This window comes from Rhamphochromis longiceps, linkage group LG7 (genome assembly GCF_057381845.1).
Source record: "Rhamphochromis longiceps isolate RC_006_pf linkage group LG7, R_longiceps_female_GT1.1, whole genome shotgun sequence".
Lineage (NCBI taxonomy): Eukaryota > Metazoa > Chordata > Actinopteri > Cichliformes > Cichlidae > Rhamphochromis > Rhamphochromis longiceps.
Window position 1 is genome coordinate 39,593,452 of NC_140563.1, and position 60,948 is coordinate 39,654,399.

The following is a 60,948-nucleotide window of genomic DNA, read 5'->3' on the forward strand; positions in this document are numbered from 1 at the left end:
TCAACACTGCACGGTTATTTGGTTTCAGGACTTCAGAAACTGCTGTTCCACTGCAATTTTCACACACAACTGTCTCTAGGGTTTACAGAGTACAGTCTGGAAAAGGGAAGATAGCCAGTGTCCAGAAGTTGTTGAGGCCAGGGGTCAAAAGAGAATGGCCAGACAGCTTCAAGCTGAAAGGAAGGCAACAGTAATTCAAATCATTAATTACAACGAAGGTACGCAGTATTTCTGAATGTACATGTCAAACCTTGAACTTTGGACTATAGCAACATTAGACCACATCAGGTATCTCTCCTGTCAGCTAGGAACAGGAAACTGAGACTGCAATTGGCACAGTTTGACCAAAACTAGACAACAGAAGATTGCTTGGTCTGATAAACAAAAATTTTTGAGGTGTCAGAATTTAGCTCTAACAAATTAGGGTCAACCTGATACTAGGTGTGTGCTATACCAAACAAAGTGGATGGTGATTTTGTGCTCCTCACTGTACATTAATAAAGTTCTGAATCACAAAATCTTTATATTTATAGGCTCAAACAGAGCATTTGATTAAGGAACCAAACACTACCAGCTTCTCAGAAATATTCATAATAGCCATAAAAAATCTTATTCTGTTAGCCTTTAGTAAAAAACTAAATAATGGAAAATCATGCTGTTTGTTGATGTAACCATGGACACTAGCTGTGTGCTATCTATCTTAACTATATGTGGCCACCTCTATAGTTACACAAACATCACTCACCAAACAAACGTTTGATTCCTGCAAGATTTTGAACTCTAGATAAGAACATAAAATGTGGAAGTGCTTTATTTAGTGTTTTTGCAAAGTTGAGGTAGAATAGATATTGTAACACAATACAACAGTCTATTCATGGAGGTATTGCACACATTCTCATTTAAAAATACTGCTTTTGTATCAAAGTACCACATAAGAGAGAGATTATATTGGGCTGCTGGTACTTGGAAAGAGGGATTTAGGAATGCGTGTGTGTGTGTCTTATTTGTGTGTGTGTGTGTGTGTGTGTGTGTGTGTGTGTGTGTGTGTGTGTGTGCGCGCGCATGTACTCAAGTGTGTATTCCCAGGGCTTGGACAAGCTATCAAGCATCTATCCATCCTTTGTAAGAATCAATATTTATAAACCCCCGAGGACCTGTGGTATAAAGCATATAAACAAGCAATGGAGTAGAGCAAGACAGACCACCAAAAAAGACACGCACATACACACATAAAAGTAAGAATGTATTAAAGTGCATCTGAAATCAAACACATTAACAGAAGACTGAAGGCAAGACAGAAGGATATCTAGAAAAAAACAGTGGTTCAGCAGATAGTCAATATTTTTCAGAAGTGTTCATAATCACATAAGGAATATTGTAAATGGGGTCTCAGAATACTTCCCAGTGCGATTTGCTTTATGTGAAATCACCTGAAACAGGAGTATTGATTGTCAATGCCATTCAGCATCTTATTACTGTCACAATGATATTGTCAAATAAAAAAAACATACAAAATCTGGAGTTGTGTGCACATGATTACCTACACAATATTGCCTAAAGTATTCACTTGTCTGCCTTCACACTCATATGAATTTGAGTGACATCACATTCTTAATCCATAGGATTTAATATGATGTTTGTGGCCATAATAGCTTCAACTCTTCTGGGAAGGCTTTCCACAAGGTTTAGGAGTCAAGGAGGTTTACAGTAGGAGTGTGCATTTGTGAGGTCAGACACTGATGTTGGATGAGCAGCCCTGGCTCGCAGCTGCTATAATTCATCCGAAAGGTGGTCTGCTGGGTTGATGTCAGGACTCTATACAGGCCAGTCAAGTTCTTCCACACCAAACTTGCTCATTCATGTCTTTATGGAGCTTGCTTTGTGCACTGGTGCACAGGCATGTTGGAAAGGGGGCTGTTCCCAAACAAGCATCAAACTGTCCAAAATGCTAAATTGCATATTTATTTGAAGATGTATTTTTAATTATTTTATTATTTATTTATTATTTGTGTGTGTGTGTGTGTGTGTGTGTGTGTGTGTGTGTGTGTGTATAAGTATGCGCCGCGCACGCGTGTGTGTGTGTGTGTGTAACATACAGATAAAATAAAGTCAGTTTTCCATGCATGTCACAATTATTGTGTTAATCATCACTTGGCTGCAGGTAAACACAGCTACAATAGTTAGGTTACTTCTAGCTGTTTTTAAACAAGCACAGGCAACCTATTCTTATCCTGGCATGTCCAAAGTTTCGCTTGAATTCACAAGGGCCCCATACCAACACAACGTCCAAGACACTGTGTGTGCAGGACATCTTTTAATGTGCGTGTTGTGTCATCAAAGCAGGTGGAAACAGTGTGTAATTAACATGTCATAATCAATGTGGGGGAGTTTGACACCTTGTAATCACTGCACTGAGGAACCCTAGCCCCAGGACATACACGTGCACACACACACATACACACCAATGGAGAAAGACACTTTCAGCCCGTCCACACAAGAACAAACAGCCAAACAAAGACACACACATGCACGCACACAAACACGGCAGCCTTCACAAACATTCATGCACACGCACCTGCATGCTCAGCTGCTCAGGCTTGAATACACACTGGAAACACACACAAATTCACACACAGAGGGCCTGTTTAATATCATTTACATAATGAGAGAGCAGCCACAGTAATAGCTTTTCCTTTCTCTTATTATCATAATTTCACCCTGGGCACTAAATGACAGAAAAGGAGAAAGAAAGAGAGAAAACACAGTAGAAGTGTCTTGTCCTTGTTATCATGAAACAATTCTCCCTCAAAGTCAAGGCCAGTTATCCCTTCTAGCCTCTGTTTCTGCCCCTGTTCCTTTCGTGCTGTTCTTCATGTGCCTAATTTCTTTTATATTCTTATGTCTACATATTTAAGATTGTATTTTTTAAAATACATAATGCTCTGAATGACAGTAAAGTAGCTATGCTATTCTATTCAGTCCTATTTTTTTCTTCTATTTTAACATTTTGCTTTTTTGTGCATTTGCTTTAATTGCTAATAATCAAGCTATTCAGATTCGGATACTCGTAAATACTATATATTTAACTGTGTGTTTCTGATTAGCTAAAAAATATGCTGATAATAACCTTTTATTTTGGACATATAAAAACAAAGCAATACATACACATACACACACACGCTCAAGCACATCTCAGTGACCACTCAATCATTGAATGGAGTAGGAAGACATCTATCTATAAGACAGTGTAACAAATCAAACCGTTTTAGTATTATTATGCACTTCCAGTTGCAGTGTAATTAAGGTACATCATTTATGTAATAACAGTTAATAAAATAGTTAATAGTTAAAAAGTTTGAATCTCTTACAAACTGATATTAAAGCAGCTGTTGTAAACGGTTGTAAATTGTAGGGTTTTTTTAAATACAGGATTCATGTGAGTCAAAAAAAAAGGGGGTTTTTGCTTTTGTTTTTTCCAACTGTGGAAATTCTGTTCATTTGGCTTTAGGGCTGTTTTTATGTTTCTTAAGCAATTGCACACCATAAAACCACAATTTCAAAATGCAAGTACATCTTTAAAATCAATGTGGAAATGTCTGTGAACATCTATAAAGAGGAAAGTGGGTTCATGTTCTACTGAAATCTAAAGAGTAAAAGACATATCGGACTCCTGTGTCTCAGTGTGCCTGCAGAATGTCATTGATTTTGAACAAAAATAAGATAAAAAAGACCGTGTTTCATCCATAAAAGAGGGATCAAGTGTTGGAGGCAGAAAGAAAGAAAAGCAGAGGGAAGAAGTGGATGCACTGGTATGTTTTAATTGCTTCTCTCTTTTTGTTTTTTAACAGCATTTTCTTCTCTTCCTTATCAATCTCCTTGTCTTTTCCTACCTTCCACTATGACTTTCTCTCTTTACCTGCCTTCCTTTTCTTCCTTTGTCCAGTTTTTCCTGCCTCTTCCTCATCCACTATCTTTTCCTCCAAGTTTTCTTTTTACACTGATGCCACTAATACCTTCCCTTTACTCTCCACTTGTCTCTCTCTAGCTTCTCTTCTTTCCTTACATGGTCCCATCCTTTCACTTCTCCTCTTCTTTCCCTCTTCTCCTCCTCAGTATCGACAGAGGAGGTATGCATTTTGCTAAAACACTGGCTGATGAATCATTGATGTTGGTGTTGAGGTTTCAGTGGCTCGGGGGCAGCCGGATGTAAATAAGTGAGGACTAGGCATGGAGTATAGCTAGCTGATATTCAGCCCTCGATCTGAAACATTGATGAGATATGCATGGGAGTGTGTCTATGTGTGTGTCTGTGTGTGTGTGTGCACACTCTGGACCTTCTTTGAATGCTATTTAAGAAGGCCAGATATGACAGTTGTTTACAATTTGGTCCAGACACTGAAGAAGTAAGGAAGGAGCATGGGGATAGAGAGGATGACAGATGGATGTGGGTAAGGAGGAAGAGGGATGCAAGGATGTAAGGGAGGTAGAAAGAAAAAAAAATGAAAAGAAAGGAGATGAAGAGGGGGAGTTAATGATGATGTTACTTGTATAAGTAATGAATATTAGATTACATAGAGTACAAAAACATGAATCAGGCAGACATGTCATGATGACTGGCATCCTCTCAGACATGGATCAAAAAAGGGGCCGTGCCCCCATATTTCCCACTTTAGACACTCCCCCTCAAGATTGAAGAGTGCAAGTATAACTATTAGAAAGAAAGTGAATACCTTCTGTCAGTCTGCATAGAACTTCACAGGAATTTGAAGACAGGCATCAACCTAAACTAGCAGTAAGTCTTCATTCAAATCTGCTTAGCAAGAATGCTGTGATTGCATAAAACATAATGGCACTAGATAAGACTTAACTGTGGAAATAGTTACGCTTGTTGAGTAAGCAATGTGACTCTCATTTGATCTTTCCCAGCAAAAGTCAAAAGTTTTGATTTTGATTACAGTAACTGTCACTTTTATGGCATGTTTTCTTATTTTCTATATAGATCCTGATTGGACTGAATTTTCCTATGTTTTAAAGTTCACATATATCCATAAACATTGTTGTTTGTTTTTAAACTGCCGCCAGCTTTTGGGGAAATTGGCTATAAGGCCCCCCCAAATATGCAAAATTTATTTGTGATGGGATAACATAAGTTAGGATACTTGCCAACTTGCTGATGTTAGCACACAGTACACATCACTCAAAATTGTTTGGACCACAGATATGTTTTCATATTTTGTGTCAACTACACCAATGAAAAGTTAACAAAAGACACACACACACACACACACACACACACACATCTATGTAAAATACAAAGTATTATTCATATAATCGCTTACCTAACAGAGTTACCACTTTTATAATCAAATCCATGATAGTTTGGTGGAAGCCATAAGTAGAGGCTATCAGTACACTGGAAAGATTTAACCTTTTCTCATATTTGTGGGAGACTATGCTGAGTAATGGATGGTGTTTTTGAGAAATACCAGTGGCTGTATTGATGTACTGCATCACATTTATAGCAGCACAGTGGTGCAATGGTTATCATTGTTGCCTAACAGAATGAAGCTTCTAGATTTGACTCTACAGCCGGGTGGGTACCGTCAGTTTGGGGTTTTTGCATGTTCTCCCTCCTTACGTGGGTTCTCTCTGGACACTCCCACAGTCTGAAAACATTTATGTTAGGTTGATTAATGAAATGTTTAGACAGGCTTTCAGCATCCTACAGGAAAACACCTTCTGTTTTGTTTGAAACTGCAATTTCTCCGTAAAAGGAAGAGAAAAAAAGATTTAAGAATCCTTGAAAATTGTCCTTAAATGTGATGGATTTCCTAATCTATCTATTAGCTCCCAAAAAGTCATGCACACACACTCGCGCTCGCGCGCGCGCACACACACACACACACACACACACACACACACACACACACACCTATCGCAGCCAATCACCATTCCACACCTTCACTTAAAGCACTTTTCGGGCCTCTTAGTGCCTCCCTCCCTGTACTGAGCACCATTAATACAGTCACTTAGTCCACTAATACATCAGCGTGGTCAGTGCTGTTACATTATGCATCGTTTGGGGTCAGCGCACAGTGAACTGTACTGGTCTTGACTCTAACCACACATTGTAAAGGCATTATCCATTTCCCACAGAAAACAACACTGACAATGTGATGAGTGATTTAAGAAGACATGCACTGATGTGCCAGCAAATACTCTACACATATATACATTCATACTCAAAGTTTTATGTCCGTATGCTACATGTACGCTACAGAAAGGTATTATTATAAAGAGAAAGAGCTTTGATTAATAAAATTAAATAAGAAGGTACTGTACAGCCATTTGCAACAATGATACAGGCAATCACACCTTAAAGAGCCAAATTAGCTATCTCAATCAAGTCAGCATAGTTATGAGTCAGATAATAGTTCCAACATTCACAGGACATGCCACAGGCCTGCAGACTTTATATCACCTCACAAATGCACTGAAACAAAAACAAAAAAATCTGTTATCTGAGGAAATAGACAGACTATTTACTGCTTATCAAACTATTCTGCATTTTGGCTGAGCAAACATGAATTAAAAAATAAGTTAAAAAAAAACCAAACAAACATCAAAAATGGCAATGAAAGGAGGACTGGCAGGAAAGGTTTATTGTACAATGTAACAGTTATAAAATAATGGCACCATAACTGTTGAGATTGTTATAAGTCTTGCAGTTACAGTGCTGGTTGCAAAATATCCCCAGGAAAAACGTAAGCCCCAACTGTAACCAAATCAAGAAGACAGATGCTGCTTTTGTCTGCTTATTTATTCGCAAAGAGTCACCAGAGCAGGTACATGCTTGATTTCACTGAACGTTTTTATATACCACAGACTCTTTGTGACACATCTGTCAATGGGATTTGTGCCTCATTCCAGGATCAAGCTGAGGATCTTTTGCTTGTTAGACAAATGTGTAAACCACTACGCTACCATCAGGACCGTTACATTTGTGTTCCTCAATAACTATGCACACTTCTTCTGGTAGCTAAAATGGCAGATGGTGGAACAACTAGAATGACTGTCGAAACGCTAACTTGCATGCTTAAGCAGGGAGAAGAGATAGTTTTCCACAACAGCTAGTCTGTATTGGATTTGAACATATAGAGCAGTTATTTTCCATTCCACATGCACCCATAAACATGAAATCCATTCTGCTTATTTCTCGTAACTTGAGGCTGGACCATTTCCCAAAATGCTTCTCGAGAAATCACACACGCAGTAACAACTCTGATTCCTTTCCTGTTTGTCTCCTATTTTAATTCCATAATAAAAAAAAAACAACCCACAGGATTACGCTTGAAATAACACCTCACAAATGCACAGCACTTCCAACTTAGCATGAGTAAACTCTAAATTTTTAATTTTTACGGTACAAATGAAATCACTGGTGGGGACTATTCTCCTAGCACAGAAACAAATGCACATGAATACATGCATAAACACACACACATCCAAACACAAGTGCAGCTCTTAACCACACAGTAAAACCCCCATTATCTTTTAACCACAGAAAACAACAGCGCCTTAAGGTTAAAAAACCAAACTCTCTGAAGCCCATTAGCTATTCACCGCAGGGCAGAGCACTTTAGACTGGTGGTGTATACAGTTAACCACAGTATCTGAAGCACATTACCTACTTACCACAGCTCGTGTGTACTTGTATATGTGAATGCTTGTGTGTCTCTTGTGCAGTATGTACACCAGGCTCAGGTTAGCTTATGTGTATGCGCATTTTAACATTTGTGAGTTACTGAGCATGTGAGCATATCTTATCATTTCCTGGCTGTTTGTCTGTGTGTACACATGTAACACGACACTTTAATGAAAGGAAGAGAAAGACAAGGGTGGAAGAAAGATGACAGAGAAGAATATTGAACGACATAAGTCGCAAAAAATTCAAGCTATAGGGGGACACAAAAAGCAAGACATGTGGACATCGATAATGCCAAGCCACAAAGACACTTTGCATACAGCAATGTAGAAAGAAAAACAGAAAAAAAAGAAAAAGTTGCTTCTGAAACCTGCTTAAGAAAGCAAATTTAAGGACATTTTTAAGAAAAAAGCAGGGAAAAAGAAGGAAGAAGACAAAGAGAGAAAGAGAGAAGCGCAAGAGTGACTTAACTGTGAAATTCAGAGAGAGAAACTGCGATGAGGAGGCAGCAGTACATCTTGATCAACAGATGACTGATCATATCAGTGCTGGCCATCTTTCACCAGCCGCCGTTTGACGACATAACATGACCCCCTGTACACACACATGCACACAGCTGCGCGCACACACAAGCGAACACGAGCACACTCCCACATACACGCACATCCATTTCCCCCGACATACCCTGAGGCAGGAGCATCAATAACGAATGGCCTGGCCAGGGGCTTCCACTCACTCTCACTCACACACACACACACACACGCACTCATTCATTCACACATGCACACAAGCATGTGCACAAATATACCCCCATATGTGTCTCTCTTTCACATATTCATGCATTCATTCAAACACACATGATGGTCAGGCTAGAGGAGAACAACAGAGGAATAAATTGGACACACAGACACACACATTAACCCCACAATATGGTTCTGTGCCCTCAGGCCTAAGGTCTTACCCCCTACTCAGGACCCTGTGTCCTCCTGATGCCCTCCTGCAGCTCCTCTCTGTGTGGTTATAGGCAAAAAGAAGAAGAAATGAGAGATTATTAATAAACTGTGAATACTGCTAGACCTAGAAACATACATTTGAAGTGAACAAATGATGTGTGGAAAACAGTAAAAGCCAGCAAGGGTAACACAAGAAGGGATAAAGAGGAATTAGAAAGTAAGAAATTCACAAAAAAAAAAGTGACTCAAACAATTCATGAACTAAAAATGAACAATTCCAGTCTATCAGTACTGTTTCAACTGTAAGTGTAAATATTTCATTCCTTTAAGATGCCTCACATCACCCAGAGAATGGCTAAGAATGTATTTATTTAGGTTATTTATGCTATAAAGCACAACAAAAATCAAAGTCATGGAGATTTCTATAAGGTGGAGTTCATTTCCCCCTCCACAGTGTAGTTTTGACAATAATAATAAAGTTCAGCTTTAACTAACAGAATTTAGTTCAGACAATTTCTAGTTAATACTGAATTTCAATCAGTGTTGAAAACTGAACTGAAGATGGACTGTGAGGTAAGAGCAGAAAGGGGTTTTAAAAAGACAAAGAAGGTTAATAAAAGGTGGTTGGGTGGTGGAAAGATGGTGGTGTTGTGTCTCCAGTCTCATGGCTGACATCTCCTAAGTGTAATGGGAGTGTACTTTAACACCTGAGTCCACCAAAAGCAAGCGCACACATTTTCATATGAGATCCTTCACTTTCCATTCAGTCTTTCATCTTATATTCATCTTATATTATAGTATTTCTGTTTCTTTTGTTTGGCTCTCCTTTTTTCTTTTCTTCTGACTTTATTAAACAAACACACCTGGTGTCTAGCTACTTGAGGCCACACGTGGCTTCTGTTCACTCATCAAACACAAGAGCAGTACTAGATTAATTCTTCAAAGTACATATCCAATCTCTGTCTTCTTACCATGGTGGATGTCTCAGTCTTAAGACTTAGTCCAAGCCCACTTCAGTGGCATTGTAGTTACAAATACTAAAGTCCAGAATGATGGCTGAAGGGCTGTCCACAAATGGTCCAATCAATCGTAAATTTAGCTTATAAAAAAAACCCAAAAAATCATTTCAGGAGAGGAAATATTTTTTATCTAAGGAGGACTCAAACTATGGTTTACTGCATATAATTAAAACACTCTAAAGTACTCTGGACTCTAAGTACTGTCCAGAAGTCTTAAGTAACCCCTCATTTATTTATATTTCTTTATACTGGACAAGTGGACTTCAACAGCAGACGAACAGTATCCAAAAGTCACGTCCTTAAGAAACAGGAAAAAAATCCAGCAAAGACCTGAACAAGCTCTAAGAGATTCATCTGCCCCTTTAGTTGATCCAATTACCAAAGCCTCATCAGAAATGGTCTCAGTGGAAGAGTGGCTGTCAAGATGCTATTCTTAAAGAAGAAAAACAGAGAGAAAAGTCTGAGTTATGCCAGATTACACAATAAGTGGTCTGAAAATCAGCGGGAACAGGCTTTTGATGAGGGCATGATGAATTCAAATGTGAAATTTCTTGTCCCCTGGTCCCACATTTTGAAACAACACCCTGTATTTTGACTGGTTCTGTTGGACATGCACTTTTCAAAACTTCAAAACTACTCCAATGAATACAATCGGTGTCTTTCTTTTATACTCAGATTGTTATCCTGTGTAAGGCCATAGTTATCCTGGAAAGTTACAAATCAAACATGCATCTAAACTTACAATTAAAGATTAAAAACTGCCTAAATTAGCTTGGAGAATTGTTATTTTTACAAGAAAGCTTGCCCCAGACTTCAGACTGTGTTGAAGAATTAAGGCGGTCAGACGAAATATTGACTTTCAAGTTTGTTAGAATTGTTCAGACTCTATTCTATTCTATTTACATTTATCTTTTTAGATGTTTCAAAAAAACACCTATTTCTAATTTTGCTAGCAAAATATAAAGGAAAAGGCTGAAGAGTTTTGCATTGTACTGCATTTCTAATTCAAGTTCAAATGCACCTATTTAACTTACTAGAGGCAATGTAAGCTGTGAGTTAGACACGAGGATCTGCAACCTATAGTCTAAGCTGATGTTTCATTATCACAAATACTGTTTTGTCAAGCATTGTAAATAAAAGAGCAGAACGTGACATATTGTACAGACAAAACCTCCCCTGTGACACAGGTAGTCAATTATCTCAGAACATAAATGTACCTGAAAGTTGACACTTTAGCGATTTGCTAAATATCAAAACCACTGTGCAGTCAAGTGTAGAGGCAATCGTTATTTGTGTAGGTTGACCCTGCACCTCAAAAGCCGACCATGTGGCATTTAGTGCTGATACACAAACACAGCTGATCTGCAGCAATAGCAGTCCAGCCTCCTATGGGAAGTGTGGCCTATCCCTGACTATTTAATGACAGAGGGGGAAAATCGCTGCACATAAAGCTGTCTTTGCTTCTTAATTGCACTCTTTAGTTATTCCAGTTAATGTTAAATACTGACAGAAAGGGTTTAGAGACACATTAACACACACACGCAGATTAACACTTACACACCTTAAGGTTGTGGGTGAACTATACATGACACATACACACACAAAAAGAGAAAAAAAAAATGCTTTAGGTGAGCCACCGAAAACACACTGAGGATAATTATTACATTCATATGCAAACGTCTGCAGTGCCTGCCTGGCAGCCTGTGTTTCTTAAAGTGTGTGCTTTTCTTATTTAATTAATTAAAACAATTGTCAATGAACTTTAAATTAGTCCAGCATAAAATAATCATTTCCAGTGTGTGTGTGTGTGTGTGTGTGTTAATAATTAGCAGGCAGTAAAGCGGCTGTGTTAATTGCATTTAGGATCCTGCCTGGGGAGAGAGAGGGGAAGGAGTGAGCAAGAGAGAGAGACACACAAAATGAGGGAAAGAGAGGAAGAGAAACAGCAAGCGAGAGCGCGCATGCAAGAGAGAGAGAAAAGGACCGTCTCTCATCTCTTGTTCCTGAAATAGAGAATTCCCATGTATTTTGAGATATAAAATGGAGCATGGAGCCCCCAGGAGCAGGAAAACACACATATACCGTCCATCTCACACACACTTTTTTTTTTTTATTCACTCACACCCTCATACATACACAGCCCCTGGGAGCATAGCGCTAACCTTAATTAGCCTAACACTGTGGTGAAATTGATTGAAATGCAGAACATCAATTATTAAGCCTAACTGTTTTCATAACCCCACACACACCCCGCCATGTAGCACATGTAGGGGGAGGCGGAGAATATTAGGAAGGTGGAGAGTTTGTGTGTTTGTGCGAGCACAGACACGTGCGTGTTTGTTTGTGCGCACGGCCTTCAGTAGCTCGTTGCTTTAAAAAGTAATGTGAGATGATGTGAAAATACACAGTGTACACAGCTGCACACTTAATACACAGAATTAACAGACAAACATGCATAATATGATCTGCTTCGCAACAAACAGGGAATAATATTAGCTGATATTATTGCACACAATGTATTGATATTGGGAGGAAAGACAAATAAGAGAAAAAGGTTGAAGATCAGCGAAGGAGACAAAAGCAGCTTACAGGCCACATTCAGAACTGCAAAAGTGACAGTAAAAAAATCGTTAAACTAAACAAAGAACAACTAGTGCTTTAATTTTATTTATTCAACCAACGTGAAAAGGTTAGAAGGGACAGAATGTCTTCTCCCCCTCCGCTCAAACAGCCTCCATCATTGTAAAAACAACCCCACAAACAGCTCATTTACAGGTGCTGCTGTATGCTGACAGGTTTGCCTGTGGTGGGAGAGCAAGACCTCGCGCTCACAGGGCACTAAATTTATCATTATGCAATTTTTTAAGGAAAAGTGGCTGTGAAGATATGAAAACTTGCTAATTCTTTAAGATGGCAAGAATGAGGTGAAATGAAGCGTCATGATCACTGCTGTGCAGGAAAGGAATGGTTGAGATGGTGTGTGTTTCAGCGCCTTAAAAAATCACCTAAAAATTAATTATAATTTCAAAATCTGAAGCCAAATACCCATCCCCAAAAACATTTATATGCATAGTTGAATATCTGTGCACAGCACTAAATTTCATTTTTCCAATTTGTACCATTAAGCAGTTGTATGAGAAGAAGCAATCGGCCTGTGCTGTCATTCTCACTGGACATTTCAACCTGAAGAACCATCTAACACCAGCTACACTTGTATTTTAAAGAAAGCGTAGAAGAACAACCTTGAAAGTATATTTAGATTTTACAAGAGATATTCAGTGTTCCCAGCTAAGTGTAATATTTCCCATCCACATAATGAGCGGATCTTAATTACAAATAACCCACCATACAATCTCATGTAAAAATTCCCCCTTAATGACCATTTCTGTTACAGAGTAACCTTTTGAACTCGGTTGAGGTGATGATATAACGACGTCACAAACACTCTTAGAGCTCATAACAGCTCATAATTGGAGGGATCGTTTTGGGGTTAAAGCAGAACTCACCAATAAGAATGACAAACACATTTGAATAGAGTTCTTGAGTTGATTCCTTTCATATAGAAAGACTATTTCAAGGGTAACTTTGCCACCAGTTTCATCCATATTGAAGACAAGTGCGTTCTAGGTGCTTTGCTGTCTATGATTCGTCTATTTCTGATAGTAAATCAGTTAAATGGAAATTGAAGGATAGCTGATTGTTAAGTAAGCAAGACGGTCAATAGAATATCAGGTTAAGCAGCATGTTCAATGCTACAGGAATGCAGTGGAGAGACTTTTTTTTTCTTTGTTTAAGTGAAACAAGTCATTTAATATGATTAATTACTGTCAATATCGTGTTATTCCTCCAGCAGAGAATGTATCCTTGCAATCTTTTTGCACAATTACACCTGTGGTGACAATGTATTACACATTTATGGGGCAAATAGGCAGCAGAAAGTATGGCTTTTGCTTCCGTTTTGGGACTTTTATATGTGAACAGATTACAGATATATAATTGTCACTCATTCCTTATTGTACATATTCATGAGAATAATTGTAACTGTTGATAATATGTGAAATTCTGTGGGTGGACATAGGAATGCACTTTCATTTGGGAAATTAAGTTGTGCATTCCCCCACATTAAAATGTTGTTCATATTCAGATGTAAGATCTGATATTTTTTTTAGAACCATAAAGAAACAGGGAAAAAAAGTCGTGTCAGTCTCCCCTAAAAAACCTTGACCAAAGGAGGTCTACCGCCTGCCACGCTGCACTCGTTTCTTCATGTGACCACACCATGCCCCATCCCCAAACTTGATGACTCCCTGACCTCCAGCATATCTTTGTCCCAGCGCTGCCACGACCCACTGAGTCAGTGGAAAACTCATTTAGGCCTAATTACATGGACTAGCCGTCTACACCCCCTTACTTTCTTTCCCCTCTTCGGTGAAAGAAAGTAAGAGAGGGGTAGATGGCTCTTTTCTTCTTTGCTCTCTCGCTGTCCTTTTCTCTTTGCTCTCTCGTTTCTTCTCTCATCGTGCTCCAGTTACCAGGTCAGAGTAGCCCTCTGCTACCAGCCAGCCAAAACACACACATGCATGGACACACACAGGCACACAGGATATCCAACACTCTAGTGTGGCCAAGAGGCCACAGGTAAGCAGGTACAAAGGCTTTTAGATGGTTCATTGTTATTTCCTTGGGGTCAGCCATAGGTTAGGGCCCAGTCTTAATTAGTTAACATAACTTATACATGATCAACCTTCTTCGGGTCCTATGGTGCCCAAATACACACAAAGTGCCTTTCTAAGATGTAAAGCCAAGAAGTAAGAAGGGTTCATCTACACATGTATCGACTGTTCCCAAGGAACCATCCACTTAACCCTGTCCAGGAAAGACACACATCATTCGTGTACACACACACACACACACAAACACACACACACACACGGTTGGATCAAGCAGCACGTATAAGGTTTAGGTTCAAGGGGTCAGGTAAGTGAAATGTAAGGAACCCATGAAAGGAATCTTACACTGGGACGTCAAATGGCACAAACACAACGTCAGAAACAAAAAGTCATATTAATGATAGATGTCAGTCTGGGGTCAGCACACAGGTTGTATGTCAGGACCTACGCTGCAACATCACCAGGTATTAAAAAATACCTGACAGAGAGAGTTAAAGGTATTCTTAAAAATCCTCCCGCCTGTGTCAGGTTTTTTTTTTTTTTTTGCCTTAGATGCATAGACATAAACAAAGACAGAGACATGGACAGCAATAGATAAACAAATTACAAGACAGCTATTTATAGCTGTGCTGAAATGTATGATGAGGAGTCAAGCTAATAAGTCCAGCTGAGAGAGACCCTTGTCGGTACGCATTACGTAGATTAGCCATACTGTTAAGAGCAGCAGTCGTAAAACCAATGAAATGTCATAACTACACTCAAATAAACTTCATGCTCACGTGAAATCCATAATACACTACACATACTAACAGCCTGGAGTAAGATCACAGTTGCAAAATACTATATTTGCTGCTGACTGTAATTTACCAAGCCGAATTACTCTCATAGTTACTGGGAAACATATTTTGCATTTGCAACCTCTGCATGAATAGCCAGCACATCCGATCAATATCTAGTCCATAAAGCAGACGCCACAGTCACAACAATTAACGTTCTTGCGTCTATTAACCAATCGGAAATATAAATTGAAATCTTTTCTGCCACCGCAACTGAAAAAAACATGACTGCCACCATTAATAGTCTATATTACACTTCCAGAAAGTTTAGGCACACTCAGGATATGGTATTAATTTGTTTGGGAAATGCTTACTGCTCTGTACTGTAAGAGGACTCAGGGGACTGGATGAGATCCAAGGCCAAACCATAAGGAAGGAGGGTAAGCATCAACAACAACACCCTAATGATGCTCTGGTAATGGAGTGGGTCACTTAGAAAGACTACTCATTCAGGCAGGCAAAAAAGATGTAATAGGTGTACTGGCATAAATTTAACTGGGAAGACCAAAATGCTGAGTACACGAAACAGGTTAAAATGTGTTGCTAAATATATTTTACTGCTTTTTTTTTTTTTTTTATCACAACACCAATTATCTAAAACCAACAACAACAGTACATACTATAACACATATAAAAGATACTCCACTCTCTAGACTGTTTACTCCACCCAGCCTTTTAACTGCAAAGGTTTTAATGTGTTTTAATGTGTCTGGGATGTTTAACTGTAAAACCACCATATCACTAAGTAGACTATTTCACTTCAAGGGAGGGGGTTAAAAGACGGTTTCACTCACTGACAGTAAACAAATATAAATAATTCAGGGAGGGAGAGATTACCATTTTATTTATGTTACAGATCAGTTACTGTTTCAGGGTTGTGATCCAGTGTCTGTATATATGCTTGTGAGTGTGCACATAAAGAAGAAAACATTTATTATCAAACTGGTTTGGTCAGTTTTTTACAGAAATATACAAACTACTTAAATCTTCATTACAACGCTAAGTAACTGTCAGTGTCCTTGTAGACAGGTAGTGTACCTGTGTAACAGTCCGGCTTTCCTTAAAACACATTTACAAATTAACACGTGCACAGGTTAATAATACTGTTGTGAACTGGGAGTAAAATAATGCAAATAAATAAATAAACACAAAAATCAAATTTAAATTTTAAAGTAGGTTTTGAGCTTCTTTATTGCGCCTCACACCCCTGGGGCGCTTCATTAGTTTGCTTCTACCTCCCCCTACCGACAATCATAAGACATCTAGCATCAGGACCAACCCATATTCTACAACCTAGGCTACTAGGCTAGTGATTTGCTTACATTTTTAATAGTAATGCCATCCTTTTTAGTATTTGAACTAAACCACCAAAGCCCTTCAGTTTACATGCAATACACTATAAACACCACATAAGCCTCACTAAATACACTTTAGCGAGGCTTTAAAAGCAAACACAAGCTAAAAGACTTCTAACAGACAGTCTAAACAAAGCTAACTTCAATAGACGTCTGTGCATCAACTTACTGATTTAAACAGTTTACTATACTTATATCTCTCGAGAGTTATAGGATGGACATTAGCCAAAGACAGTACCTGGACCTCCGAAATGCAAATTCTTCAAGTGTTACTGTTTAATTGAATCCATCGAAGAACTCAGTGTTTAGCTAATGAGCTGGAAGAGCCCGTCCTTGTTGTAGCTGTGGTTGAGATAATACTTATTCCAGCTAAATCTTGCAGCTAATCCATTTTAAAAGTGTCCTCACGGTGGCCTAAGCTAATTAATCATAATTTGGTTGGTCTAATACACTAATATTTATCAGTTTCGCTTCTGGGGAGAGCAAATAAACATGTCTCATTATACAAAACAAAAAAACAAACACTTTTTTTATGTGCACATAAAATGTGTGCAGCAACTCAGTGAAGGTCAAATTGAGCATCAGCGGGGGGGTGACATTGGTGTTGGTCTGAGTATTTTAGAAACTGCTGCAATCTGCTGTCATTCTCCTGCACAACTATCTCTAGGCTTGGTCTGAAAAGAGAAAATATCCAGTGAGGGGGCGAAAATACCTCATTGATGACAGAGTTCAGAGCAGAGCGCTTCAAGTTGATAGAAGGGGAACAATGGCCCAAATAAACAGTCATTACAACTGAGGTATGCAGAAGAAAATCTCTAAATGCACAATATGTGTCTTAAAGCAGATTAGCTGCAATAGAGGAAGACTCACTAGGTACCACTCCTGTCAGCTAATAATAGAAAACTGAGGCTACACACAGGCTCACCAAAACTGGTTAACAGAACACACAGAAAACCGTTGCCTTGATTTCTGCTGTGACATTCAGAGGGTATGGTCAGAATTTGACATAAACCATATGAAAGCATGGATCATGTCTAGTTTCTATTAACTCTCCAGGCTGTTGGTTCTGATGGTGTAGTCATGTGGGGGATTTTTTTCTTGACACACTTTAGGCCTCTTCATATCATATGAGCATTGTTTAAACACCACAGTCTCCCTGAGTATTGTTGCTGACCATGTCCAACCCTTTAAAACCACAGTGTGCCCATCTTCTGATGGCCCCTTTCAGCATAACGCACCATGTCGCAAAGCGCAAATGGCCTCCACAATCACAAATTTCAATCCAGCAGACCACCTGAGATATGCGGTATGAGTTTGGGATGTGCAGCCGACAATTCTGCATCCGAGGACTGTTTCCTTGTTTTATCTATGCCAAGAAGAATTAAGGCAGCTCTGAAGGTACAAGAACCAGCCTGTTTATGCCGAGAGCGAAAACACCACAAAGGACAGTATTTTAAATTAAAGAAATTCAGGTAAACTGTCAGTTTTAACTGATGACTACACCAACATGAGCTTTATTCATTTATGTAGAACACTCAGCCTAACAAAGGCTAGAACTATTTGCAATGCAACACAAGACACTATTTTCAGTTGAATTAAAACAGCTTTATTAGTGTACACAGTAAGAAGTTGTATATGCAAGGTAGTTGGAAAGCCTATGAAGTGAAGTGTTTGAAAAGACAAATTCTAAGAGACTGTCTAAGTGAATATGCTCCATTGACAGCAAGCAAAAGGAACAGCATGTATGATAAAAACAAAAGTACAACTATATAACAACACATCACTAGTGACATGTAGAAACTTCACTGTCTCCAAAGAACCACCTTCTTGACGATTCACCTGAAAGAGGCTTATTTGAAGATACACAATTGTCATCACAATCAGGAAACAAAAAGAAATAATAATAATAACAATAATAATACAACACGTGATCCTTAAATAGGAATGTGGACCTTCAGAATGTGTTGAATCAGCCGTCATGAAACCTTATTTGGTTTCATCTTCCCTCTGAGAGCTGGTAATTTGTAGGGCAGGCTAAAGTCTTAGGTGGCACTTAAAAACAAATAGAAGCGAAGGCTTTTGCTGGATCCCGGCAATACGCACAAAACAGTATGACTAGCCATCAGAAAAAAAACGAAAAAAAAAAAAAAAAAAAAAAAAACCTTATCAATGTTTCTGCATAGAACAAACGTGGGTTAGCAATAATACACCATGATATCGTCACTTTAACATTTGGAAAGTCTGGCTATGACTTCCAGTCAACATTTTCCCTAATAAATAAAAAAAGAAAATATAAGACAGGTTGACAGATAAATAACAAAAAGATAAACAACATTTACCACATTGAGCTGGTTTTAGTCTGGTTACAGATGAGCATTAGTTAGGTGAAGAGTATAGGTCAACATTTGCCTGGGTCAAACCAGTATAAAGACAGGCAGGGCTCTAAAGTAAAGATAAAAATAAAGGCAATGAAGTACACTGCCTAATGAGAGACGTCATCCATCAACTGTGCGCTCTAAAACCCACCTACTGAAGTTTGACATCTTTGAATATGCAATAATGTATCATGTACCAGGATTTCTGGACTTCATGTCTTGGCCCTCATTATGTGAGAAGCTAAACCTTCATTTTGGTGTCCTTACTTAAAAAATAAAATAATAGCAATAATAATATGTCACATCTGCATCACTGATCAAGTAGAAGATGGGAATGTGTTTACGTGCACACCAACAACAGCTCTTTTATTTAGAGAATGTAAAATGAGGATACTGGGAATGTGACAGCAAGAGCCACAACAATGAGGCAAGTGAGTCCCATTATTATATATTTACATGTCCCACTTAAAATCCCAAGTAAAGAATTCACTTACAGTACAGAGACTTCAACTTAGTATCCCGTGTGCAAGTAAACACACTCATTGTTAATTAATGTGCATGTGTTGAATTACGGAACTCAATCAGCTTTTGATGCAGTTTGTTCACTGCACACTGGAATCTTAACTCCACAAATACATCTTTCAGCAACAGAGCTATATTAATTAATACCATGTGCTGTATACTCCATTGCGAGGCGGTTGGATTATACATCAATATCCAAAAGGTCAGTTATTTAGTCATCGAAACACCTTAATTTTTCTAATAACTGTGGTACTTAACCATAAAATGCTCATCTTTAATTGTGGAGCTCAAACAGCCACTGGTGAATTTAAAGATTAAGCCGATCTTTGGTCAGACTCTGAGATGAAATACTGGTATCACTAAGATGACATCTGTAAGAGCCTAAATATGGTGAAAGTCTCCAAATTTCACACGTTGAAGAAAGAAAGGTATCAATTAGGACAATGTCAGTCATTGAGCGCAATGATAACTAAATGTGCTTTAAGTGGTAAATTCAGTGATAATGGTATATCCTATGCTACACGCACGCACACACACAAATAGTCATCAAGCTGTAATAATTTTCAAACTGAAGGTATGTTCTAAGAAAAATAAATTCTAATAAAAAGGAAGAAAGCTTTAAAGATTTTAAATATATTTATATGTAAAAAATACTCAGAAAATACAAAATGTAGCTAAAGGAAACAAGTAAAGAAAATAACTGTAGAGTAACTAGCTTGTGGAGTACTTAAAGCTTGAATACTTAAACGCTTTCAAACGCCAATGTCGGTACCAGCTGGCTTTCAGATAGGAAATTTTATTTATTTATTCATTTTTCAAATCAAATGAACACCAATTCATGCAATGTAAGGGCCCAAATCTTTACAGTAAATAGTCTAAAATAATAATCTTCTTCTGTGATTATCTTGAATCGAGTAGGCTTTTCAACACTTCTATATTTTCAATTTAAAAGCATACCTTGCTATATTTTACATGAAAGGCAACCATTTTTAATTTAGGATAGTGCAAGTGCAGAATAGAGGATGCTTGTTAATTACAGTCCAACACTGCAGGACTTTACTTACTGATAAAATGTCAATAATGATACACTATTGCAGAGATTTATGCCTCTTCCACAAATGTGAAACATAGGGAATAGGTGTTTATCTTTTCCTCTTGTTAGACGTAAGCAATAGTGAAGCCTTGTGTTTAATCTTAAGCCTGTGCATCTCAAAGTCTATACAGAGCTCCTCTTCACAAACAAGCCGATGTAACTGTGGAATAAAATAAGGAGAATGTAAGAGAGGGTGCATGGGAGGAACAAATTTTGGCCTAGTGTGACATATTGTAGACACTTGCTTCAAGTAATCCTCAACTTTAATTCCAATCATCTACACTAGGTGGTTAGTGATGACTACTACTATTTAATGGAAACTCCTCACCAACCAGTCCACACTTCGTATAAAGAGGAGACACTTTATCATTATGAAAACAAAGGAAAAGGAAAGCGCATATGGTTTGTGTGCATGAGAAAATGCGAAGATGGGGTTCATGAGTAATTAAACCCCTTTAAGAGCAGAAGACTTTGCATTCCAACATAGTGAGGTCAGTGATAACAACAGCACATGACTGACTGGGAGAAGAGAGGAGCATCCCAAATCAAATGGAAGTTTGGTCGCCAGAAAATGAAGATGTGAAGTTGGCTTTGGTCGATTGTGAGCCTGGAGTGGCAGTAGTACTGTTAGTCAGCGTCGTGTAAACGGAAATACTGACATGGGATCAAAGTTGTGCTGTGGTAAATAGGTAGTGAAGATGCGATCTGAACGAGTAGTTGGACAGACTGTCCAGCAAGTAGAAGGTCACATGCTCGATGCCCGAAGCAGCTGTTGCTGTGTCAGTGAGGAGGATAATAAAGCTCTGTCCTGCTTTGGGTTTTCAGATCAGAAATGTAGGCTCGCCCAATAGGACATCACTCTCTTGTCATTTTGATATTGCAAGGTGATCTCACTTGATGAGAACTAGAATGTGTCAGTTGTTCCAACAGAGTCAGGGTCTATTGTGGCATCACTTAATAAACCACTATTGTCAATTAGTGATGTCAAGCTCTTGTCCTCCGGGTCCAATGTGTGTGGGGGTTTTTTCTTCTTGTTTTTGTTTTGTTGTTTGTACATCACTTAAGACTGCATGGTGCTCTCCTTTAGGATACACTGTTCCAACACTGAAATGTCTGACTTTGTATCTGCAAAAGCAGGACACTGTTTAGGACATACTAGAGCAGCGCACTGAGGGTGAACCCATTTGGGTCAACACCTTATCCAACCACTGGAGGGGGCCATTGAGATGCAGTTCAATCCAACAAGGGGTGCTGGTGACTGTCTGACGCCTGCAAGGATAAAAATATAGCACATGGGTATGGGACAAAAGTAGCATTTCATGTGATTTGTTATTGATAATAAGCAGCATTTATAGATGGATTTCATATCAATATTCATTTTTTATTTTTTAAAGCACAAAAAAAAAAAACCCAGTATGTTAAACATTATTATGAGATTTCTTACGTGTGATTAAAAATACTAAAATGTACATCTGAGTTTGCAGTTTGTCCAAGACTGTTACATTGTGTGTTACTCTTGGCAGGATGCCTTTACTGCACTCACAGTCTGTTTGGGACATGCCAACCAACTACTACTCTGTTTAAATACAAAACTGTTTGGGGTGTAAAAAGCACCCGTTTTACCTTCCACTGAACACTGGGGAGCAGTAAGGCAAAAAGTCAGTCCTCATCCTTTGTTAATGATGTTCCATGCATTTAGCTCCTAAAAACTTAACATTTTACGTGCACACACAAACTATGACCACTTAAAATCTTGCACGAGCTGCTTCTCTACGACCTGCATGTAAGATATACTGCTGACACCGCAATAGAGAGTGAGAGTGTACCTAGATTTGAATTTCAAGTCCTTCATCACTTTCTCAAGTTAGGTTGCTGATTCACTATTTCTCCTTAAGACTAATTTACTTAGGTTCAGTCCATTAACTTGAAGGTATACAAGCTATGAGTCAGTGTTAAGGGAAACTACAGTCTTTTTCATGCACAGTCCAATAGCTTCAGAAAAGTCCCCCTAGAACAGCTTGAGAACTAATACAACTTCTATTGCTGACTATTCAACCATCACATCATGGCAAGCAAAATGTGCAGAGGTGAAGGGAACCACAAGCTTTGTCACAACTATTTGTGACACTTATGTGGCCTCTACCCACAAGCTCATTTTTAGTGCATAAAGAACTTAGATGGACACTGATGTGTACACAAAATTACAACCAAAAGTTGTTTTTAAAAAGGGAAGGTAGGCCTAAGCCTTTCAGTTCATAGAACCAGAAAAATATTGTTAGCAATCAGAGTCATGCCAACATTTGCAACATTAACAGTTTACAGAGAAAAATAAATGAATTAAACGGCTCAGAAATTGCAAACACTATATTCCTGAGCAGTCCACAGAGAGAGAGAGACAACACTACTGAGTTTTACTGAGCAACTCTCTGGTCTGATGGGGACCAGAAAGCCCTCCATTCATTATGGATGGCAGTGTAAGAGAACATGTGCTTCAGAGACAAATTCACCTGTACTCAGCTCCCCAGCCCTTGACAAAGCTCATTCTGATGGTGCACATCCTGGTTAGTTGGTATACAGCCTCAAACCCTTGATTTACTGACTGGGCCAGCAGTGCGGCAAACTCCTGGTTGTTAAAAATCTTCAGATTACAGCCTATCAAAACAGAAAAAAAATACATTAGAAAAAGGAAACGAACAAAATGATGTGTGGGACTAATAATCCCCACCAGGAAAGATTTAATTTAGTTAATGCAAATACTCCGAGGACATTTCATTTTTCACATTTGTGCACATGTAACATTTTACAAAAATAAAGCCAAATTAACAACAAATTAAATAAATGTGCATTTCCAAAACCAGTAAGCTGAATATTAGAATTAGCAAGATCACAGTTGTGCTATATTTGTAGGTACCAAGCTGAACCATTGTGAGGAGTGGGTGTGTTGCATGTTAGGAATTATTCTACACAAGCCTTACAAATCTGACCCCTGAATGTTCAAAAGATCTTTGTGGTGCATTTCAGTACCACTGTGTGCTTCAGTAATGATAGCGTTCACACTGCTCTTTTGGCCAGGGATGAAATGTTCAAAGTTACATGGGTACAGATGAGTCAGAGTGTGGGTGAGTGTCTGAAAAGACTGTCACACTGTATTCCCTTTCTTCAAGCTCAATTTCATCAATATCAGAGGGGGGGGGGGGGGGGGGGGGGTCTACATATCAGAGCTATTTTAATTTAAAAAAAACAAAAAACAAAAAGCACAGCCATCACGCACCATCATTTTCTTAATCTTTGTTTGGTGATACTTCCATTGGAGGAGGACCAACACTAAGGTTTTTTGTTTTTTTCCCCAAGAAGGGCACGAGCAGGTTGTATCCCCTGAGAAGGCAGAGATCCTTCAATGTGTACAGCAAAACACTAGGGATTTTCTATCAGTCGGACGCCAACAGACTAAACAAACCAATCTGGAAGGCCACCTCTGTGATACAAGCTGGACACGTTAGAAGCCCTCTGAACCACTTACTGTACAGGCAGCAGTGCACTTTTTACTAAGAGTGATTCAGCTCCAGACTGACTGACACAGGAAATTGTGGTTCATGCCATAACTGTGTTCAAATTAACACATATGCCTAGCAGAGAATCATCTCTCAAAAGTTTATCTCAACCCTGCAGTGTCACAGCACTTAACACTTACTGATTTACTTCACTGTACTGCACTTTCTGCTACTGAGAAACTTTAATAGCATCTGATATCTGCTATGCTGTTTCTACTACACTAGGTAAGTCACTTTTTTATAAACTTAGATTTTTTTTTTACTGTATTGTATGCTACTACCTAATATTGTCAGCCAAACATTTACTTATTTAACATTTTTTAATACTCATTTTGATCCCAGATTAGTTTTTACCTTTCTGAGACATTTGCAAAATTCACATCTTTAGGATAAATAAAGTACATCTTCTATACTGTATCTTGTAAGCAAACCAGGCAGGACCTTTTTAAACTGTTGTATAAGAATCATTCAGCTTTATTTAAAAAATAAAACAAAACATGTACAAACCTGGTGGTATCTTGCAGACTGTGGCGGGGTGCCAGCCATATCGTTGATTGCAGTTAGGACTCTGGACAAAAATGGCACTGTCACTGAGGCACTCGGCAAACACCTCCCCTCCGATATAATACAATCTCACGCCACGACCTGCAGAATGTATCACAGAAAAATTAATGTGAAGCTAACGAAAAAAAGACAGGAAAAAAAAATCACAAAGGCTTACTCTGGAGCAAAGCTTGAACTTGAGTGAAATATCAGTGGACATAGTGCTATGGAAAGTCTTAAATCAGTCACACCTATTCAGCAACATGTCTTTATCAGATAGATTTTTAAAGCCATCACTGAAAGAACTGCTGTATTTCTCACAGCACCTTTACAATTGAAATCTCTGTAAAGACACATTTACAGCTCAAGGACGTCAGTGTAATGAATCTGAGATTCATAGTGCAGGTATTGTTAAAGTGCCGCAACACTGTAAAAATCCTTAAAAAGAGCTTTTCCCACACAGAGTAGCTGCTACACCATGTTATTTTTGAGTGTGTGGCAGTGTATGCTGTACCTATATGTCTCCTTGTCATTTCAACAGTAGCATTTCTGTTAACATTGCTGAGAAGCCCTAAACAGAAGCGTTCAGAGTTGGAGGGATCGGTGAAGCCATCAACGGTCAGGGATGGCTGTGAGGCATGGAACGTCTCTCCAACCCGCTGGTTTAGCTCGTAGTAAGCTATAGAGCACCAGAATGCTGGTTCGCTATAGGTGACTGGCTGAAGGTCTGAAAGAAAGAAATCAAGGTGGTAATGTTTAAAGTTTTCATTGAATCATTTATTGATCATTTCCAAGGAAACTAAAGATAAATAAATAAACCAATAAATCGCTCTTACCCAGGCCGTGACTGACAGGAGACAGGGTGCTCGGTGACATTTCTGCTGGTGAGCCTGATGACAAAAACATACAACACATTACATCTTGTTGTACTCTGTTTTGCATTTTAAACACTGCCTGTGTAAAACACACTGCTGTAATGACGTGCATGTGTGAGGAAAAAAAAAATCCAGAAGTTTACATGCGAGTATAATCTTAAGGATATTTCCAAGTGCTAAACTCAACTAATCTACCTGATTCCATACTTTGATTCATCTGCTGGTCGCTGGTTTCACCATCTTCACTCATATAGCCAGGTGGAGGAGTGTCTGTAAAAAAGGAACATTAAATAAGATGTGTATTCTTAACAGCAACCATTGCTTAAAACCCAAACAAAGCCAAGGGGTTTTTATACTAAACCAAAGCTCAAGAGTTAGCACAGAAAGATCAGTTGTTACTTTAAACAAATGAGTGAAACTACTGAAATATGAAGGAAAACATACATACCTGGTATATAGTTATTAGGAGGATCTATGCCTGCAGGGAAGTTGGTGTTTTCAGGAATGGAGTTTGTAAAGTCGTCTAGAGGCGGAAGCTCTGTCAGAATCTCTGTGTGACGTGGGACCAACACCGGTGGCAGCACTGAAGAGAAAAGGAGTGTTATTGACAAGTACAGATGGAAATTGTTATACCAATTAATATGATATAATTATATGCATTTTTCCACTAAATATAATCTTGTAAAAAGACGAATGAACACTAATATAAACACATTTAGACTGATTTTAACAGCACAAAACGGAAAGAGACTAGGAGATCTAAAACAATGATTTTGCTATGACTACCATGCTCATAGGGTTGTTCAAGGACATCTTGAACACCAGAACCAAAAGTACTTGAAGTAAGAGGACACACAATTCTCAAGGACCCTTACCAGGTGTCTCCACTCTCTGGTAATGGTAGGGATTGACACACACTTCATCCTTCTTAAGGTTAAATGCATACTGGCAGGTGTCAATGGCCCTCAGCTCATGGTGGCTGTGAAGGTCAGGCCATCTCCACAGGCGGCAGTAGATGACGTGAGGCAGGCCCTTACGATGAGACACCTGAAGACGGCCATCCAGTGACCTAAGCGAGAGAAGATGAAAAGCAGCTCATAATGCGCCAAGATCTTCACAAAAAACTCTCAGAAACTCTGAAAGGTGATTGTGTCATTTCTGGTTTGAAAGTGCTTACTAATATATATATATATTTTTAAAAGTTACTGGATATGTTGCATGGCTAAACCTTATTTTAAAAGCCTACCTGCTAGTTGATTATTTAAAAAGCTATAAAGAAAGCTTTTCAGTGGAAATGACCAGCTACATTATTTCCTTATCGTCTAAATAATAAGGGTGGGGGAAAAAAATCGATACTGTGTAGTATGGTGATATTTTGTTTGCTAATTATGTATCGATACAGGGACAGCAGAAATCGATATTCTGTTACAAAAAGGTTTTTGTGCTCTGACTTCAGAGCATGTTGATCCTTTTTCTGAGCAAGAATCATTCCTTCACTGTCCAAATGTGTTTAACTTGTTTTTTGGCAGCAATAAACATGACAGTTTACTTATTTTAATTTAAGACATGTTTTATTTTAATTAAGTTTAAAACTTTTTTATTTAATGTAAAATTATATTTTGTTTTAATTTACTTTCAAATTCTTCAGTTGCTGAAGGGGCTGCATAGTTTTCATAAATTGCATAGTTCAGAATAGCTATAATTGTACCAGATGGTTGCATTCAGTTAAGTTGGACTAGACTGTAAAACAAACCGTTCAGTTTGTCAACAATAAAACTGACTGAAATGAGAGAAAGACTGAGTGTGAGACTTTGATATCAGATAAAATGAATATTGATAAAGTTTACCTTTATGGAGAGAATCTGAATATCGCAAAATATTTTAAAAAATTGCAATAATATCGTATCGTGCGTTAAGTATTGTGATAATATCGTATCGCGGGATGTATGGTGATTCCCACCTCTACTAAATAACCAAAAATGCAAAGTTGTAGCACAAGTTGTGATTACATCTGGTTTAAAAAACAAAAACAACAGAAATGACCCCATCTTAAAAAAACAATAGGCATTACTTTTTTCTGCACAACTTTTGCAATAATGAAGACATATGTAGTAAATCTGTTGGATCACTGTATTTTTCATGCATGTGAGTATATTCACCTGCTGTGGTCAGGATATCCGTACATGCCTGCTGAGTCCCACTGCTCTATCATGTGGCCTGAGCCTAGACCCCAAAGGTCTGAGCAATTGCTACAGACACAGAAACACACAGGCACGCACACCAAAGACATGCATACACATACACACGCACACAAGTGGAAAAAGAAAAAAAAAAATACAAAATGAAAGCAAACAGATGGTAAACATGAGGCGTTTCATTCCAAATTAGTACGATGAAATCACAGATATGTACAGTTGGTAACTCAATGGCATGAAGGAAGGAAAAAGCTCCACCTTCAGTTTCCCAGTAAGAGACCAACAAGATGACAGATGACTGCAAGACAAATCCAAATCAGACAATAGTGATGTGGTGCAATCAGGTGACACAGAATGGCTCCGTAAGATAATACAATTCCAGGCATGCATCCAATTGTCATTTACTTGACTTAGGTGGCTAATAAGCCGCTAAAATGCACAACTGCAAAGAACACACAAACAAATAAAAATAAAATAAAACCACACATTTGGGCATGTTTTTTTCAAAAACATGAGAAGTGTGATGTGAAGAAATATATTAATCTAAACATGAATGATATGTGAATGAGGACATTTAAAAAAAATAAATAAATAAAAAATCACTAAACACTTCGTGTGTCAAGACGTGAGGAAAAAAAAAAAAAAAAAAAAGGATACAACACTAATGTGTATCTGCATATAAGGAGTTTGTGTGAGAGATCCTGTTGTCTGATTAGAGCAAAATGATTGTCATGCCTGTCTGTGCAAGGTTCTCTATCTCGAAGCTTATCACCCTACTTGCATAGTTTTACAACTACAAGAATCACAGATAGCACTTTGCCTTCTTCCTTTCCTACTTAAAAAGGTCAAAAGTACAAGGTCTCTTGAGTCCATCGTCAAAAAGCCCCCTGTCTGGGAACCCTTGATCTTCATCTATTCACCTATTGATCACTGGAGATAATTTGACACAAAACTAGAACTGTATTTTAAAAGCGTCTTCTTGCAAGTTTAACCAAAGTATGCGCAAAACATTAGGCTGTTGTCATTTAAAATTTCCATTACCACCAACTATCTCCAGAAATAGCAGAGCTGCTACAGTGTTTCCTACCTCCAGTCAGAAAGAAACCTACAAACACCTTGCAATACTCGAGATACCTTTTTCCACATCCTTCACTCCACCCACAAAAAGACCAAAAGAAAAAAAAAATTATCTTAGACTTTATCGTCACTTTCTTGAGCTTAAAGGAAATTAGAGGCGATGTGACGTACTATGCAGCTAAAAGAATCCAAGCTGTGTAGTTACAACCCTTAAAACATACTGTCTAAACAAATGTCTTTCGGTAACTATCATGATTTTATCAGTTCTATATCAGAAACTACAATCTAACCTACATTCCTCAATGAGAAGAAAACAGCAGACATTTAGCATCATGCAAGTCTTGTCTTTTTCATTTACAGGACATGGATGACAACATATGATGAGCCATTCTCATCTGTGCTAAAATCTCTGACAACTTCCTCAACAGTTAGACCACTTTCAGATGCACTGTTTAGAATACAGTACATAACCACATACAATACTGTGCAAAAATGTTGTGCTGGCCCTCATTTCTTTGCATCTTGCTTCTATGACGGCTTGGGCTGCATTTCAGCCCTAGGTGTTGGGGATCTTGTAAGAACTGATTGTATCATGATTACAGAAAAGTATCATTAGATTTTGATCCACCACACAATACCATCTGGAAAGCATCTGATGGGCTGCAACTTTCAGTCTGGCAATGATCCCAAACACACTCGAATGGAAAACTGTCAGTTTCAGTTATTGATTGGTCTCCCCTGAGCCTGGACCTCAATATTATTGAAGTGGTAAGGGATCATCTAGACAGAGAACAAAACAAAAGACATCTGGCATCCAAAGAACTTTGAATGTCCTTCAAGAGAACAATTCCTGAAGACTACTTAAAGAAAGCTTGCCTAAGTTAGATTAAGTCTACTACAATTGTACAAACCCTGTTTTTGCCTTTTATACTGTATTTACATTTAGGTTTTTACATGTTTGAATACATCACTGCACATATTTCTACAGTTTCTTAGCAAAATATAAAGAAATGATGGGTACCTTAAAACTTTTGCAAAGTACTGATTTTATATCTATCTATCTATCTATCTATATATATATATCTATATATATATCTATATATATCTATATATATATATATATATATATATATATATATATATATATATATATATATCTATATATATCTATATATATATATATATATATATATATATATATATATATATATATATATATATATATATATATATATATATATATATATATATATGCGCGCTCATCCATTCAGAGTACATCTACACAAATGCATTAAAGACTGCAATGTAATTATGTCTGTCTGACCTCAGCCAGAAATCTGACCAGAGTGCACTGCTGAGAAACTATCTGCCCACCAAGGACGTCGTCTAATATTCCTTAATACAGAAGGTGAACCTGTGTGTGCTACAAGGCCAAAAAAAGGAAAAAAGAAATACAGTGCAAACTCCATCACATTAGCTGCATTTACATTTCTGGTCACCTCACAAAGCCCTCAATTGTTTCACAAACTAAGTTACAAAAAATGGAAGGAAAGCAGGAAAGCACCAGTCTGCCAAACCAGACACATGCTAGTTTCAACTCCATTATATTCTCGGTAAATCTGACCAGCATTCTCTGTGACTATATGGGTTTCTACCCCAATACTCCAGCTTTGTCCCACAGTCAAAAGGTGAGCTTGTTTTGTTAATTGGCCATGGATAAGAGGTAGATACAGTGCTTTTAGTGTACAGAATAAGACACTTGCATGGATGTATGGTTAAATGTGGCCTGTAGTCTAAAGCACATATGTAGGACTAGAAAAATGTTATTGAAATGCCAATTGCTTTGAACACCTGATGTAAATTAGATCTGAATTTTCATTTCTTTTTCTTCTCCATATCTGTCAAAAGCTACCAATAGAAAGCAATGGGTTGAGTGATCAAGAATAGCACCCATCAATTCAGTGACAGGCCAGTCTGAGTGTGCTGATTTATGGTCAGCATAAGTACGTAGTGTGGTACTAAAATAATACCAAATTATAATTTGTAATTAACATGAGGCTTAAGACAGAAAGGAGAGAAAGACTACATTGCATAAAACACTTGAGAAGGGAAGCTTCTAATAATCCAATCCTCAGTGAATTAATGAAAGGTGATCATGTGTACTTTGTTGGGTTTCCATGACTTTTTTGTCTCACCTCATCTGGAGACTTCCAACACCTTCTCATGTGACAAACAGAAATCTACTGAAGCCATATGTAAGAGAGGTAGCCAGCGACTATTTGAACTAGGTATTATGGCAAACAGTTTCAGAATGAAAAGAATAAATAGATGCATTTTCTTTTGTTTTTTCTTCACTTGTTTGCAAAAACTGCAATTTGTTAAGAGAATATTCTTCACTGTAACAAACTGCACAACTCATTTTTTAATAGAATTTCATCAACTTTTGTAATCATATAATGTTCATCATATTTCAAACAGTTTGTTAACTGGTGCAGAATGCTTTACATACCAAAGGTATTCTTAAGTTTTTGGACATTGCTTCAACAGCTATTCACATTTGGTTGTCTCTTACTTTATTGCTTGAGAGTTGTAATAACATAATTTCTACAAAACTTACTGGACTTAAAGTGCTTCATGAAGTGAAGTGGCCAATGCAGAGTGCTAATTTAAAAAAAGCAGCTATTTAATTAGTAACGCCTGCTGTTATCTGAAAGTACTTAAAAGTATGCTACCAGTTAAACAACAACATTATGCTCCTACCTTTGAAGCCAGAGACGTTTATTACTTAAATAACATTTAGATCTTTGATTTGAAAATAAACTTTATAGAATTAGGAGACGAGATGGTGCAAACTACTGGCGCAAGACAAAAAAAATTTCTGAATATATTTTAAAGATAAATTCTAGAATAGGCACGTTAATCTTTTCACTGTTTTCACTGTCATTATATTATGCTGCTATTCATACTGTCATTATATTAATGCTGCTATCCTGTATATATTGTACATACTATTGTTTGAGTACTTACGATTGTTTTTTTTGTACTTTTTATATTTTACATTTATATTTATTATTGAAACTTGCACCAAGGGAGTGGCACTCCAATTTCGTTGTACTCTGTACAATGACAATAAAGGCTATTCTATTCTATTCTATTCTATTCTAATCTTTTCACTGTTTTCGATCAAATTCATCCGAATGATCAGTCATCGGTATAATGTTCTCAAAGGAAACACTGAAATCAGCTCAGGCAGTTCATATTCTTAAGGTGCAGAAGACCACAAGGCTGATGCAATCAAAGATTATCAGAGAAAAATCAATATAGAGCAAACTCTGCAGACGGTGTGAATGCACCCCCGAGTTCTGCATATAGGTTAGTGAGTTCTAATGAAAGCAAGCACAAGATGGTTTTGGTTGGCAATGCATGCAGGACATCTGTTTCCTCCAACCTGGTTTCACTTCTGCTGCCTTGCTAACCTATGGCACAAAGTATTGGGGAAGTGGACCCACTGTTGCATAACGGAGACTTCTTTCTGCAAATGTGTGGGTGCCTGTCACTCTTTTTCTTACTTTCATGTGTGTTGATATACCTCACTGCACTCACTAATTTGCGGTATTGTGGCACACCATTCCATGCTGCCAGCAGATTTGTTTTTGTGTGGAAGTGTGACAGTGCTGAAAAAAGCAACTGCATTGTTCACTGTTGTAGTCTTCATTTTTAACCATTCAGTGGAAATGAAAAAAATTTGCTTTATATAAATGTATTAATGCACAAAGCTGTTGTGAATGAGCGTCTACAGTTCAGAGACAAAAAAAAAAAAAAAAAACATAGAAATACAGGATCTCTGGGTCCCTATCTTACCTGGGTATGGTGACACACTTTGTGTTGCTGTTCTGTGTACTGATCGCTTTCTCTAGCTCGTCCAATTGTCCCGTCTTCTTAAGCTTCTTTACCAAGCTTTTAACTGCTTTTTCACACCACTTCTCCTCCTGTCCACCTCCATTCTGCTCCCCAACCCCTCCGATTCCTGCTCCTCCGCTCCCCGCTGGAGTCTTCTTCCATCCCAAGAGCCGCTTCACAACAGGTGGGGTGAAGGGAAGGATGGAGGACATGGTAGCTTGTTGAATGTTCTGATGCCCCTCTTAATCTGTCTTGAGTTGGGAAAGAAGGGTTTGGGGGAGTGATATAGTTGACTGGTCTGAACTCACTGTTAATATACCCAGCGTATGTATGTCTTTTACGAGTAATGTTTGATCAGAACTAAGGCATTGGTCTTCAGAAGTCAAACTAAATATAGGGATTGAAGGGGAATAAATCCAAAGAAACCTAGAAAACAGAGAGAAAACACACATTAACATTTGTGCACAAAAATATTAAGTGAGATGAACAATTGAATGTATTTCTTTTAAACTTAAAGTTGTTGTTTTTTTTAATCATTTGTATCACAGCTTTCCACTATCACCTCTCCCACTGCACACAAAGCACAAAAATTTGATGCATCCGTATTAACAACCATCTCTCACCTCTCATATATTGTTTTTTTTTATTAAAGCCATTAACACCTAACTTTTGCAAACACTTTAAACAGAGACATATTTTTAGGACTACAACACTCACAGGTCATTTCACTGGCTATTTAAAGATATATAGAAATGATGAACAGCATTTGATTTGAAAATCTGAGTACTTAACTGACATAGCCTAAAAAAATGCCACCAATACACTATTTACAGAAACATGTTTCAAGTACAGGCAACAGAGCAACACTTATACATATTTATGACAGTCCTATATTACAAAGCAGTATTTGGGGCTTAGTGGAGGGACTTTAGGTTCAACCCAAGTTTTGAAACCCACTGCCTACTTATTAACTTAATATAACTTTCACTTTTGTCATTTTCTGGCAACAACTAATTAGACATACCCTGTGGTTACTAGCAGTTTTTAAGCAATTTTATATGTTGTTGTTTAGCCTTTAAAATAGTTATATAACACTAAAAGAACGCTAAGGCTGGTATAAAGCTTTGACCTTGTATAAAATTTGCAGTTCTACTTACCTGCCAGTTTAAATTCTGTTTATATTTTTGTTCGTTACTTGCTCTCACACAGTCTAAAACCACCAGGGTTGCATCCATCTTACCAAGCTAATGCTCAACCTGTGCTTCTATGACAGAGTTGTGGTGCTGAGAAGTCTACTAACTTACATATACAAAGCTTACTTGCTGGTTTTCTACTGGGCTTTAAATAGAGTTTTTATGTGCTGCTCCAGTCTTCCTAACCACACATTAATATACTTCTTATTTATATCATTTACATACAATGCCCACCAGACACATACAATGCTGCTTTGGTTGCAGTAAATGTGCTACTTTTAGCTTGACATGTGTCTTTGACCACTTCATATTTTCTATTATTGTAGTTTTCTATTATTGTTTCTATTGTAAAGTAGAATAGGCCACCCCGCTACCAGTAAATGTATGCATGTTTGTGCCATATGTGGCCAACACCACTGTGTGAATGTGCTCATAGCTAGACTTGAAAAGCCTAGCTTGACTTATCGAGTTGATAGGAACCGTTGTGTGACCACTTAGCCCGACTGCCGATGTTAGAGTGAGTGAACCCAAATATCACAATTCATCCTGGTATACTGGATTTGCTTGTTAGTACAGCCCCCTTGCATTTCACTATTTACACCAAATTTTTTGGTCCCTAATGTAGTTATTCAGCATCACATGCATGTTGTTCATACAAATGCAGCTCTAGACAAATCAATACTAAACTTTTGAAGGATCCTAACCCATATAAATCTGTTATTCCAAATGGTGGATGGTGCACTTGATCCTGTTCCCCAGTATATAGTCGGCTTTGGAAACAACTAAAGGGTATATAATTATGCTAAAGTATTGTTTTTACTTAACAGGGAAGAACACCCATCTTAGGTAGCAATCTATAGCATTTCTGTAACCAAAACCTGTTATTACCCTATCATAAGGAAACTGAGGACTGTTTAATCCTGGTCAGTAGCAGGTTCCTAGAGGGAATTTCAGATGAAACCTGCTGGCCCACCTACTCCTGATAAACTCTTAAGCTTCCAGGATGCTTTTCTTTAGACTTTCAATCTGATATTCCCCTTCACTACAACTGAGTGGAGCAATTCTAAACCTCAACCTCACCCTCAATTGGACTAGCAACTAAGCAGAAAACAGCTCATGAAATGTGGAACACACACTAAACACCAAGTTCAGGACACTGATGTGAGCTTTGACTCGCAAGTGTAACCTCCTCCTGTATTAGACCTGTCTTTTTTATTACAGAGAGCCATTTTCTAGCCTATTGATGGAAGAGCACACATGCTCAGACTGTGCAATTCAAACAGGACCTCCAGAGACAACTGTAATTGAATTACTAAAGGAAATTTGAAAATACATCTTCTTTGCGGACTCAGTCTTGCCAAGACGTATACTCCATTGCTTTTGGATTAGACAGCTGCACTACAGATCAATGGACTCTAATAAATCCAGACAGAACTACTGGCAGATGCAGATTTCTCAAGTTAGCTGCCAGGTGGAAAGGATAAATATCCTTAGTGTGTTACTCTGAAAGTCCAAGCTCCTTCTAAGAATTATTTTCACTTAATGCTTAACCCTTGGACTCCTACAGTAAGAGCAGCTTCCAGAGAGAGACCTTTCCTTAAAATAATTAACTACAAGCTTAATTCTGTGTTTGTTTGATACTGTCCAAACAGCAAAGCACGCCAAGCAATATTTCTAGCTGCAGTACGCAAAATAACAGCTACTGGATGAAAGCTTAATGGCTTTTTCAATAAACGGATTGAGTTCAATGAAAAGCAATTATTTGGTCCACATGAATGATCACTTAAGCGTTGTGGTTAATATGCTGAAGAGAAGCAATGGTTTTTCGAAATAACAAAATCTCAGGGACAAGCCGCTGGCGAGTGTGAGAGCCTTCAAAGTGAACACAAAGTCTCAATGCAAGTTAAGGAGTCAGGAGAACAAAACGTGCCGATTAGGCCGTTTGTTATTTGCTCCTCGGCCATTCGTTGATTCGTGTCAACTCGAAATCCTGGCATACTATCGGGATCTTACGAAGGGAATAAGCAACAATAATATGTCTGCAACGATCTGTTTGGGTTACTTCTTCTCCGAGATCGCCTGCATAACACGCGATTCGAAGAATAAGCTAACGCTACTTAATGGCAAGGGGATGTAGACTTCAACGAGCCACAAAAGGCGAGTTGGTCTCATTGCTGGCTGTCATTTGCCCTCAGCCACATATTGGTGAAGATATTAGGGTTTCTTTTGTCTCGGAATGACTGATAGTTCCCCCTCACCCTCTTCACCTCGCCCCCCTCTCTCTCTCAAAAAAAAAAACAAAAAAAAAAAAACAAGAGTGCGAAAAAATCTGCTAGCAACCTTGCTACTTTGTCACAGACAAACAGGTCTGTGGCATGTTTTGTCGCTTACAAATCAATTCTCTTTCATTATTTAAAAAAAAAAACACGCTTACCCAGCACCGAGATAAAGTGAAGCTTAACAGTCACTGGAGTACCTGTGAAAAAAGCCTGCTTGCTCATTTTGAATTCATCCAGAGATACTTTGAAATGTATTTTCCACCTCCTAGCCGCCGGGATGATGGCTCCTCATTCAAAGCTCAACCAAACATGTATTGCTTCACGCAAAACAAACGTAAGAAGACTTCACAATGCCCCGCCCCCCAACTGGTTCTATTGGTCACATCCGGGGATTTAGCCCCAAAGCCCTCGACTGTTTAGCCCGTAACCTGTTGCAAGACGCGTGCTCTATTGGTCTGAGGCAGTGTCCGTCACAGGGTGTTATGCATGGAGGTATGTCGGTGTTACCTTGATTATCTTTATAAAATTGCATAATACACTTGTACACTAACTGTATCTCTGTATCTACACGCACACAAACATACTGACACACAGAATATATATATATATATATATATATATATATATATATATATATATATATATATATATATATATATTCTGTGTGTGTACTTAAGTGAAACCTTAAACCACTAATCATTTATAATTTGCGGTTGGGTGGGTCCAGACAATCTGGCTACATCATGCAAATAGCCTCTACACCTGCAACGCATGTAAATAAAATCAATGTGTTGGCAGGAGACAGTACAACAAATCATGTGGATCCCTTTGTTCTTTTTTTCCCCTCGTTATGCTTAAGCGTCAAAGAGCCAAAGGAGCGCATGCTCGATGCGCATGGGACTCACCTGGGACACGTTGCTCAGCTGCGGTTGAAAGTCCCATACGCTGAAGGACCAAATGATGCACTACAATACAAACTGTGCTACACAGCTGCGGCTTAATAACCAGCTCATGACGAGGCCGGATGCTAAAACTAAAACAAGAAGTGGACACCACAGGTGACTGTGCCTTTTTTCCCCACTCGCCATAACCAACGAAAGTTCCCTCGCTTGTAAGTACTTCTGTGTTTCCTCTCGTCCCTTGCCTAAACCTGTAAGAGTTTGACAGAATTGTAGGAAACACATGTAGCAGTTCTAACAAGTGTATTTTGTAGACTAAAAGATGCAGGCAAGTTTAGTCTATTCATCCATCCTTGGAATTAGATAGATAGATGTAGAATCAATAGGCCATTCTTTTCAAGTCAAATACAATATGGAAGCAGTAACTGATGAAAGAGGCAAATAATCCTTGTTGTTTCATAATACATTTTCCACATTGTTCCTACAGGGGCTGAGTACCTGTCGACAGGTAGGTATTAGATGATGTTGTGAATGTGTAGAGAAGAACAGATAATAAACCTCCCTGGACCATCACTAAGGAGACAAAAAACCTCCCTTGAGTTGATGGCAGTGTTTGCTATAAAACCTCTTATGAGACTCGTTCTGTTGTATAAATCTGTACAGTGAAGGCAGTGCCATTTTTCTTTCTCTGCTTTGCATTATTATCTTTAAAAGAAAGCCTCATGTTTTTCTGTGTGCAGGTGTGTGTCTGCTTTGTATACCACAGGCAATGGGAAAATGCTGCAAACGCAATGGGAGACTGCTGTGCTTGTGTCTGCTGCCTTGTATGATGACTGGCCATCTTTTAATTTATATTGGCATCTCCATATTCATCACCATCTCCTACGCTCCGCCAAAAATAACTATCCACTATATTGCTCCAGGGATTTCTGCTAATTCTTCAACTATGGCCTCCCATCCACTCGGGCCTTTCTGGAACCTTCGTTTGGAGGACAGTGCTCTGTGGAACCAGCTTCAGCATGCTTGGGACCGTGAGCACAATCCACTACTGATAGGAAACACAACTCGCATACAGAGGAAGCCCAAAGCTAAGTTTTTATCAGAGATTAACAATGAATGTATTTCTGACAACACATCATACAAGTGTTCAGTCCCTCACATGCAAGATATAAACAAGCTGCCAGAACAGATTAGGGCATTTATCAGGTCAATGTATTACAGGGAGTACCCCCTTCTTATCAACCAACCTGGTATGTGTAGGAAAGACAACAGTAGCTTTGATCTGGACTCTCCCATGCTCCTCATGGCTATCAAATCTCAAGTGGGAAACTTTGAAAATAGGCAGGCAATCCGTGAAACATGGGGACGCAGTGGTCTGGTGGAAGGGGAATCAAATAAAAAAGGTGGATTGGTGCGCACAGTCTTTCTTCTTGGAAGGCAGGACTCAGGTACAGGTCCACACCCAGACCTAAAAAATCTCCTGGAGCTAGAGAACCTGAAGTATGGGGATATTCTACTGTGGGACTTCAGAGATACTTTTTATAATTTGACCCTAAAGGACTTGCTGTTCTGGCAATGGTTCGAGCAGTACTGTCCCACTGCCATCTTTGTTTTCAAAGGAGACGATGACGTCTTTGTCAGAACAAATGCCCTTCTGGATTATCTGCACAAGAACGAGGAGGAACACAAACTACAGCTACTTTTAAAAAGGAAAACTGAGATGGATATGTTCATCGGGGACGTGATTACTAATGCAATGCCAAACCGTGAACCGTCCACAAAATACTACATACCAGAAAATTTCTACAAAGGAGTGTATCCACCCTATGCTGGTGGAGGAGGGGTGGTGTATTCTGGATCACTTGCATTACGTTTGAAAGAGGTGTCTGAGAGGGTCCACCTTTTCCCTATTGATGATGTGTATCTTGGAATGTGCCTGCACAGACTCGGGCTTTCTCCAACCCATCACCCGGGTTTTTTAACATTTGACCTCCCAGCAGGAGAAAGGGAAAATCCTTGTGCATACAGATCTGTTCTGCTTGTTCACAAACGGAGTCCCAAGGAGATGGTTACTTTGTGGAAAAAGCTCCGGAACCTGCCTGGTCAATGCTAAGGCTCATTTGCCAACCAAATAGGACTCAGTGAGTACAGGATGACTGCTACAACCACACTCACTGGCTTCATCTTCATATCAATCAGGCTTTGTCACATTACGTAAGGTCACATAATGGACATTTCCTGTGTGGAGTTAAAAACTGAATAGAAGACCAATCTACCTCAAAGAGGGTTTGTTAATAAGGCATCACAGATTAAGGGCATACATTCTGGCCCCTTATTCACCATTTGTATTTATTTACTCTTCTTTAACTTAAAGGTTTTATTTTCTTGACTATAGAAAATATTTTACCATTGTAAATGATTTAGATGTATTTATACAATGGCTGGTGAACATAGTTTTTTTTTTTTTTCCCCTTTCTTAAATTTCTTGGCACTATTTTCTTCCCTTTAAGTCAGCAGTTTCTCTTAAAATGTTCTGATGTTTAACTTTCACTTCGAAACTGCAACACAGCTTGATTAAATGTATAATTTTCATGTGATGTCTTCTGTACCTCAAAAAAAGCAATGCTTGACTTTGAAAGGTGTGTATCTACATGGTTGTAATCCTTGAAAAAAACTTTGTCTTTTTTTTTTATGTTCTCTGCTGCCAGAAAAATGTTTTTTTTAGTGTCAATCTATGATGCTAACTACTTCCAACTTCTTGTATTAAATCATAAAGCATAAAACAACGTCTTTCAAGTCATGAAAATCTGAAAATCACTGATAAAGTAAAATTATGCAGTTGTTATTCAAAACGCTATAAGTTGCCTTAAACATGGACAATGTTCATGGGTATATAGATGTTGTAACACTGGAGTTTGGTTGTGAATAAAAAAGATGAACTTTAGCATTTCTTGAAAGATAAAATACTCAGTAAGAGTTTAAGTGCATTAATAGACACATTATAAATCAGCAGCGCTCGTCTCTTCTTTCTTCTTGATTATATTAGTAGCCCATTCTTGTCTGGTCTCAGTTATTGATCTTAGTACTAATAGGCAGACAGTGGCTTCAGAGTAATGCATTTGGAGGAGTCCATCCAAAGAAAAGACAGGAAAGATTGTTAAGATGATGAATACTAAACACAAAATATATATTTTTTAAAACATTGTATAAAAACAAACACCCTAATTGTGTTTATGTGTACACATATACATTTATATGTGTTTATATGTGTGCTTTTGTTGAGATGATACTCAGATTAGATCTGACAATATTAGCTCATGATAGTTTAGACAGGCATCTAGTGTTGCAGTGACGCAAATGAAGGCAAGTTCCTGAAAACACAGGAGTGATGATTTAATGTTAGTAAGCCTGAGTAACAGCCCCACCCAGTGAAGCTCTGTGGTAGTGACCAGAAGGTTCCTGCTGAATTTTGACCTCTTTTAGTTATAAAAGAGGTCAAAAGACGATAAACAGTCCTATTTTTGAGAAAGAAGAATGACAGAAGGGATAAGTCAAGAGAACAGACACTTGAACATTGTTGCATCTCAACAATGCTGATAATTTATGATTCTGTGTGCTTTAGTATTTTTTATCTGATAATGAATAAATATCATAAAAGCTAAACTGTGTGTTTTAAGTCATTTTGTTAAAAAAATTGCCTTGCCTGAATGCATAGAGGTGACATTCCAGTGAATACATAATCGTTAATATAATTCTGAAATGACAGATGTTTTTTTCCTTGTTTTTTTATTTTTGTGTGTTCTTTGACCACAGTGGAGAATACTTCTATATTTATATATTAGTATTATTTTTAGTACTAGTATTTTAAGTGGAAATTGATCGCGCATAGGAAAAAAAGGCACAACGTTACAGACAATACATCCTTGATTATTTGTGTACATTGATGACAGTATATTTCAAGTAGTCCTGTAACCTTCTTTGTCAGGAAGAACATCTGTACATGAAGAAAAGAACCCTCATCAGCTCAGTAAAATCAAAAACTGTGTGATTAATTCTTAGAAGGTCAATATCAAGGTTGCTTTTGAATTTACAGATGTATGCTCAAGACGTTTATTAATGCAGCTTTCATGGAAAAACGTAGAATAAAAATATTTGTAAAACATAAATTTTGATGGAAGAGGAATAATAAACGCACTGTCTAGAATTTTTGGTACAGATTGTTTTAAATAAACTTTAAATAAAGTCAAATTGGGGAAACACTGTACACCAAATAATTACCTGTATTACAAAATCCAAACAAGATATTCAAAAATAAGTCTTTGATCCAACAGGAATAGTCAAGTGAAGTTTGTATTCCTGATGAACCGTCACCTGTGGTGATTTTTTGGGTATTGCAATTAAATGGAAATGCAAACCTATAATCTGAAGTAAAAGCTTATTACACATTTATATATTTTACATGTTTTTGTCACTGAGGCAGCCTATCAAATAGTTTCACAGAAAAGAAGTCAGACATGATGGATGAGCAATTGACGAGTGATGTCATTAGTCCAGTCAAACAGCGTCACCCAGTGGAGATCTCTGGCAGAGACCAGAAAATTCCTGAAGACTCTGGAACTCCTCCACTTAGTATATATAAACTGGGACAGTCTCACTGCTGAGACAGAAAGCAAGACAAGCAACACCAAGAAGACAACAGACACCTGAACAGTGTTTCATCTCACAAGAAGAGGACTCAACACTAAACCCACTGAAGATGCTGTGCTCTCATGGAGTCCAGTCTGCACTCAGTCCATTCATGGACTTCTACTGGCCTGTACGCAGTCTGTGGCCAGAGATCAAGCCTCTGTTCTACCAGCAGGATCTCCTGCAGAGAAACCTACAGGAGCTGTGCAGCAGTCTGGAGCTGATGGATAAACTTCAACGCAGGATCCTGGAGGAGACAGATCCTTTCCAAAGCAGCATGGCTGTGCAGCCAGTTGCCGTCCAGCTGGAGAAAGAGGGAGACAAGTTTGCTCTGATGCTGGACACTCGAGGCTTTTCCCCAGAGGAGCTGTCTGTCAGGCAGGTGGGCAGGAAGCTGAGAGTCAGTGGCAAGACAAAGAAGAAGCAGGAGGATGGGAAAGGCTCGTACTCTTACAGACTGCAGGAGTTCAGACAGGAGTTTGATCTGCCTGAAGGACTGAACCCTCAAACCATCACGTGTCACCTGTCTCCAGATGGGAAGCTCCACATCCAGGCAGCCAAAGCTCCGTGTGTTGAAGAGGCTGAGAGAGAGCTGACGATCAAGAGGAGCTCAGAGGACAAAGCACAGCAGAGTGTGTGTTCACAGGCAGAAGACAGCAGGACAGAGACACACAGCAGCACACAGGACAAACCTGAAAACATGGATATGAAATGATACCAATGTAAAATAAAAGTTTTTTTTTTTAAATAATATTAATTTCTTTTTATATGTGTAATTGTGATTTATATCTGATGATAAATAAACATCACAAACACTGAATCATGTTGTGTGGGTTTTTTTTCTATTTCATACATTAAAAAAAATACAGCACATAAATGATAGAAAAAGAAAGTGATAAATAATATAATCTATTCCATCCATTCATGTTCTCCAGCTCCCAGCTGCCATAGGTGGCATACAGAGAATGAATGTCATCCATGTTCATATTATACAACTTACAATCAAGCATATGTTTGGACTGTGGGAGGAACATTGATTATCAAGAAAGATACTTCAAAGTAACCATGATGGTGGTGCAGTCGTTAGCACGGTCACTGCACTGTGGCCTTTTTTATTAATATCCATATAGGCTGTGTCACTTTAAAAAAAGACATGTAAAAATAGGATAATGTACATATAAAACAAGTAAAACATACGTTTTAACTTTGATTTCAGATTATAAACTAGCATTTGTTTTTTATTGCAATACCCATATATCTCAATTTGGAGAATCTTTTTATCAGGATTTCAGACTTCACTTCATTAATCCCAATGTACTAAAGTCTTTTTTTAATGTTTTGTTCAGATTTTCTAATGCAGGTAATTAATAGATGTATAGTATTTCCCTAATTTGAGATAAAATAAATACATCTGGCAAATAAAAGATTACACAAAAGTGTTTACTGTTTTAAGTTTTTAAAGACAAATGACCTGAACTCAAAATTGTTTCTGTTAGTATTTGTTTTATTGTTCCATTTTGCATGAATGGTGCAGTAAGTAATTTCTTCAACATGTATTGGTAAATTCAAAAGCAAGCTTGACCTTCTGTAAACTAATCACACAGTATCTGATTTTATTGAACTGATGATGGTTCTTTTCTTTAACATCGATACTCTTCATGACACAAAAGATGAACAGTTTAAAGTGTTAAATGAAACACTATCAAAATTGAATGAAAATAATCCATGTGGCATTGATGAAAGCTTTGTGCTTTTTTCTCTGCATAATCAAATTTCATTTTTGGTGATTTCTGTAAAATTAAAATAATACTAATGTATGAATAAGAAAAAAGTGGGGAAAAAACATCATTTCAGAATCATACTAACGATTATATGTTCACTGGCATGTCCATTCTATCCATTCAGGCAAGGCCTTTTTTTAAACATATGACTTAAGTAAAACACACAGGAAACAGAGTTCAGCTTTAAACATTTTTAATCGTCATTACATTAAAAAAAACAAAAAAACAAAAACAAAAAACAAAACAAAAAAAACCCAAAACATATAGGACCATAAATTATCATTTGCATTGAAAAAAAAATTCTATTTTAAATTGACGTCATTTTAAATCTCATTCCATGTTTTCAGGTTTGTCCTGTGTGCTGCTGTGTGTCTCTGTCCTGCTGTCTTCTGCCTGTGAACACACACTCTGCTGTGCTTTGTCCTCTGAGCTCCTCTTGATAGTCAGCTCTCTCTCAGCCTCTTCAACACACGGAGCTTTGGCTGCCTGGATGTGGAGCTTCCCATCTGGAGACAGGTGGCAGGTGATGGCTTGATGGTTCAGTCCTTCAGGCAGATCAAACTCCTGTCTGAACTCCTGCAGTCTGTAAGAGTACGAGCCTTTCCCATCCTCCTGCTTCTTCTCTGTCTTGCCACTGACTCTCAGCTTCCTGCCCACCTGCCTGACAGACAGCTCCTCTGGGGAAAAGCCTTGAGTGTCCAGCATCAGAGCAAACTTGTCTCCCTCTTTCTCCAGCTGGACGGCAACTGGCTGCACAGCCATGCTGCTTTGGAAAGGATCTGTCTCCTCCAGGATCCTGTGTTGAAGTTTATCCATCAGCTCCAGACTGCTGCACAGCTCCTGTAGGTTTCTCTGCAGGAGATCCTGCTGGTAGAAGAGAGGCTTGATCTCTGGCCACAGACTGCGCACAGGCCAGTAGAAGTCCATGAATGGACTGAGTGCAGACTGGACTCCATGAGAGCACAGCATCTTCAGTGGGTTTAGTGTTGAGTCCTCTTCTTGTGAGATGAAACACTGTTCAGGTGTCTGTTGTCTTCTTGGTGTTGCTTGTCTTGCTTTCTGTCTCAGCAGTGAGACTGTCCCAGTTTATATATACTAAGTGGAGGAGTTCCAGAGTCTTCAGGAATGTTCTGGTCTTTGCCACAGATCTCCACTGGGTGGAGCTGTTTCCCAGGAACAGAACCTCACTTTTGCTGCTGGAAAAACTTAAATCCCCATCCATGACTTGAAATATGTACTATTTTTCCCCAAAATTTTCATTTGCTTTGACTGAGAAGAAAAACTATATCTACTAAACAAATATCTGATTCATGCTGATGACGAGCAGGAAATTGACCTCTTCTTCCTCAGCCCTCAACCTGCTCTCACCAAGACTGAAAAATACAAAAAATAAACTAAAGAACAAAACTCCGCATTACTTGAGAAGTATAATATAATACAATATTTACTGGAATATCCATTCTAACCATATATGCAGTGAATTTGTTTTTAACAAGTCCATTGATTTAAATACGAATTTAAATGCAAACATTGGAGGTAAGCCTTAGATGTACACCATTTCCCCAGAAGGGGTCCAGAATCTTCAGGAATGTTCTGGTCTTTGCCACAGATCTCCACTGGGTGGAGCTGTTTCACAGAACTTCTGACGTCACTTGTGAACTGAATGCACTTCATGTCTGATGTGAAAAGCTATTTGTCTACTGATCAAAAAATGTTTGGGTTCATGCTGATATTTTTTAAACACTAGTTCAAATCAATTTTATAATCCAAAACATATTATTAAAATCAAATAACATAAACTCCAAATTCTAAGAATGTGTAGAGAAACAGGTGAACATGTTTCAACATATAGCCATTACCACATATGTCCACTAGGATGGGTTGTTTCTCAAGAGTGCCGAGTTCACTTAATAATTCTTAATAAGAATATGTTTTTGCAAATGTGTTTTGCTAACTTCAAATAGCATGATGTTAGTAATTATCACATGTGCAGTATATAATTGTTGTTAAATTATATGGTGAAATAGTCTGGCTTGTAAAATATTTGCTCAATTTATCAATACTTGGTACATTCTTCATGTTTGTTTGAAGGCTGTAACTTTCATTTGTTTAATAGATTACTGGAAATTGAAAAGCAACACACACACACAGAACTTGTGGAAACTAATTGCGCAGTATTTGATTTTTCTTACTTGTGAACTGAATGTTCTGTTGTTCACTTTGACATCGAGTGTTGTCACATTTTTGGAACAGACAATAAGATTGCATGAACTACTCTGAAACCACCTGGTCTATGAAGTGTTAACTCAGATAAAGCCAGGAGCTCATTCATCAAACCCAGATGGTGTTGAATTAAACAACAGTTTTCAGTCTGAACTACCAAATTCAATTTGTCCTCATTTGTTTCTATTTTTAAAAGCCATAAAGTTTAGAATTTTAGAGCTGGAGAACTTGGATGCATGGATCACAGGACCTCAATAAAACTCCTTCTATCCTCCTCTGTGCTTTTTTTCTTTCTTTTTTTTTAATGTAGGACTTAGAAAGAAAGACACAGAAAACATAGTTAAGCTTTGATAACATTTATTTCTCAACACATGAAAACTGAATGAATATCAATACAAAAACATTTATTTTACATTGGTATCATTTCATATCCATGTTTTCAGGTTTGTCCTGTGTGCTGCTGTGTGTCTCTGTCCTGCTGTCTTCTGCCTGTGAACACACACTCTGCTGTGCTTTGTCCTCTGAGCTCCTCTTGATAGTCAGCTCTCTCTCAGCCTCTTCAACACACGGAGCTTTGGCTGCCTGGATGTGGAGCTTCCCATCTGGAGACAGGTGGCAGGTGATGGTTTGAGGGTTCAGTCCTTCAGGCAGATCAAACTCCTGTCTGAACTCCTGCAGTCTGTAAGAGTACGAGCCTTTCCCATCCTCCTGCTTCTTCTCTGTCTTGCCACTGACTCTCAGCTTCCTGCCCACCTGCCTGACAGACAGCTCCTCTGGGGAAAAGCCTCGAGTGTCCAGCATCAGAGCAAACTTGTCTCCCTCTTTCTCCAGCTGGACGGCAACTGGCTGCACAGCCATGCTGCTTTGGAAAGGATCTGTCTCCTCCAGGATCCTGTGTTGAAGTTTATCCATCAGCTCCAGACTGCTGCACAGCTCCTGTAGGTTTCTCTGCAGGAGATCCTGCTGGTAGAACAGAGGCTTGATCTCTGGCCACAGACTGCGCACAGGCCAGTAGAAGTCCATGAATGGACTGAGTGCAGACTGGACTCCATGAGAGCACAGCATCTTCAGTGGGTTTAGTGTTGAGTCCTCTTCTTGTGAGATGAAACACTGTTCAGGTGTCTGTTGTCTTCTTGGTGTTGCTTGTCTTGCTTTCTGTCTCAGCAGTGAGACTGTCCCAGTTTATATATACTAAGTGGAGGAGTTCCAGAGTCTTCAGGAATGTTCTGGTCTTTGCCACAGATCTCCACTGGGTGGAGCTGTTTTACAGGATTTATGACATCACTTCTTTTCTGTGAAACTATTTGATTACCGCATGTATTTACTAATGTCCATATAGGCTGCCTCAGTGACAAAAACATGTAAAATATATAAATGTGTAATAAGCGTAAATGCTACATATTTCAGATCTGACATCAAGTTTTTATTGTTTACTTTGATTAAGTAAATATTCAGTTACATTATTTAAATTTTTGTTCAAATGTGATATTTAAAAAAAACACAACCAGAAATCCAAAATCCAAGAACGCCTAGATACTCTTTCACGGTAATTGCAGAACATAGTGCAGTTTGATGCATTTATCACATATAACCAATTTGTGGGGCTTTTTCTCAAGAATACTGACTTCAGTTAATGTTCAATGTAGGATCAGAACTGTAAATCTTTAACATACTTTATTAAATTGCTACAGTTGGCTGTTGATAATTATCAGATTTAAAGTATTCATTTATTTATTTATTTATTTTCAGTCTCAGCTCAAATGATCTGACTTGTAAAATGATTGCGTGTATTAGCCGATACTTATTTTGTTCTTCATGTTTCTTTGAATTCTGTAGCACTGCATTTGTAAAATAGGCTGCTGGATATTAAAAAGCACAGCTCACATAGACCTTGTGGAAACTAAATGCACAGTTTTTAATTTTTTTTAACACCTGAGCTGATAAACGTTTTCTTGTTCACTTTGACATGCAGAGCTGTCATTTGTTGGGAACCAACACAAAATTAAAACTACCCACATGGAGTTAAATATTAAGTGGGTTTTTTTTGGTCTGCACAATCAAATCCCATTTTTATTAATTTCTCCAGATTGACAGAAGAAATAAAACGATTAAATATGTCTGCTTTTTTCTTTAAAGAAACAACAATAATGTTTCTACAAGAATATGAATGTCAGACAAAGCCAAAATTAAAAGTAAAGAAAAAAATCAATTGAAATCATTTAATCTGTTCATTACTGTAAGACTGAATAAATATGTGTATCTTTAAATCTGTCAGACAAAAGTGTGTTTATCTTGAAGACCAAATGAGCAATGAAATAATAATCATTTCTGAAATATCCCCTTAATTTAATTTAGCATCATGAGTAAATACTCAGAATGAATTTGTTCATTTCCATTAAATTGCTAAAGTGAAGTTGAGATTATATATCCATCACACAGCTTTTGTGTCTGCCGACAGCATACTCCAGCAAAAGAAGGACTTGTTTGCCTGAACAGGTTTACAGTCAGTCGAAGAGCCAACACAGAGAAAGACAGAAGATCACTCAAGTACACAGTCATACCTTTGTCAAATTTAGAATCGCCAGTAAAGTTAACTTGCATGTTGTTGTACTGCAGGAGGAAGCAGCTGAACAGATCCGACATAGATTCAGTGAGAAACTACACACATAAAGTCCTGAACCAGCCAGCTGTAGATTCGCTGTTGCTGTGAGGCCAGAGTGAAGAAACTGTGCTAAGTACTGCACCATCATCATGGATACTTTGAAGTATCTTTCTTGGTAATCAGGCTTCCTCCCACAGTCCAAACATATGCTTTCTTTATAGATTGCATAATGTGAACATGAATGACATTCATTCTCTCAGCATTCATCTCAGCTCCCTGTGAAAGACTGGGAACTCTTCCAGGGTTTCACAGGACTTCTGACATCACTCATATGATTTCTTCATTACAAGTTTTTACCAGTGATCATAAGAGACTACAAAACTACCAAGCTTAGATTTGAGGGAAGCAATATTCAGTTATGGTGCGAAAGTTAAACTCAATTTTTAGTGGAAATCATTTAATACAGACCAGACTTTTTTTTTTTTGAAAATCGACGACTTTTCACAAGTCTATGAAGAAAGTATGAAACACCTCGTCTATACATAGGGCCTTTTTATTATTCTTCCAACAGTAATTTGAGGTTTCATCCACTAGATGGCAGGATCTCCTTCCTCATACATGTACTCCCAAAACTTTTGAAATACCTCTGAAATATGTCTTCTATTATACCATATTTGGTATTAAATACTAAGCATAAATACATAAATAAATTAATTTTCCTTGTTATTTTTCAAGTTGTTTGCAGACCTGCTTTGTGATTTCCTGCCTTTTAATTTGCATTTTCCTTTTGTTAAAATAATACTTTCCTACTAGTGGTTTTACAGTTTTATGATTAGAAATGAATAACACAACCATGTGATGTAATGATACACATATAATTGTAACATACTGACTCTAGACTACACAATCCAAGATGTACTCCATGTTTTTTCCAAAGGGTAATTAACATTAAAGCCCTCATCTGGATGTATACTTCTGCACATAGAAACAAATTAACAACTGTTTATGCGTCAAACTAAACAATCACACCAACCAAAATATGTAAAGATATATTTTTAATCAATTAATTATTGTCATGCCTTGTAATATGTTGCAACTGATAATTTACAGCACTGAATGTTATTTTTGTCAGATTTTCTAATAGCAGTTTATACCTCTCATCTATCCTTACTTATTTTACCTTTCCTAAGAGTATAGAACAAAGACTAATATGATGATGATGCAGAGAAGTAGGGCAGAAACAGCATGGAGCCAGGTTTTAAACCCACAGTCTTTTCAACATTTACTGTGTCTCTCAAGAAAACAAGACGGATGATGAAACCTCGACTGGCAAATACAGCAGTTTGCTGCTCGGGGATATTGTGTCATGGTTGGTGTCAATATTTTTGACAGATAAAGAGTGTCAAGGGTTGACAATTTGTTCAAACACAGTAAGAGAGAAATGAGACACTGGCAGACCGACTCAGAGTTTCAAAGACGTGCGCACGGGTGAGAGTCTCTGAGCAGACTAACACACCGAGCACCGTTTACTCGCTTTATTTATAAGGCAAAATGGGTTACATAATACTTCCTCTTTCAACTGAAGAGGGGAGAGCTCAGGCATTGTCTTAGCTATCTAACTTCTGCACACAAACTGAAAAACAACGACACAGCAGTATTCATGCTTATCTGACATCGCAGACACTGAAGTAAAGAATGCATGTATATGTCCTGTCTTTGTCAAACATCTCACACACTTAAGCAAGGAATACATTGTGTTCTTTTCAACAGTAAGCTTTACCGTGTGAAAATATATAAACACTTGATTATAAGGCATACTTGTTTCTACTTGATTATACTTTAATGATTTAACTAAAATAAAAATTCTCTTAACATTCCCTCCTGATGTTAATATATTTCACATGTTTTACTCAATGCATAGTCACTTGTTAGTCACATTTTCAACTTGCACGTCATTCAGTGAAATAATTAAACAACAAGCTTGTCAAGATTGTCATAGAGATTTTCTTCTCTCTCTCCCACACTCAGCATACCATACTGACGATAGGGATCCTCCATAACTGACTGAGCCAAGACATGGTTTCCTAACATACGCTTGAACATGTTTGTCATTATGCTTCTCAGACATGGGATAATACAAGCAATGAAAAGGCAAAATAGTAACATCACACTGAAAAGGGCCAACAGGCCTTTAATCAGTAGAGATTTCCAAGAGCCGCTCAGCAGCCAGTCCCACCAACCTTGAGTATCGGTAACGTAGTCCTGCTGCTGAGCGTCTCTCAGTTGTTTCAAAACATTCAAAGCATTTGTCATGTTTAATGAATGGATGTTATCAGGTATGTAGGTACAACATGTAGTGTTAAACAATACGCAGAGACCACCTTTCTCTGCGAGAATGATGTCTAAAGCCACTCGGTGCTGCATGACAGTGATGCGAATTGCATCAATTTCTTCATTCTGTCCTTGATTAATGCGGGTTGAAGCATTTAAAAATAATCCAAAACGATAGTCCAGGGTTTCTATCCGTAGTGCGTGTTTCCCTACTCCTATCCATGGAAACAAAGCGTGTATTACCTTCTGGCTCTTGGTCCAGAGTTTGAAGTCATCTGGTACATCAGAACCAAGATATGGATCATGGGGCTTGAGGCCTGTGCTACGTTTAGCTCTGGTGTTGATGTTCACTGACATCTTAAAGGTGTGGTCAGATACCAGAACAGGGGCACAGAGTCCGGTGCTGTTTGGTGGCAGCATGAAATAGACTTTCAGGCCACACGCCCAAGCTGCGCCCTGTACCCAGTATGTACCTGTCGATGAGCCGATGCCATCCCAATCTGGTGCCGCCAGGATCATGGAGCAGTTTCGGGTTTGTCCTAATTTCTTCAGACCCTGGGGCGTACCTGTTTGTCCGGTTGCTCCTGTGAAGTTAAAGCACACTGGGTGTTGTATGTCAGGTGGCAAAACAACTGAGAATGATTTCAGTTTTCTATGGCTGACGTTTATATGCACCCAGTAGGCTTCATTGCAGGTGTAGTTTATATTTGGGTACTGGTGGGTGCAGTTTGTTATGTTGTAGATTAAAGACTTTACACTCTGTGGGACTATATATTGTGTAGTGTTGTGGCATGTGTTGCTGTTTTGGTCCTTTATGGATCCACCTATCACCATCACAGGTTTTCCTGGTGTTGAGCAGGTCCCGGTAATGGCTTTGTCATATATGCAGAGTGCTTCAGCCTTGGTTGGGGGTTTTCCATACACTGTGGCATGGAGTGCTGTCGTGGGCATATGTGAGCAGACATAGCAGTTTGCGGCATTGTCTTCTCTGTGCACTCTGTCATGGACATACCGGTACCATGCATTGTTCAGCCACGGGTGGTTGTGTTCTTTGTCTATCTCCTTCAGGTGCGAGTTGTCGTGGGTCCACCTCTTAGGTCGGAGAATAATTGGTACTGTCTTGTGGGTTCCACTGGGCATCAACCAAAAGAGTGTCGTCATCAGGAGGATAGCCATTAGACAGAATATGTAGCACATGAGTAGTTTTCGTTTGATGTCACAAGCGCCCAAGCACAACAGCTTTGGGGCTGGAACTGGTGCTAGCATTGATTCTGAAGCTGGTTCTTCTTCTGGATTTATCAGGTTGTTTTCCTCAGTCATCTTGTTGAGATTTTATTCAGGCGTCCCTGGTGTTATTATTGGTTCTGCTCTTCGGTGGGATAGGTCAGTCTGATCTTCAGGGCGACCAGGCACACCCGAGCTCCCACGTGAGTAGCACTGCCGAGGAAGCACAGGGCGGGAAACCCGTTCAGCCCTGTCCTCCAGCAGGGGTTCACGTAAGAGTCAGGGGAACCGGCGTCTTATTGTGGTGCAAACACTTTCTTCACGTGGGATTGATGAATCCACGAAACTCGTTCGGCTATCTTACACGCTGTGGGTGTGGTAAGTAGCACCTGGAAGGGACCTTCCCACTTTGGAGCACTCCAGTTTTTCCGCTGGAGGACTTTAATCAGAATCCAATCACCGGGGTTCAACCTGCAAGAAACTGAAGAAAAGTCACTCGGCAGTTGATTGCTTAATCTCACTTCTTTATTCTCAAATAGTTTTGTCATCCATTCTGCCATTGTTGTTTCTGCAATAGATTTATTAATTGGCTCACTCATTATGGGGAGTGGAAAATGTCTGCCATGTACGATTTCAAATGGCGTTAGACCACCTGTTCCTTGAGTTATTCTCATCCATAATTTAACCAAGCTTAGACATTCAGGCCAAGGTTTTTTAGTCTCTTCCATACATTTCCTCAACCTTTGTTTAATTGTGCCGTTAGTTCTCTCGACTAATCCTGCACTTTGTGGATGATAAGAACAGTGATGTTTTATGCTGAAGCCTAAAGCTTCAGAAACTTTACTTATTACTTCATTTACAAAATGTGTGCCATTGTCTGATCTTATCAGAGATGGAATACCGTACGTTGGAATAAAATGATTACATAGACATTTTGCTACTGATATTGCATCTGCTTTTTTCACTGGGTATATTTCTGGCCACTTGGAAAATACATCAATTATCACAAGTGCATATTTGGAGGATTGTGATTCATTTAATTCTATGAAATCCATGTGGACAGTGTGAAATGGATGCGGTGGTATAGGGAAATGCCCTCGCTTTGGACGTAGATTTCCCTGTGCGTTGTGTCTTTGGCAAATCATACATGTTCTGATAAACTCTTGTGCTGAACTTTCAAAATTTTTTGTATAGAATTGTTTATTAAGAATATTAATCATCCCTCCTGATGACACATGAGTTTTCCCATGTGTCACTAAAGCAGCAGTTCTATGCAAAGATTTTGGAAGCACTGGTTTGCCATTACACATCATAAGGTTGTCTTTTAATTCTGCTCCATCTTTCACCCAAGATTTTTGTTCACTCAGCGATGCTGTTTTCTGTGCATCTGCTAGTATTTCTAAAGGTATTAGATCTATGGTTTCTGTTGTTAAAACATCAATTTGTTTTTCTGCAGCTGCTTTTGCTGCTTTGTCAGCAAAGTTATTTCCTCTCGTAATTTCTGTGTCATCCTTTTGATGAGCTGCACATTTGCATAGTGCTAATTCTTTTGGCAACGTTATTACTTCTAATAGCTTTTTTAGAAGGTTTGCATGTTGAACTGTGTTGCCTGAGGAAGTTGTCATTCCTCTGTTATGCCATATTTTAGCGAAATGATGAACTGCTGAATAGACATATTGACTGTCTGTGTAAACATTAACACTTTGACCCTTATATAAAGTACATGCTCTGATGACTGCGGTTAGTTCTGCGCTTTGAGCAGAGTTTGAGGAGCTGAGAGCTTTTGCTTCTATCACTTTATCAACAGTTGTGACCGCATAACCCACACAATTTCTACCGTGAATGTCTTTTGACGCTGAGCCGTCCACAAAAACATTACTGAAACTGCTCTGGGGGGAGCTGTATATATCAGTGCGAGGTTTTGTATCTTCCTCTAATTTTTGAATGCAACAGTGTTGTTCTCCGTCCAGAGAAGTCGGCAAAAGTGTACTTGGGTTTAGCTGGCCACACTTCTCTATTTTTATGTGTGATTGTGTAAGTAGAATCCCCACATAAGAAAGTTGTCTTGCATGCGTGAGGAAAGAGAGGTTCGCTTGGAGCAAAATAGAGGTCACTGCATGTGGGACTTTGATGATCAATTTATGTCCTAGAACAATGTCTGCACATTTTTTAACTGCCTCTGCTGCTGCTGCGCATGCCTGAACACAGGTAGGTAATCCAGCAGCTACAGAGTCAAGTTTGCATGAGTAGAAAGCTAATGGACGTTGTTTTTCTCCAAAAGCTTGAGTTAAGACTGCTTTCATATACCCTCCTGCACCATCAACATGGAGAACGAAAGGTTTTCCATAGTCTGGTAATGCTAAGACGGTACATGTCTGCAGTGCTATTTTCAAATCAACGAAAGCTTTTTCTGCTTCTGGAGTCCATTGTACTTTGTCTTTATGAGACCAGGGTCGGAATGCATAAATTAAAGGCTCACCGTCTACTGGTATGACTCCTTGGGCGTCTGGGGGACCAGTGGGTTGACCGTACCTGGGGTTAGATAAGGCTACCATTGGAAACTGACCTACAATTTCTGTTTTTTTGGAATGACCATGCTTAGTCATAAGATCAAGTTGTTGTCTGGCCTCCATATAGGGATTTGAAACAAAAGGTTTGTGAGGAGAGCTTACAGGAAGTGCTGACGTAAGGTTAGGTGCAGCTGCTGCAGGCTGTGCAGGCTGAAGAGCATAAGGAGGGGGGTACGGTTTTTCTTCTCCTGCAGTTTTCTGTTTATCTTTAGTTTCCTGCTTTTGGGCACGTTTAGCAATGCGTTTATCGTTTTCTACCATCCACGCCTTGAAAAGGTGCCATTCTGCTAAGCGTTTTGCTTTTTTCTTTTGGCTCTTTTCCTCAAATAATTCTTTTTGTAAAGCAGCCTTTAAAGCAGTTATTGATTCTTGATTGCATTTGCCTTGCCAGGCTGGGCAATAAATTTTATGTGGATTTCTCCACCTATTTGCACTGACTCTTCCTGCATTTGGACAGTTTTTTTCCAACCATCCTTCATCTGCTGTTAATTTTACTTTAGTTTTAGAGTTACCCATTTTGAACTAATTACGTCAGAACTGTGACACCTTCTTTGGCATGAAAAAGTGAGAATGGGTTTTCGATAACAGCCTTCTACTCTCCCACTAATTGAGAGAGCGGTTATCAATTTTACGTGATGAAGCACAACCCTTTTTTCCACCTTTACCAATACGTGAGTGTACACAGGAAAACAGTTTGAGAAGTGGTTCGACCGCGTATTGGGTCGTAAAAACAACTCACTCCTCACAAACAAAGCGCGTTTCTATGATTTTTATTGAGATTTTCCGTAGGCCTATTTATTTGTGTAACACCTTCACCTTCAGCCACTCTTCTTGAGTGACCGGAAACCTGTTCCGTTGCAGCCACTCCCAGAGCGACCGGAACTTTTAATAGCGATTTTTCTAGAATTTCGCTCTTGCCTGTCGTCTTCTTAGTCCCGCATGGACACTGAGATCTGTCGGCGTACCTAGGTTTACACACTACTTAAAGGAAAATCTCAATATCAACGTATTTTAGCGCTTGGTGGAATGCGTGTCATATTCACCTCTACTGTGGCGCTGCGTTTTAAGATCCGGTGCTCATCGGGTCCTGGAGCCGTGAAGGCCGAACGCTGACCGGAGATCGAATTCACGTTCCCGGGTTTTTCGTTTTACTGATCAGATTTCTTCCAGCGCAGGCGTCACGACGTCAGGATCCGATGGAGACCGTCTGTGGAAAACTAGACGTTAAAATAACAGTCAGTTCTCCGGCTCGAAGGACCAATTAAATGTCAAGGGTTGACAATTTGTTCAAACACAGTAAGAGAGAAATGAGACACTGGCAGACCGACTCAGAGTTTCAAAGACGTGCGCACGGGTGAGAGTCTCTGAGCAGACTAACACACCGAGCACCGTTTACTCGCTTTATTTATAAGGCAAAATGGGTTACATAATACTTCCTCTTTCAACTGAAGAGGGGAGAGCTCAGGCATTGTCTTAGCTATCTAACTTCTGCACACAAACTGAAAAACAACGACACAGCAGTATTCATGCTTATCTGACATCGCAGACACTGAAGTAAAGAATGCATGTATATGTCCTGTCTTTGTCAAACATCTCACACACTTAAGCAAGGAATACATTGTGTTCTTTTCAACAGTAAGCTTTACCGTGTGAAAATATATAAACACTTGATTATAAGGCATACTTGTTTCTACTTGATTATACTTTAATGATTTAACTAAAATAAAAATTCTCTTAACAAAGAGAATATATGATTTTTTTGGAGTGGGAAAGATACTTTTTCTTTTTCTTTTTTGTCAAGCATTCACCTTTGGATGAACTCTCAAAAGTGGAGGCAGGATAGAAGTGAGGAGGAGGTGGAGAAGAATGAAAAGTAACAAAAATAGAGGAAGGATGAGGAGGAGGAAGAGGAGGAGAAAGCAAGGCTCCGCTCCAAGTAAATCATCTGCATTGTTCTCCTAATGCTTCTTATACGCACCGACACCCACATATCCTGAAAGTGTCGGGACAGCGCCGCACACACAAAGAGAATCCCAGGCACAAATTCACACTTCCTTGTTACTGTCTTAGTTTGTCCCTCACGGAGATGGTTTTTAATGCACCATAATCCCCCTCGTTCCCTTGAACACATAAAAGACATATCCTTCTATCTGTGTAAGTGGCTCTGACGGCCACCAGCTCATCATAAACACACATGCACACACAAGCGCACACGGCCGCCAGCTCATCAACATGCAGTTATTCCTTTGGCGCGGGATCGCAGGCTGTTAATTGGCTGCCAAGCAGAATGTGTGTGTTTTTGTGTGTGTATGTGTGTTTGTGTCTGTACTGCAGAGCTGGGGTTGCTTAGAAATTCCCGTCACGTCCGGGAGCCTCGATTAAGACGTTGCTCCAGTTTCGAACAGACAGACATGTGGGGAGGAGGGGAAAGAGGTAGAGAGGGGTAGAGGATGCAGCAGGGGGGAGAAAGATGAGAGAACTCCAGAGGAGTGGGAAGAGAGAAAGAGAGGTGATGAAGCGGGACTCGGCAAAGAACAAAAAAAAAAGAAAAAGGAAGGAGAAGTGAGAGTGAGAGAGAAGAAGTGAAATACTGCAGTGGTCCTGTGTGTGAGACCTAGAGCAGATAACATACACTCTACTGCCTGTCTTATCACTGTGATAGAGTTGCAAAGTAGAAGACAGTATTTTAGGTATGTGCTGTAGAGTTCCAGCAGTGGGAGTCCTGTTCATCTCCTGCAGATACATTGTTAGGTGACTGGCTCACATAGAACTGACAGTCTCCTGGATTAAACAGCAGTGCAACTGTGCTCAAAAAAGGGGGAAAAAAATCTGTTTCCACGATGAAAAAGTGACACATACAAGGACATAAGTCAAGCAAGACTGAAAAGGCTCATTTCAGTCAGAAAAAGTAATTCACTTAGTCTCTGTTAGCAGATGAAGTTGTGTTAAGTGCTCTTTACTGAGAGGAACCTACAGATATCTGATAAAACATTTAGCAGTTTAAATTAGCTCGCTTTCAGAGTCCGGATCACTTCTGGGTGATGATGACTCTATTACAAAATTGAACTTAGTACGTTTTGCCTTACAGTTCTGTTTGAATGTCATTGTGGAGCGCAAAAACTCAAATGTTTGTTCAATAGCTGGTATCAAAGCTAAGGCTGGTGACCATGCATAGAATATACAGTGGGGCAAAAAAGTATTTAGTCAGCCACCGATTGTGCAAGTTCCCCCACTTAAAATGATGACAGAGGTCAGTAATTTGCACCAGAGGTACACTTCAACTGTGAGAGACAGAATGTGAAAAAAAAAAAATCCATGAATCCACATGGTAGGATTTGTAAAGAATTTATTCGTAAATCAGGGTGGAAAATAAGTATTTGGTCAATAACAAAAATACAACTCAATACTTTGTAACATAACCTTTGTTGGCAATAACAGAGGTCAAACGTTTACTATAGGTCTTTACCAGGTTTGCACACACAGTAGCTGGTATTTTGGCCCATTCCTCCATGCAGATCTTCTCGAGAGCAGTGATGTTTTGGGGCTGTCGCCGAGCAACACGGACTTTCAACTCCCGCCACAGATTTTCTATGGGGTTGAGGTCTGGAGACTGGCTAGGCCACTCCAGGACTTTCAAATGCTTCTTACGGAGCCACTCCTTTGTTGCCTGGGCGGTGTGTTTTGGATCATTGTCATGTTGGAAGACCCAGCCTCGTTTCATCTTCAAAGTTCTCACTGATGGAAGGAGGTTTTGGCTCAAAATCTCACGATACATGGCCCCATTCATTCTGTCCTTAACACGGATCAGTCGTCCTGTCCCCTTGGCAGAAAAACAGCCCCATAGCATGATGTTTCCACCCCCATGCTTCACAGTAGGTATGGTGTTCTTGGGATGCAACTCAGTATTCTTCGTCCTCCAAACACGACGAGTTGAGTTTATACCAAAAAGTTCTACTTTGGTTTCATCTGACCACATGACATTCTCCCAATCCTCTGCTGTATCATCCATGTGCTCTCTGGCAAACTTCAGACGGGCCTGGACATGCACTGGCTTCAGCAGCGGAACACGTCTGGCACTGCGGGATTTGATTCCCTGCCGTTGTAGTGTGTTACTGATGGTGACCTTTGTTACTTTGGTCCCAGCTCTCTGCAGGTCATTCACCAGGTCCCCCCGTGTGGTTCTGGGATCTTTGCTCACCGTTCTCATGATCACTTTGACCCCACGGGATGAGATCTTGCATGGAGCCCCAGATCGAGGGAGATTATCAGTGGTCTTGTATGTCTTCCATTTTCTGATGATTGCTCCCACAGTTGATTTTTTCACACCAAGCTGCTTGCCTATTGTAGATTCACTCTTCCCAGTCTGGTGCAGGTCTACAATACTTTTCCTGGTGTCCTTCGAAAGCTCTTTGGTCATGGCCATGGCGGAGTTTGGAGTCTGACTGTTTGAGGCTGTGGACAGGTGTCTTTTATACAGATGATGAGTTCAAACAGGTGCCATTCATACAGGTAACGAGTGGGGGACAGAAAAGCTTCTTACAGAAGACGTTACAGGTCTGTGAGAGCCAGAGATTTTCCTTGTTTGAGGTGACCAAATACTTATTTTCCACCCTGATTTACGAATAAATTCTTTACAAATCCTACCATGTGGATTCATGGATTTTTTTTTCACATTCTGTCTCTCACAGTTGACGTGTACCTCTGGTGCAAATTACTGACCTCTGTCATCATTTTAAGTGGGGGAACTTGCACAATCGGTGGCTGACTAAATACTTTTTTGCCCCACTGTATATATAGTCATGTACAGATATGTTTAGTGCTGGGTGATATGGAAAAAATATTTATCACGATATGAATTATTTTATGTCACGATAACAATATATATCACGATATACCACCTGACCTGTGGTCATCTGGAAAGTATGCAGTCTGTAAACAGCGAGCACAGAGGGTGCTGTCTTTGTTAATGAAAGGGATGGTTACGCTCATGTAGGGCTGTGTATCTCTGCTCGTCCATAGGTCAGTCATCAAGGCATAATGCACGACACTGCAAACATCCTTCTCTACTTTGGCCCGGCATGCATCATATAAGCGAGGCAACTCAACTTTACTGAAGTGCTTACGACCGGGCATAACGTACCACGGATCAAAGACTTTGATGAGGTCACGAAAGCTGTCCTTCTCAACTACATAAACAGGAACCATGCCTTTACAAATGTAACGCGAGATGGCTCCTGTGATTTGTTTATGGCGCTGGAACGTTTTCTCATACGGCGTATCTTGTGCGAAAGACTGCTGTATCTTCAGCTGGCTATAGTTTTTCTTTTCCCAACTTGCTCCCATCGTTCCACAACTTGGTTTAGCTCGGATTTTCTGGATTCTTGAGTTTTCTTCTTCGTGGACCTTCTGTAGGTGATAGAAGAGATTTGTTGTGTTGCCATTGGGTGCAGGAATAGTTTTATAGCATAGCTTGCAAATGGGCGTCTTCTTTTTTTTTTTTTTTTCTTTTTATCGGCCTCGATACCACATTTTCTTTTTTCTTTTTTTTTGTGTCCCGTTTGGATCTTTAGCCATCAGAATTGTTGTCAAATGGGCGTCTTCTGCTACGTGTTGGTGCTGTTGAACCCAAAATGTAACCAAATCACAGACGTACCCCCTCTTTTTTCGGTAAAAGTGCTTCTTCTTGGGCTGCCTGTGTAGCTGTCTCTTCCTGTTGCATGTCCAGGCATGAAACTGCAACCTGTCGCACGTCCATCGTTTTGAGTTACCGTAAAGCATGCACATAAAGCAGCACCATGTCGCAAAACCACAAGACGGAGTTTCTTTGCAAAAAATATCTTTTTTTTAACTTTATTTTCTCTTGCATAAAGTTAAGAGTATGTATAGTGAGAAGACAACACTAATATATCTGCCACAGGCTGTTTAATGATATATTTTATGTAATAATTTATAAAATTAGGTTAGAAACGGTAGAAGACAAATGGCATGATAGACACTTTTCTATCGTCCACACGATATATATCGTCATATCGCCCAGCACTAGATATTTTTATGAAGATTAGTACAACAGTGGTATCTTTATCATGATGTCAGGTCACAGTTCATCAGCTAAAGCAAAGCAACCAAAACATTGCTTTCAAAACAAATGCTCGATTATTTCTGAAAGAAAATCTGGAATTCGGAGTGCACAGAAATAGTTTCAGAGCCAAGTGAATGACAGAGAGAGAAGATTAGGTGAAAAGGGAAATAAGAAAAAAAACAAATACACAAGAAGCCCAAGATTACTAAAAGATATGCTCAGATGCAGAAAGAAGAGAAAGAGCAGGCTGCCCATTATAGATTATAAATGGGCAGATAGATTATAAACTTTTACGACGCTCTAATAAATCCTTGAGAGACTATTGGATGAATCTATGTCACACATATGTACTGAGTCAGTCAGCACATACTGTAACAACACATACACAACACAAGATTTTACTAGACATACC

General features: G+C 38.9%; 6 protein-coding genes across 10 annotated transcripts; 2 read left to right on the top strand and 4 right to left on the bottom strand.

Annotated features, from left to right (window-relative positions):
• Positions 1–18,128: 18,128 nt before the first annotated feature.
• smad2 (SMAD family member 2) lies at positions 18,129–36,457 on the bottom strand. 3 transcript variants are annotated; one of them, XM_085413617.1, is made up of 11 exons: positions 36,297–36,457; positions 32,631–33,095; positions 27,657–27,746; positions 26,373–26,566; positions 25,946–26,080; positions 25,705–25,767; positions 25,459–25,512; positions 25,137–25,349; positions 24,587–24,724; positions 23,036–23,180; positions 18,129–21,797 (listed from the first exon to the last, which is right to left on the bottom strand). In XM_085413617.1, the coding sequence occupies exons 2-11, from the start codon at positions 32,879–32,881 to the stop codon at positions 21,674–21,676; spliced, it is 1,407 nt and encodes a 468-aa protein (XP_085269743.1). In that variant the 5' UTR covers positions 32,882–33,095; positions 36,297–36,457; the 3' UTR covers positions 18,129–21,673. The 3 variants fall into 3 exon arrangements, with proteins under 3 accessions (XP_085269743.1, XP_085269741.1, XP_085269742.1); XM_085413615.1 differs by having other exon boundaries at positions 25,693–25,767; XM_085413616.1 differs by having other exon boundaries at positions 25,693–25,767; positions 36,339–36,454.
• An 81-nt stretch (positions 36,458–36,538) lies between these two features.
• Positions 36,539–40,646, top strand: LOC146665842 (N-acetyllactosaminide beta-1,3-N-acetylglucosaminyltransferase 2). Of its 2 annotated transcripts, XM_085413618.1 has the most exons (4): positions 36,539–36,633; positions 37,001–37,252; positions 37,528–37,548; positions 37,781–40,646. In XM_085413618.1, the coding sequence occupies exon 4, from the start codon at positions 37,810–37,812 to the stop codon at positions 39,151–39,153; it is 1,344 nt and encodes a 447-aa protein (XP_085269744.1). In that variant the 5' UTR covers positions 36,539–36,633; positions 37,001–37,252; positions 37,528–37,548; positions 37,781–37,809; the 3' UTR covers positions 39,154–40,646. The 2 variants fall into 2 exon arrangements, with proteins under 2 accessions (XP_085269744.1, XP_085269745.1); XM_085413619.1 differs by lacking the exon at positions 37,528–37,548.
• A 1,041-nt stretch (positions 40,647–41,687) lies between these two features.
• On the top strand, positions 41,688–42,493 carry LOC146665843 (heat shock protein 30-like). Its single transcript, XM_085411227.1, has one exon. It carries the CDS (start codon positions 41,797–41,799, stop codon positions 42,439–42,441), a length of 645 nt encoding a protein of 214 aa, XP_085267353.1. The 5' UTR covers positions 41,688–41,796; the 3' UTR covers positions 42,442–42,493.
• A 901-nt stretch (positions 42,494–43,394) lies between these two features.
• Positions 43,395–44,560, bottom strand: LOC146665844 (heat shock protein 30-like). The gene has a single exon (XM_085411228.1). The coding sequence runs from the start codon at positions 44,474–44,476 to the stop codon at positions 43,838–43,840; it is 639 nt and encodes a 212-aa protein (XP_085267354.1). The 5' UTR covers positions 44,477–44,560; the 3' UTR covers positions 43,395–43,837.
• A 1,496-nt stretch (positions 44,561–46,056) lies between these two features.
• On the bottom strand, positions 46,057–46,882 carry LOC146665845 (heat shock protein 30-like). Its single transcript, XM_085411229.1, has one exon. The coding sequence runs from the start codon at positions 46,793–46,795 to the stop codon at positions 46,151–46,153; it is 645 nt and encodes a 214-aa protein (XP_085267355.1). The 5' UTR covers positions 46,796–46,882; the 3' UTR covers positions 46,057–46,150.
• A 2,972-nt stretch (positions 46,883–49,854) lies between these two features.
• LOC146665846 (uncharacterized) lies at positions 49,855–55,840 on the bottom strand. 2 transcript variants are annotated; one of them, XM_085413621.1, is made up of 2 exons: positions 55,501–55,840; positions 49,855–52,358 (listed from the first exon to the last, which is right to left on the bottom strand). In XM_085413621.1, exon 2 carries the CDS (start codon positions 51,981–51,983, stop codon positions 50,301–50,303), a length of 1,683 nt encoding a protein of 560 aa, XP_085269747.1. In that variant the 5' UTR covers positions 51,984–52,358; positions 55,501–55,840; the 3' UTR covers positions 49,855–50,300. The 2 variants fall into 2 exon arrangements, with proteins under 2 accessions (XP_085269747.1, XP_085269746.1); XM_085413620.1 differs by having other exon boundaries at positions 49,855–52,368.
• Between the last annotated feature and the right edge of the window lie 5,108 nt (positions 55,841–60,948).

Excerpts from the sequence above, each read along its gene's own strand:
- smad2 (XM_085413615.1), bottom strand. The coding sequence starts at position 32,881 with ATGTCCTCCATCCTTCCCTTCACCCCACCTGTTGTGAAGCGGCTCTTG. Across the intron at positions 26,567-27,656 it reads GGATATCCTGACCACAGCAG|GTCACTGGATGGCCGTCTTC; the intron begins GTGAATATACTC and ends TCTCTCGCTTAG. Across the intron at positions 25,513-25,692 it reads GAATCAAAGTATGGAATCAG|GCTCACCAGCAGAAATGTCA; the intron begins GTAGATTAGTTG and ends TTTTGTCATCAG.
- LOC146665844 (XM_085411228.1), bottom strand. The coding sequence starts at position 44,476 with ATGCTGTGCTCTCATGGAGTCCAGTCTGCACTCAGTCCATTCATGGAC.
- LOC146665842 (XM_085413618.1), top strand. The coding sequence starts at position 37,810 with ATGGGAAAATGCTGCAAACGCAATGGGAGACTGCTGTGCTTGTGTCTG.
- LOC146665843 (XM_085411227.1), top strand. The coding sequence starts at position 41,797 with ATGCTGTGCTCTCATGGAGTCCAGTCTGCACTCAGTCCATTCATGGAC.
- LOC146665846 (XM_085413621.1), bottom strand. The coding sequence starts at position 51,983 with ATGACTGAGGAAAACAACCTGATAAATCCAGAAGAAGAACCAGCTTCA.
- LOC146665845 (XM_085411229.1), bottom strand. The coding sequence starts at position 46,795 with ATGCTGTGCTCTCATGGAGTCCAGTCTGCACTCAGTCCATTCATGGAC.